Raw genomic sequence first — 57820 nt, 5'->3', positions numbered from 1 at the left:
TGTGCAGATCCTTGTTTATGTCAGACTGTGGCGACAGCAGCGCGGACAGTCGCTTAGCTCGCTCACATTATGTACCATATATAATGACGGGAAAACATATTTTTTTTATTACATAATATGTTATTACGAAAAAAACATCTCGTTATTACGAGAAAATATATAATTTTAACGAGATAATTGTCATATTAAAAACATGACATCTCGTTTTTATGAGAAAAGATTTTTAACGAGAAAAGATGTCGTTTAAACGAGAAAAGATGTCGTTTTGACGAGAAAAGATGTAGTTTTAACAAGAAAAGATGTCGTTTTCACGAGAAAAGATGTCATTTTAACGAGAAAATGTCATTTTAACGAGAAAAGATGTCATTTTAACAAGAAAAGATGTCGTTTTAACGAGAAAAGATGTCGTTTTAAAGAGAAAATATGTCGTTTTCACAAGAAAATATGTCGTTTTAACAAGAAAATATGTCGATTTAACGAGAAAAGATGTCGTTTTCACGAGAAAATATGTCGATTTAACGAGAAAACATGTCGTTATTACGAGAAAACGTCGTTTTAACGAGAAAATATGTCGTTATTACGAGAAAAGATGTCATTTTCACGAGAAAAGATGTCGTTATTACGAGAAAAGATGTAGTTTTAACGAGAAAAGATGTCGTTTTGACGAGAAAAGATGTAGTTTTAACAAGAAAAGATGTCGTTTTAACGAGAAAAGATGTCGTTTTCACGAGAAAATATGTCGATTTAACGAGAAAACATGTCGTTATTACGAGAAAACGTCGTTTTAACGAGAAAATATGTCGTTATTACGAGAAAAGATGTCATTTTCACGAGAAAATGTCATTTTAACGAGAAAATGTCGTTTTCACGAGAAAAGATGTCGTTTTAACGAGAAAACGTGGTTATTACGAGAAAAGATGTCATTTTCACGAGAAAATGTCATTTTAACGAGAAAATGTCGTTTTCACGAGAAAAGATGTCGTTTTAACGAGAAAACGTGGTTATTACGAGAAAAGATGTCATTTTCACGAGAAAAGATGATGTTTTCACGAGAAAATATGTCGTTTTAACGAGAAAACATGTCGTTATTACGAGAAAAGATGTTGTTTTAACGAGAAAACATGTCGTTATTACGAGAAAAGATGTCGTTTTAACGAGAAAACATGTCGTTATTACGAGAAAAGATGTGTAGCACTTGAAGCACGGCTACACGCGACTGGGTTAAGTGCGTTTTTGGGAAACGCACTTGAAACAATAACGAACGATCGTAAAATGACTCGTAGAAAACGCTCTTAAGCTCTAAGATCAATCGTTATCGAGAAACGCAGCCCTGGCTGTTGTATAGGCTATATTTCTTGCAAATATACATCTCATATGAAGCACAACACTGCTCTTCTTGGTTCGGCGGCGCCGGCGCGATCCCTTAGGCTACACGATAACAGAGGAAAGAAATGTCTGCTTTATTTTCTATACTTCCACAATAACAACAAAACGTTACAAATTGCTTTTGTAAAATAACAGGGAGCGCTTTCTGGCGCATCTTGTTATGTCTAAAGGTCTACTTAAATAAAACAATCGAAAACAAATTTGTGTTTATTTAATTCGTGTAGCCTAAATCCAACAAGAGGTTCTGTACAGTCTTTCCCGTCTGAGCTCATCTGTATTTTGTGCTCACACCCAGGCGCAGCGCAGCCTATTCCTTCAGTATAAAGCAAAGCCTGGAATTTTAGCCATAAGAAGAACGCGATGCGCGGTGCTATGCGCGGCTTGATTCAGCTAAAGATATCATTTAATAATATATAATCACTAATACATAATTAATATATAATCAGACTAAAGTATCAAAGTATGAAACAAATATTGAATCATAAGCTCATTTGTTTACCCACGAACAAAAATAGGCCTACGAAAAATCTAGCTTCATTTTCGTTTGCTCGTTTTCAAACAAAACGAAATAATAATAATAATCATTATTATTATTATTAGGCTATTATTCTTATTCTTATTAATATTATTTGGCTATTATTATTATTGTTGTTGTTATCATTATTATTAATTACGAGAAAAGATGTAGTTTTAACGAGAAAACGTAGTTTTAATGAGAAAACATGTCGTTATTACGAGAAAAGATGTAGTTTTAACGAGAAAACGTAGTTTTAATGAGAAAACATGTCGTTATTACGAGAAAAGATGTAGTTTTAACGAGAAAACGTAGTTTTAATGAGAAAACATGTCGTTATTACGAGAAAAGATGTAGTTTTAACGAGAAAATGTAGTTTTAACGAGAAAAGATGTCGTTATTACGAGAAAAGATGTAGTTTTAACGAGAAAAGATGTCGTTTTGACGAGAAAAGATGTAGTTTTAACAAGAAAAGATGTCGTTTTAACGAGAAAAGATGTCGTTTTCACGAGAAAACATGTCGATTTAACGAGAAAACATGTCGTTATTACGAGAAAACATGTCGTTTTAACGAGAAAATATGTCGTTATTACGAGAAAAGATGTCATTTTCACGAGAAAATATGTCATTTTAACGAGAAAAGATGTCGTTTTCACGAGAAAAGATGTCGTTTTAACGAGAAAACGTGGTTATTACGAGAAAAGATGTCATTTTCACGAGAAAAGATGATGTTTTCACGAGAAAATATGTCGTTTTAACGAGAAAACATGTCGTTATTACGAGAAAAGATGTTGTTTTAACGAGAAAACATGTCGTTATTACGAGAAAAGATGTCGTTTTAACGAGAAAACATGTCGTTATTACGAGAAAAGATGTTGTTTTAACGAGAAAACATGTCGTTATTACGAGAAAAGATGTCATTTTCACGAGAAAATGTCATTTTAACGAGAAAATGTCGTTTTCACGAGAAAAGATGTCGTTTTAACGAGAAAACGTGGTTATTACGAGAAAAGATGTCATTTTCACGAGAAAATGTCATTTTAACGAGAAAATGTCGTTTTCACGAGAAAAGATGTCGTTTTAACGAGAAAACGTGGTTATTACGAGAAAAGATGTCATTTTCACGAGAAAATGTCATTTTAACGAGAAAATGTCGTTTTCACGAGAAAAGATGTCGTTTTAACGAGAAAACGTGGTTATTACGAGAAAAGATGTCATTTTCACGAGAAAAGATGATGTTTTCACGAGAAAATATGTCGTTTTAACGAGAAAAAATGTCGTTATTACGAGAAAAGATGTCGTTTTAACGAGAAAAGATGTCGTTTTCACGAGAAAATATGTCGATTTAACGAGAAAACATGTCGTTATTACGAGAAAACGTCGTTTTAACGAGAAAATATGTCGTTATTACGAGAAAAGATGTCATTTTCACGAGAAAATGTCATTTTAACGAGAAAATGTCGTTTTCACGAGAAAAGATGTCGTTTTAACGAGAAAACGTGGTTATTACGAGAAAAGATGTCATTTTCACGAGAAAAGATGATGTTTTCACGAGAAAATATGTCGTTTTAACGAGAAAACATGTCGTTATTACGAGAAAAGATGATGTTTTAACAAGAAAAGATATAACGACATAACATCTTATTTCGACATAATTGAGTGGAAAAAATAATATGTGTGGCAGCAATGCGTCACCGTAATAATAGACATTTTTCCCATTCAGTATTTTTTTTTTCAGAGGCATATTCCTAGTAAGTTTGTATCCACATGACAAACACGTGTAAATGTGCCGTTAAAATGACATAACATGTCGTTATTACGACATAACTGAGTGGAAAAAAAAAATATGTGTGTGGCATCAATGCGTCACCGTACGTCACCGTAATAATGAGGCTTCAAAGGTCCTTTCAGTGTTTCCTAACAAGAAACAAAAAAGAACGTCGTTGCAGCACTGAATAAACATACCATGCTATTTTACACGTCTGTGAATGCAGATATAGGCTACCCAATAGTGTCCAAAACTGTAAAGTTAAAAAATGTGGTTAAATTAGACTCAATTAGATCAAACCTTTCATTTTCAACTAAATGTTTTTTTTCATTTGTAATTATCAAGGACTAAGGCATTTTTCTGATTGTTGTTGTTTGTTATAGATGTCATGTGAGCTCATTAATATTTGCATGTGTATTGCATGAAGTATGGCTCAACAACACATTCTATAGACCATTTACTTAATTTAAAATGGTCAAATCTTGCTGTTATCTGTGACTTTTGGTGCCATATTGAACTCTTTTAAAGGGATTACATGATTTGGCAATGATTTAAAATATGCTGGCTTTGCTGAATATCATACCTTAGTGGGGAAAAAATCTAGAAACTAATATTGTAAGAGTAGCCTTCCTGTTTGTTTCTGTGGCTTCAGTTTCTGTTGCTGGTCTTTTATTTGTTGTGACAAAAATCTACATGCACAGCCACAGACAGAACCAGAATCTTCTCAGTACATACAGGTGCATCTCAATAAATTAGAATGTCGTGGAAAAGTTCTTTTATTTCAGTAATTCAACTAAAATTGTGAAACTCGTGTATTAAATAGCATTGAATTTATTTAATACACGAGTTTCACAATTTGAGTTGAATTACTGAAATAAACGAACTTTTCCACGACATTCTAATTTATTGAGATGCACCTGTATACACTGCCATCAAAAATGGTGTTAAATGATGAAGAACAGCAGTTTGGAGAGGAGTTTTCTTTGCGTTGTAAGCCTTCCACATGCTATTGTTTCAAAGTGTTGGGGACTATGTGCAACATGCAAACATGCAAATGCAACATGCTGCTTTGACCTTTATTTTACTCAAATCGAAACACAAGTAGGTGTATCGCTCCATACCGCAACTTCCTTAAATGGCATCAAACTGAAATGAACGTAAAAATGTTTCCCTATACAGCACATTTAGACATAAATATAACACTCATCACAAAGTGATCAATGTTTTAATGCATCATGTATCAAGATTCAGTGTAATTCAACAAGAGAGGGACAAAACCACACTATAAAGTTAGAAAGACATTAAAAAAAGTACACATTTTGAGCAAATATACATTATACAAGTTAATTATCCAAACAAAACTATTATCTTTCAATAAAATCTTCCTAAGTTAATTTGTATTTTTCTGCAAATGTAAATTGCTTCAGATTATTTACTAATTAGCAACTAATTAAATACAAGCAAATGTGAATATAAATCAATATCATAAAGGCTCATCGTTTATTTTGTAATAATTGTGAAAAATGCTTTTGTCTATAAATATCCCAGAAGCAATTAACTATAAATGCTGTTGAATATTCTTGTCAATCTTACATTTACGCTTCAGTCTCCAGTGACGCCATCAGCACATTCCTAGCATCATCAGCGATGCCATTCAGAGCTTTCTTTAGCATACTTGAGACGGCCAGAAAAGACATTCCTCCTGCCACCAGAGAGCCAATAATGGGTATGAAGCTCACCAACATCTTAACACCACCTTTTGATGCAAGAAGAGATGAAGCACTCAGCAAGGTTAATATTAAGCTTGTAGTTATCCCCTGATGAAAAGGAGACTTCATCAGCCTCTTCAGTTCCTCTATGGTCCTCCCAGATGTTCTACAGAGCTTCTGAAGGGATGGATCATCCAGGCCAAATGCACTGTAGTACTTTCTCAGCTCTTTTGCTATGAGAGCTGTATCTACAGCGACCGAAAGACCAGGAATAGGAACTGTAGCCACCAAAGCAGACAGTAAGGCAACTTTTCCAATGTTTTCCTCTAGAGCTTTCTTCTTTGTCTCATTGATCTCGAGTGTGATATTCGGCAAAGCCAACATCAGCACACGTCTCTTATGCTGTGGAAGCTCTTGCTCCATTCTCTCCTGCAGCAAGTTTAAATCATACTTGCCGAGCTCAAAGCTAGAGATCAAAAACACAACAGGATCCTCTATACCGATCTTTCTCAGACCTAGACAGAAACAGGAAAGGACATCATGAAATAAGTAGAAAAACTACAAAATATTTTATTTTAATTATTGTATCTAATAAAAAAGATACAAATAAAAAAAACATTGTCATGTGAACTGAATAACTAACCATTTTCACAATCCTCTCGGATGGTATCCAGTGTCCTTTTCTGGTCAAAGCTCTTCTTCCTCTTCTCAGCATCAATGCTTGAGTCAATCTTGGAACGAACAAAATAAAACGTTTTCCCCATTCTCATGATCTCTTCGGCCAGCTGAGTGTGGCATTCTCTGAACCGATCTGAAGCGATGATGATGAAAAAATCATAGCGTTCAAACTCAACCAGTTTAAGGTACTCATCGGCTTTGAAGTTTGGTGTTCCAATGCCAGGAAGATCCCACACTTTCACATTTTTGTATTTTGGGTGAAGGTAAGCTTCAGGCTCCATAGTGGTTTCTACAGGGCCAGTTTGAGCAGAGCCCTCTTCTTCATCCCCTAAACCCCTGAATGCATTGACAAACGTGGATTTTCCAGAACCGGACTCCCCCGTCACACCAACGTTAAGTTCTACATGATCCTGTTTTTCAAGGAATCCTTTGATCGTGTTTACTGCTGTTGGGAGATTCTGAGTAGATATTAATTCTTTGAGATCTTCCAGGTCCTCCTGAGGTAACAAATTATCTTGAGATGTAACTGTAGCCATCTAAAAAAAGAATAATGTCAAATGTTATAAAAAATAATTGTAAAGCTATATATAGGGCTTACAAATGCAACTATAAATTGTTAGTATTTTTTGCAAATGTATGTCCTTGTTACGACCTTTTTTTTTGTATCTCCTTTTGTTGTATTGTACTGCTCTGTTTTTAAGCACTTTTCCACGTCAAAGACAGTTTTTTACAAATATGGGTGTTGGCATGGATTTAAGCGCACACACACTCTAAGATCAAATCTGTGCATACGCACATTTTATAAATGATGCCCCTGGTCTCGCAGAGAGGCTTTCGTTTTGTACTTATTTGTAGCAAGGCGCTATTGGACTCATTCCCCATAGAGTGTTTATGCAATGAGTGAACATCTCGAAAGGGAATGCTCTGGTTACTAACAAAACCTTGGTTCTTTGAGATAACAGGAATGAGCATAGTCTGCTGTGCTATAAAGCTGCACCTGAGTCGATGACTGTCGCTATTAGCCGAAAGATTCTGATGAAGTGACATTCGGCACAAACTTATATAGGCAGCTGGCTCCACACGATTTGGCAGGCTGAAATGGCATTGGTTCATGCAGCTTCACAAAAAGAACAAATCAAGCTTCAGTATTCTGAGTAAACAGAAGTTTCTCCACAACGCTCGTTCACATTATCTCAGGGAACTGAGGCTACTTTAGAAACTGTTTTCTGTGTTGGTATGTCAAATGGACCAACAACTAAACAGTCTTTTATAATGAAGGTTATTTTGCAGATCTCAGCATTTTCCCTTATAGAGCCTATCAAGACATGATTCTTTCATACTGTATTTTCAATACTTTAATATGAAAATGTAAATCATACAATTTTTCAAGTTTCGTAAAATGATTTGTCCTGGAAACATCAAGGGGTATTGTGCTTCTATAAAGCAGACATGTAGACATCAATCCGAAATGTACGTCTTAAATGCAAATGCAAAAATAAAGCAATGAATTGGTATGATCTGAAAACTGACTCTTACATGTTTTCAATCTCACCTTTATGTTTCAGAGCACGAGATGCAGGAAGAATTATTAGACAGAGAAGACAAGTGCTGTTGCTTCCTTCACGGATGTGAAATTCACTGCTGTTCAAAGAAAAGTTTGAAGTACATTCAATCAGTGCATTTTAATTCAATGCATTTTAATGTTAGAAAAAGCTTCTAAAAAGCATTTTACATTACAACATTGAAGAAGACTTTATATAAAGAAATTTACACTAAACGTGAGGTAGCAAAATACAAAAATGAGGATATCCCAGATAAACCTCATTTTACAAGATATTCCTGTCAAGAGTTTTTTTTTTTAAGTTCTTTAAACATTTAGAAGATCAGTGAAACAGTAAACATACATTGCAAAGGAGCCGATTAGCTTGTATATTTCTTACCAAATTCTTCTGAGCAGCAGAAGACCCTGACAGCATATGATCTGAAGTGAAGCCTGAAGCCCGGAACTAAACTTTTCTACTTTATGCAAAACAATAGCATCGAGATCCACCCAAGAAATACTTTCACTTTCACTGCTATTAATCACCATAGTGAGAGATTTTGTTCATATCTGTGCATTAATAGCAGTGAAAGTGAAAGTATTTCTTGGGTGGATCTCGATGCTATTGTTTTGCATAAAGTAGAAAAGTTTAGTTCCGGGCTTCAGGCTTCACTTCAGATCATATGCTGTCAGGGTCTTCTGCTGCTCAGAAGAATTTGGTAAGAAATATACAAGCTAATCGGCTCCTTTGCAATGTATTTTTACTGTTTCACTGATCTTCTAAATGTTTAAAGAACTTAAAAAAAAAAACTCTTGACAGGAATATCTTGTAAAATGAGGTTTATCTGGGATATCCTCATTTTTGTATTTTGCTACCTCACGTTTAGTGTAAATTTCTTTATATAAAGTCTTCTTCAATGTTGTAATGTAAAATGCTTTTTAGAAGCTTTTTCTAACATTAAAATGCATTGAATTAAAATGCACTGATTGAATGTACTTCAAACTTTTCTTTGAACAGCAGTGAATTTCACATCCGTGAAGGAAGCAACAGCACTTGTCTTCTCTGTCTAATAATTCTTCCTGCATCTCGTGCTCTGAAACATAAAGGTGAGATTGAAAACATGTAAGAGTCAGTTTTCAGATCATACCAATTCATTGCTTTATTTTTGCATTTGCATTTAAGACGTACATTTCAGATTAATGTCTACATGTCTGCTTTGTAGAAGCACAAAACCCCCTGATGTTTCCAGGACAAATAATTTTACGAAACTTTAAAAATTAGTGAAATGATTGTATGATTTATATTTTCATATTAAAGTATTGAAAATACAGTATGAAAGAATCATGTCTTGATAGGCTCTATAAGGGAAAATGCTGAGATCTGCAAAATAACCTTCATTATAAAAGACTGTTTAGTTGTTGGTCCATTTGACATCCCAACACAGAAAACAGTTTCTAAAGTAGCCTCAGTTCCCTGAGATAATGTGAACGCTCGTTGTTGTTGTGGAGAAACTTCTGTTTACTCAGAATACTGAAGCTTGATTTGTTCGTTTTGGAAATGTAAGCTGTTCTTGCAGCTCACTGTTTTAAATTAAAGGATTTGGACGATGACTGGTGATCTTTTATATGCTAATGGAATTACTTAAGGGTCGTTAACAAGGCAGAGAGCTGAAACCATTCAGTTGCGCGCAAGTTCAAGATAATTTGCGATTCATAGATTTCACATCTGAAAGAGACGCGTATGTGCGTTTTCTGTGCGTAAGTTCATTCTATGAATCACACATATACATATTTTTCTGTGCAACATTTTATAAACGAGGCCCCAGCCCTGGGGCACCCATAGTGAGAGCCCCTAAGAAGCATGAGCTCATAAGGGCACAATAGGCCTCGAAAACGAGACCCAGGTCACAAGGCCAGGGTCTACATCAAGAAAAACCTTTCCACTCACAAAGGGATTAGGGCAATTAGGCAGACAAGGTTATAAGATAAGGTTATAAAACCTAGTGAAGGTAGATGGTAAAGACTTGCTGGCTGCTGCACAGATATCTTCGATTGAGACTCCACTGGGACAAGCCCAGGAGGAGGCCTTTCCTTTGGTGGAGTGGGCCGTGTATGTCTGTATGTCCACTGTATGTCCACCGAGGTGTAAGCCAGGGCTATGGCATCAACTATCCAACAGGATAGTCTCTTCTTCATAACTGGAACCCCTTTAGAGCAGCCTCCAAGCATACAAAGAGCTGCTCAGATTGGCAAAAGTGGCTAGAGCGCTCTACATAAACTTTAAGAGCCCGGACCAGGTAGAGTAGATTAGGACCCTGCTCATCCTCTGAGTTAGGGCCTTCTTCGACTGAATTGGCCAGGGGGCTGCCAACAGCAGCTGAATTAACTCTGGGAACCACGTCTGGTTCCTCCAGAGTGAGGCCACCAGGAAGACAAAGCATTCAACTTCGCTGACTCATCTGATGACCTGAGGAAGCAGGGCAATCGTAGGGAATGCACACAGGCAAGTGCTGGGCCACTCATGGGACAGAGCATCTCCTTCCTCTCAAGAAATATATTGGGCAGTGAGAGTTGTCTTCTGAGGCGAAGAGGTCCACCTCTGGCCTCCCAAAGACATTCCATATCATCTGAGCCGCCTGGGGGTGTACTCACCTAACATTTCCACTCCTTGGTTCAGCCTGTGAACTGCCCTCAGTGAGCGCAGGTTGTACTGTGCCCATAAAAGAAGGCATCTTGCCATCCTGTAGAGGGACCATGACCTGAGACCGCCTTGGTGATTTATAAAGGCTACCACCATCCTGTTGTCTGAACGGACGAGGATGTGGTGCCCCCTTAAGGCTGGCAGAAAGGTTTTTAGGTTGAGAAAAACTGCCATCATTTCGAGACAGTTGATGTGTAGGCATTGCTCCAGGCTGGACCAGGAGCTGAATGCCAGTCTGCCCTCGCACAGTGCCCCCCAACCCGAGTTGGAGGCATCTGTCATGACCACCTTCCTTCTGGAGGACAATCCCAATTGAACGCTTGTCTGATACAGATGAGGTAAGTCACCTTGAATGGGTCAATTTGAGGTGATGGCATCCCAGGTGCCAAGCATGGGACGGTACACGGGCTTTGAGCCAAAAATAACGGGGCCGGATGTGAAGCAGGCCCAGTGGAATCATTGAGTGTGCAGGGCCAGAGACAGTCCAAAAGACAGGACTGTATATTGATAAGCCACCCCCTTGAACGGGAATCTCAAGAATGGTATGGGATGAGATGCTGTCTGGATGTGAAAGTATGCATCTTTCAGATCCAGTGATAAAAACAAACCCCCTGGGCATATTTGCACAAAGATCTGCTTCAAAGTCAACACCCTGAATGGGTGTCTCATTAGGGCATGGTTCAGGTGTCTGAGATCGAGGATGGGCCTGAGCCCACTATATTTCTTGGAAACAAGGAAGTAGCTACTGTAAAAGCCTGACTTGCTGATCACTGGAGGAACCATCTCCATAGAGCCTTTTGCTAGCAGACTTTGCACTTCAGATCGGAGAACATGTGTAACATTGTCCTGTACTGAAGTTTAAGTAACACCTCTGAAACGAGGGGGTCTGCAACTGAAATGGAGCGAGTAGCCTCATTCTATAGTCAGCAGAACGCAACTTGACACGCCCGGGATGGCTCGCCCAAGCCTGGAGCCGGGTGGCAGGTCGCTGTGGCAGGTCGCTGTGCAGAGGCAGGGAACTGACATTCATGCTGTAATGAAGAGGAGAAGTGCTCTTTTGAGTAGGTGGATCCACTATAACAGCAGCAATTTACTCATGCACGTGCTAAGTGGGAAGGACAGGCCAAGCATGAACAATGCTTCCATCGCCTGGAACTAAACAGGGGACTGTGCAAATGTGAGACTAATTTCGGGGCGGTCCGGCCTCAGCCTTGCTGGGAAGATGGAGCACTCTGGCAACATGAACCAGCTGCTGAACTGGAATGCTTGGGCAGGAAGTGGCGCATGGGCTGCCATGACTTCTGTGCTGCAGTGACGTGCTCTGTGAACCCGTCTACGGCAGGGCTGAATGACCCCTTGGGGTAGACTGGGAAGTCAAGAAAGGTGACCACGTCCTTGATCTCCTTAAGATTCAGCCAAAGGTGGTGCTCAAGCATCACCAAGTTGGGCATGGCCTTGTCGATCGCCCGTGAAGTTGCCTTTGTAGCATGTAGAACCAGGTCAGTTGCTGTGCGCAGCTCCATAAAGAATCGGGACTCGTCCATGGTGCGGAGGAGTTTGGCTTGAAATACTTGAAGCACCGCCATTGTGTGAAGCTCTGAGCCAGCCTGGCCAGCCTCTGATTAAGCTCTGCCTGCTATGGCTGAGGGCATCCTGCAGGGCTTGAGCAGGTGCAAGGAGCTTGTCATATTCCTTTTCTTCAACGCCATCAATGGAGATGAGGGTGGCAGAGGCAGAAGAGCCACGACTTGGTGAGTTCATTGTGAACTTCCGATAAGAACGGTGCCAGTCCTTGTTGGGAGGTTCACTGGCGATATCCTGACAGGAACTATTCATCTAGGTGGCTGTGGGCAGGCTCTTCCAGAGCCGACCATATTAAGCCGAGTTCCTCCACAGCCTTAGTGAGAATGCGAATCAGTTCGCTGTCCACGCTGGCCTGTGTTGACTCTTTTGGGGGAAAGATGTCAGAATCCTCTCCGGAGCATGCCCATTCCTCTGCATCTAAAACTGTCAGTGACATCCTCCTCAGATCCACTGAAGGAGACCAAATGCTGCAGACGAGGGGTGCTGATCTTAATGTGAGAAGTGCACCAGCGAATCATAATTCTGCAGGTAGAGTGAAGCATTCAGGACCTTGTGTCGACATGAGATCCCTCAAGCTTAACTGTTAAGACCCATGACTCCGCTGTTTCTTCCTCCAAGGAACCTGGGAGATAAGAAATGGGAGAGTGGGAGGGACAGGGCTGCCTTTGTAGAAGAAGGCGATCCAAAAGCAAAGCAGGTTGAGGCTCATGCTCTTGCAGTGAGAGCAGTCTGTCTCAGTGAGTGCAGCTTTGTTGTGGGCAGGCAAGTGACGCACTCACTGTGCCCATCTGAAGTGTGCAGGGGTGCTCTGCACGAGCCACACTCATGGCTTGACATTTAAAACAAATATCTTTTCCCAGCGGGGAGATGATCGTCGTGCTGAAGGAAGAAATTCTGATGAAATGGCATCCGGCGCCAACTTATATAGGCAGTCGGCTCCACCAGTTATGCCAGGCTGAAATGCCATTTGTTCATGCAGCTACATGAATATTAACAAATCAGGCTTCAGCATTCAGAGTAAAGAGAAGTTTCCCCATAGCGTAGTTATGTGTGAATGTTTTGAAAAGGAACTGGGCTGCGTTTCCCAAAAGCATCGTAAGCTTAAGTACATCGTAGACCCATTGAAACCAATGGAGCTACGATCAACTTAGGCTTATGATGCTTTTGGGAAACGCAGCCCAGGAAATTAAGTCTCAGCTGAAATTGGCCAGAGAAAGGGACTTCTGACATTTAGTGTAGGCTTAACCTATTGGTTTTTTTTTTTCTACATATTTTCAAGAGTTTATCTTTATAACACTGTTGAACTTGACATGATTTTGTATTTATTTATTTTTCTAAGATAGCTATGATGGATGATTTCTATATGATAACTCAGGAGGACCTGGAAGATATTAAAGAATCCATATCTACTCAGAATCTCCCAACAGCAGTAAACACGATCAAAGGATTCCTTGAAAAACAGGATCATGTAGAACTTAACGTTGGTGTGACGGGGGAGTCCGGTTCTGGAAAATCCACGTTTGTCAATGCATTCAGGGGTTTAGGGGATGAAGAAGAGGGCTCTGCTCAAACTGGCCCTGTAGAAACCACTATGGAGCCTGAAGCTTACCTTCACCCAAAATACAAAAATGTGAAAGTGTGGGATCTTCCTGGCATTGGAACACCAAACTTCAAAGCCGATGAGTACCTTAAACTGGTTGAGTTTGAACGCTATGATTTTTTCATCATCATCGCTTCAGATCGGTTCAGAGAATGCCACACTCAGCTGGCCGAAGAGATCATGAGAATGGGGAAAACGTTTTATTTTGTTCGTTCCAAGATTGACTTGGAGGAAGAAGGAAGAAGAGGAAGAAGAGCTTTGACCAGAAAAGGACACTGGATACCATCCGAGAGGATTGTGAAAATGGTTGGTTATTCAGTTCACACGACAATTTTTTATTAGATACAGTAATTATTATAAAATATTTAATGACTTATTTTATGTTGCCCTTTCCTGTTTCTTTCTAGGTCTGAGAAAGATCGGTATAGAGGATCCTGTTGTGTTTTTGATCTCTAGCTTTGAGCTCGGCAAGTATGATTTAAACTTGCTGCAGGAGAGAATGGAGCAAGAGCTTCCACAGCATAAGAGACGTGTGCTGATGTTGGCTTTGCCGAATATCACACTTGAGATCAATGAGAAAAAGAAGAAAGCTCTAGAGGAAAACATTGGAAAAATTGCCTTACTGTCTGCTTTGGTGGCTACAGTTCCTATTCCTGGTCTTTCAGTTGCTGTGGATATAGCCATTGTTACAAAGGAGATAGAAACGTACTACAGTACCTTTGGTCTAGATGATCCCTCCCTGCAGAAGCTCTGTGAAAGATCTGGGAAGACCATTGAGGAATTCAAAAGTCTTATGAAGTCGCCACTGAGTGGTGGGATAAACCCAGCTTCAATATTATCCTTAGCGGGTGCTGCATCTCTGGTTGTGGCTGAAAATACAGTTGAGTATGTTGTGAGTCTCGTACCCCTTCTTGGCAGTCTGGTGGCAGGAGGAATGTCCTATATGACAGTCTCAACAATGCTGAAGAGAGCTCTGAACGACATAGCAGAAGATGCCAGAAACGTGCTAATGGCTTCAGTGCAGACTGAAGTGTAAACACAGAATGTGACATAGAAATTACAGTAGCAGCTGCTTTGATTCAAACTTATAGCAAATTTCTGTTAGTTCACTAAATGTGATCTTTCATTTCTTTTTACTTGGTTCTTTTGTTTATTTCTTTAACTGAAATGTACTTTCCCCTTGGAGAAAAAAATGCAGCATCATAATCTCTGTTGCTACACTCATGATACATTACATTAAAAACATTTATCGCTTTGGGATGAGTGTTGTGTTCATTTATTAATATGATCAAAAAATAGAACTACAGTAGGTTAGCTGATTGCCTTAAAAGTCCATAAATATTGGCATCAGTTTACTGCTGTTAACACTTTCTCTGACCAGCGGATGCGATGAGACCAGTTTTCCGATGTGGTGGCATTCAACATATACCCCATATACTCAAAACAACTGCAGTCTACACACAACAAAATATAACAAAGAAGAGTGTTGCACATTTGGTGACGTGAACAAAGACTTAGAGGCACATTTATGCCTACATTTACAGTTATTTACGGGTGACTGTAGTGTATCATAGCAGACAGTAAACCTGCTGCATTTGAAATAATTCTATTAAAGTTATTGTATTTTAAAGTATTTCAAGCGGAACACATAGCCTCCATTGTTAAAATAGTGTTTGAATAAGTTGACAACTGTATTGAAATACTAATTCTGCACGTGTCAGTGTTGTCAACTGATGGGACTCTCGTCACATAAACAGATATGGTTTTTTTGGCACATTATTGTTGTGACGTCTCAGGGTTGCCAAATAAGAAACACATTCAGGACCTTGTGTCGACATGAGATCCCTCAAGCTTAACTGTTAAGACCCATGACTCCGCTGTTTCTTCCTCCAAGGAACCTGGGAGATAAGAAATGGGAGAGTGGGAGGGACAGGGCTGCCTTTGTAGAAGAAGGCGATCCAAAAGCAAAGCAGGTTGAGGCTCATGCTCTTGCAGTGAGAGCAGTCTGTCTCAGTGAGTGCAGCTTTGTTGTGGGCAGGCAAGTGACGCACTCACTGTGCCCATCTGAAGTGTGCAGGGGTGCTCTGCACGAGCCACACTCATGGCTTGACATTTAAAACAAATATCTTTTCCCAGCGGGGAGATGATCGTCGTGCTGAAGGAAGAAATTCTGATGAAATGGCATCCGGCGCCAACTTATATAGGCAGTCGGCTCCACCAGTTATGCCAGGCTGAAATGCCATTTGTTCATGCAGCTACATGAATATTAACAAATCAGGCTTCAGCATTCAGAGTAAAGAGAAGTTTCCCCAACACTCTTTCCGCAGTGCGAGCACTCGTGTGGTGATAGTCCAGTATGGATGATTCGGTGCTGTTTCAAATGACTTGCTCTACTAAATGCTTTCCCACATTCGGAGCACACATGATTTTTCACACCGCTATGAATTTTCTGGTGCGCTTTAAAATAGCCAAGCCTTAAGGATACTGCTGTGTGTGTAACTCTTTCCGCACTGACGGCACAAGTAAGGCTTCTCTCCGGTGTGAGTTCATATGTGCCTCTTAAGGTTTTCTTTGTGTGTGAAGCTCTTTCTGCATTGACGGCAGGCGTAGGGCTTCTCACCAGTGTGAGTTCATGTGTCTCTTCAGCTCTTGCTGACGCATGAAGCGGTTTCCACACTGAGGGCAGGTGAACGATCTCTCGCCGGAGTGAATCCTCATGTGATTCTTAAGAGTCTTTTTGCCTGTGAAGCTCTTTCCACACTGAGGGCAAGATAACAAATCTTCGGCTTCTGTCCTTTCACGTGAGCGGTGATTTCCAGTTTCTGAGCCAATTAAAGATTCTTTTGAGATACTGATGTTTCTCTTGCATGTCATTCAGTTCTTCACCTTCCTCTTTCACTTCCAGCAGGTCTGAAATCAATATTGAAAAGATTAAGTCACAAAAGTAAAAAAAAACAAAAAAAAACAATTTTTATGTTTTATTTGATTTTTATGTGATCTCATTTTCATGTGAATGCCATCAAACATTAGTAAACAACTGCTATACAACACCATAGTCATTTAGGGGAGTGACTATGGAGCGAATTTTGTGCCAATATTCATCAAACAAATCCAGTGTTTTGCAAATAAACACAATCTGCTTTGCAAAGAAAAACTTGACTTTCAAACAAACGCAAAGTGATTTGCAAATACAAAACTCTATTTGAGTATTACAATATATTGTGACACGATATATTGTCATACCCCTGCATTGTTTTGAATGTTGAACAATTGTATCAACCTATATAGCCTATATATTCTATATCCCGCGATCCAACAGAGGATAAGAGGTACAGAGAATGGATCAGTTTTTTGTAGGGAAAGACTGCCTAGTTAAATGTTTAGCCACTACTGATTTTTGAACTAATCAATCATGTTAACAACTTTACAGCACTTATTGTGAATTTCACTGATGCTGTAGTAGGGTCGCTTTGTGAAAACATCTAAATGTTTAATTATAGATATAGTAAGACCTGTTCCCCACTCATGTTGGTCTGCTGTATTCCCTGAAAAGGTAAAGAGGTGTTTCGGGTCTCGGGAGACTAGTGTAAATTGACTGACAGTGCCATCTGCTGTTTTTGGAAAAGGAAGTTGCTCCGTTGCATTTGTGACAAAATCTGCCTGCACGCATTTGTGAGAAAATCAAGCCAAGTTTCCTCATAAAAAGCCAAAATGAGTCTAACAGTTGTAACACACAATACATATATTTGTCCATACCTCTGCATTTTCTCTCAAATAGAGTTTTGTTTTTTTCAAATCACTTTGCGTTTTTTTGAAAGTCGAGTTTTTCTTTGCAAAGCAGATTGTGTTTATTTGCAAAACGCTGGATTTGTTTGATGAATATTGGCACGAAATTCGCTCCATAAGTGACCCTTATCAACAGTGACACTTACCAAATAAGGCTGCTTGTTTTATTCATTCTATCAAAAACAAAGCATGAGACAAATGACTTGTTTCTCAGCAAATGCACACATTTGTGTCATTTTATTTTATTTTGAGCTAATCTAATGTTTGGTTCCTGGATTACTTGGAATCGTGTGTCGGATGGTCAGTGCAGAAGTCACATCAAATCTTGCCCTACAAACAGAATGTTTTTTTTTTTTAATCTTAGATTTTAGAAAAGAGATATTTTTCCAGATGTTTTTGTTTTTTTTTTTCAAAATCAGAATCATAATTTAAAAAACTAGTGATGTCAAATGTACTGGTGAATTCAGTTTCAGGTTGATACTAAAATAAAAAAGATGCGACTACCCACAATATTTAGAAGGATTTAAAATGTGGGCGACATTTACGTTTCAACAAACTAATATTTTATCTCAACAATAAAAGACTCAGGAGCTGGGAAACAAAAATGTGTTCTTTATTTTTCACTCAGGTTCACATAGTCAACACATTTGCAGCACATATCCACTAGAAAATTTAGATTTTCAACATTTAATGTTATTTTCCACAACAAATCATTTAAATAAGCACTGGTCGATAGTTTTTTATAAAGTCTGAAGATCAACATAAAGATACATAATTTTTGTACAAAACTAGCCTTATTAGGAGAATTTAAGAAGAGATGAATGAAGCCATGACTTTACACAATTCAGTATAAAGTGTAAACGTCTGTAACACGCCTAGAAGAAGAAGAAGAAGAAGAAGAAGAAAATACTTTAATTTTGTATTTTAATATTTGGGGACTTTTATTCTGGTTGTCTGATTCCGCGTGACGTCATCAGCACTGCGTCCGCCTTCTCCGGTGTCAGCTGGATAAAGGTCTGTGTTTTTCAGCATTTTATGTGTAAACCGACACTAAACGTTGAGTTTTCTCTACGCTTTTTACTCCAAAAACATAACACAACTGAAAGCGTTTTCCGTTAGTAATGTGAAACGAATGTTGTCTGTTACTGACTATAATTGCAGTGCATAGTTCTGAGGTAAAGGACGCGATCATTGATTTGATCTCAGAGCGATTAAATCCTCTTCTTCTCGATCTTAATCGATGACACGTTTCCAAACGAACAGGAGAAGCCCGAGGTTTGTCGAAGATGGAGTTTGTGAAAGTGGAGCTGGTGGATGTGGAGCCGCTCAGAGTCAAAGAAGAAGCCGAGCCGCAAACAGGCAGGTTTCCATCAGTTCTGCTTTAAATATCAGTCACGATGAGGATGAGGATGAGGATGAGGATGATGATGATGCATCTTTAGCAGTGTGTGCGGTCATGAAGAAAAAACATTATATAATTCATCTTTATTTCTACTGTCCATTTATGCACACTAGCAGTCAAGAGTTGTTGAACAGGAAGATTTTTAATGTTTTTAAAGAAGGCTCTTCTGCTCACCAAGCCTGCATTTATTCGATCCAAAGTACAGCAAAAACATTAAAAAATCTGAAATATTTTTTATTATTTAAAATAACTGCTCTCTCTGTGAATCTCTGTTAAACTGTGAACACAGTTGAGTAGAATTTTTTCAGGTTTCTTTGATGAATAGAAAGTTCAGAAGAACAGCATTTATATGAAATATAATCTTTTGTAACATTATAAATGTCTTCATCATCGCGTTCAATAAATTTAAAGCATCCTTGCTAAATAAAAGTATTAATTTCTATAATTTCTCTCTAAAAAAAAATATATATATATATATATATACAGACTCCAAGGTTTTGAATGGTAGAGTGTATAATGTTACAAAAGCTTTTTATTTCAGATAAATGTTGATCTTTGGATCTTTCTATTCATCAAAGAATCCTGAAAAAGGTACTCAACTGTTTTAAATATTGATGAAAATAATAATAATCAGAAATGTTTGTTGAGCAGCTGGATCGAATAAATGCAGGCTTGGTGAGCAGAAGAGCCTTCTTTAAAAACATTAAAAATCTTCCTGTTCAACTCTTTGACTGCTAGTGCATCTTCTTTAACCCTTCCTGCTCCTCAGTTGATTTTTACACGTGTTCATTCTAGACTTGATAGAAGAGGAAAGTCAAGATCCGAATGATGAGGAGGAGGAGGATCCTCACAGTTTCACAGCCGGAGAAATGTCACAAACGGAGGATTCGACACAAACGACAGGAGCCAAGAAGTCCTTCTCCTGCCCGCACTGCAGAGAGAGCTACAAGCGTAAAGCAGACCTGAAGGATCACATGGGGATTCACAGCGAGCGGCCGTACTCGTGTCTGCAGTGCGGCAAGAGCTACACGCAGAAGATCAACCTCCAGAATCACCTGCTGATTCACAACGGAGAGAAGCCCTTCACCTGCTCGCAGTGCGACCGGAGCTTCACGCGCAAGGGAGACCTGAAGAAGCACATCAGCGTTCACTTCGGAGAGCGGCCCTTCACCTGCCAGCAGTGCGGGAACAACTTCAGGCACCAGGGGAACCTCACCAGTCACATGAAGATTCACACCGGAGAGAGATCGCAGCGCAATTACAGCGACAAGAAACTCGCGCAGGTGTGCAACTACAAAAAGCCAGTGCTGTATCACGCCGGAGACATGCCCTTCAGATGTGAGCCGTGCGGCCAGAGATTCATTCTGTCCTCGCACCTGAAGAGACACCAGAAGTGGCACTCGCATTAGAGCTCAGAAACCAGTATATACTTTCTGAACGAGTGTGTGTGTGGGAAATCAGCACATAATCAGTTCTTCAGTTCAGAGACGGAAGCATTGTTTACAGTCGAGACGGAGCAAAGTTTGTTCTCAGCTCTAGTAGATTCAGATTAATCACATCCAAAATAAACGCTTGTGTACATAATGTGTGTGTGTGCTGCATATATATATATATATATATATGTATATATATGTGCGTGTGTGTGTGTATATATATATATATATATATTATATATACACAATATATGCATATTTTTCTTAAATATATACATACATGCATGTGTGTCATATATATATATATACATAATATACGCAGCACACACATTATGTACACAAAAACTTTTATTTTGGATCGCGATTAAATTATTCCTGAAAAGAGCCGTTTTACTGAAGTGACCTGCAGATTTCACTCATTCGATAGAGAAAGTTGAAGGTCGAGTCTGTGCTATTAGCAGTGCAGGACTAGCGGTAGCAAATCATATTAATTATTATTACATTCATTGTGTGAGAGGGCATTTGTGAAGCATTATTATTATTATTGCATTTTCCTCCATATGTTAATTTAGTTTATAGCTGTTGAGAAGTGATGCATGGAGAGCCGAAATAGTGATTTACTGTTACGAGAATCCCTAATTAACACAATCTAACGAGAGGACTTAACGTTTGGCGTTCATCACACTAAAGAGTTCATCTGTAACTATTGACTCTGAATTCAGCTCAGTAATGACTCTATATACTGTTCTCTGTCGAGCTGAGAGTCAGTCTGGGATTATTAAAGATGCCGTTTCTTTACTGTTCGTTCATGTAAATTAATTCGAAGCAGTCTGTATTGTATAAAGTGCTATATGAATAAATGTGACTCGTCGTGTAGTGTAGGATATATAGGGCTGCATGTGAAATACATTTGTATATGCATTACATTCATCTGTTTGAGTCGCTTGAGTTTTTCTCCATCAGCTGGGCAAAACATTTACTTTTCCTTCAGCCCGAGGCTTTTGGTGTGAAAGGGACCAAAATACAACTTTTTAATATTAAAAAGAAACAGGCAAGCCCTGCCCAGATTCAAAAAGTAACACAAAAGTAACGTAATTAGTTACTTTAGGGAGTGGCAATATTGTAACTTTTCCCAACACTGGTGTTAATATATAAATGTATTGATTGCCTTCTTATCAAATCAGATCTATTAAAAACTTTGATTTCTCAAAGCCAAATGATTTTAAAAGATGGCTTAGGCACCTGCAAAAGATCAAGATAACCTTGAAAAAGCATCAGATTTGTATCACGTTTCCGTGCGGATTTAATGTATGCGAGACCATGACAGAACAGCATGGAAATGAAGTACTTACCAAAATACTGTAATTCATGATTTTATCACTGAAGTTTATTCTTTGTCTGAACTCTTTGCTTTTGCAAAAAAAAGAGAGAAAATACAACTATTCATTGTTTGTTGAATGAATGAATGAACCGGAGCTAATATAAACTTGCATTTAATTTTAATCATGTAATAGTAAATGTTGAACTTTACACTTTTTACATTACATTATCATGCACACACCAGCCTGTTTTTAGTTGCTGGTCAGACAAACATAAAATAATCTGGAGTCACGCTAATGTGAAGATCAGCTTCTCAAGCTCAAACATATGCGATCCAGTGGCAAGAACACATAAAATGAGAATGCTTGCTGAAATTATTTTTTAATCTTCTGTAACACATTTGAAGGAACACAAGAGAAATAAACGCTGGCTCTCTCCAGATCCAGTGCGGTTCTTCAGGGAGCTCTTTAGATGCTAACAAGCTAAAAGTGGCTAGATAACCGAACGATTATTTATTTAACGCAGAACAATCATGGAACAGTCATCGCAACACTGTGCTGATCCGAGAAATGTCTAAGTTTCTTCAGAGAGAATCCTGTGAAAAACAAGAACAGCATTAAGTGATGAAACCATGTTGTCCTGATCTAGAGAAACACAGCGAGTTCATGAACGTGACGAAACAGCCTCGAACCTTGGCGAGGCCTGCAGACTGACTGGAGGATCACAGCCCAGGAACGCTCTGTTATCATGCGAGTACTGCAGCAGAGCGCTGAAACACGGGTCCTGTCATGAAGCACACGAAACACAGTTCAGAGTCTGTCAGGGGCTCCAAATCACCACCTTAGAATTATTAATACGTGTCCCTGCAGCACAAACGCAGTCATAAGCAGCACAGGTATATTTATAGCAACAGCCAACAATACATTGTATCCATCTTCTTTTATGCCAAAAATCATTAGGATATTAAGTAAAGATCATGTTCCATGAAGATATTTTGTAAATTTCCTACCGTAAACATATCAAAACTTAATTTTTGATTAGTAATATGCATTGCTAAGAACTTCATTTGGACAACTTTAAAGATGATTTTCTCAATATTTAGATTTTTTTGCACCCTCAGATTCCAGATTTTCAAATAGTTGTATCTCGGCCAAATATTGTCCTATCCTAACAAACCATACATCAATGGAAAGCTATGTATTCAGCTTTCAGATGATGCATACATCTCAATTTAAAAAAACTGACCCTTGTGACTGGTCTTGTGCTCATATAAGGAAATAGGAAGGAATGATTTTTGTAATGCGGGGAGTTAATTCCATTAATTCAAGTTGTTTAATAGAAATGAATATGAATTATTAAATCTTTTCCAGGTGGAAAGAAATAAAACCTTGGTCTGAAATCACTCTTGAGTTATCAAAGGTTATGTGATTAAACTGCTTGGATTGTGTTGAGTATCTACACAGATGTCCTTCGTTTGGATTGAGTGAAGAGGGCTTTAAATCTCACCTTGATTAAAACGTGTGGGTTTCCGATCACAATGAGCAGTGCTTTGGCTCGTGTGATGGCAACGTTGAAACGCTTCGGGTCGGAGAGGAATCCCAGCATGCTTTGCAGTTCTTCATTCAGCAAGGACTCGTTGGATCGGACCTACAGTTTAGAAAACAGTGTTCTGAGCTCTCCAAACATTCATTATAATGCAGTAGATGCTTTACCAGTTTCACACGATCGGTCTTGCTCGTCTAATTGTTGTGATTTATAAAGGCAGCCCCAACGTACAATGCAATTTACAAAAAGGTCCTTCGGTTCACTTATTTCCACAGTGCGAGCCGCCACTCCAGTCAAAGCACTTGATTTTTAATGCACTTGAATATTAAAATGAAAAGGTACTGACTGATTAATATTTATGCACACACGGGCTACTATATCTCGTTTTATATCTAGTATGTGCTGGGGCTGCAAGGAAGATTATTAGCTGTTATGTTTAGTTTTTATTAATTATTTGAATCAGTGGACTGTTAACTGGAGACTCACTCTGACTGAATCATTTAAATCACTGAATCATTTGAATCAGTGAACCATTCAATGGAGACTCACTCTGACTGAATCATTTGAATCAGTGAACCATTCAATAGAGACTCGCTCTGTCTGAATCATTTGAATCAGTGAACCATTCAACAGAGACTTGCTATGACTGAATCATTTAAATCAGTGAACCGTTCAATGGAGACTCACTCTGACTGAATCATATGAATCAGTGGACTGTTAACTGGAGACTCACTCTGACTGAATCATTTGAATCAGTGAACCATTCAATGGAGACTCATTCTGACTGAATCATTTGAATCAGTGAACCATTCAATAGAGACTCGGTCTGACCGAATCATTTGAATCAGTGAACCATTCAATAGAGACTCACTCTGACTGAATCATTTGAATCAGTGAACCATTCAAAAGAGACTCGCTCTGACTGAATCATTTGAATCAGTGAACCATTCAAAAGAGACTCGCTCTGACTGAATCATTTGAATCAGTGAACCATTCAAAAGAGACTCGCTCTGACTGAATCATTTGAATCAGTGAACCATTCAAAAGAGACTCGCTCTGACTGAATCATTTGAATCAGTGAACCATTCAAAAGAGACTCGCTCTGACTGAATCATTTGAATCAGTGAACCATTCAAAAGAGACTCGCTCTGACTGAATCATTTGAATCAGTGAACCATTCAAAAGAGACTCGCTCTGACCATTCAATAGCTCTGACTGAATCATTTGAATCAGTGAACCATTCAAAAGAGACTCACTCTGACTGAATCATTTGAATCAGTGAACCATTCAAAAGAGACTCGCTCTGACTGAATCATTTGAATCAGTGAACCATTCAATGGAGACTTGCTATGACTGAATCATTTGATTTTGCACGCTGATTTACAAATCAGACAGCACTATCACCTCTCAGAGCAGGTGACGATTTCTCTAGTTCAAAATAACGAAGAGCTACATATTTTTAAGAAATGCAGTGGAGTAAAAAGTATGAAATCATGCTTTGACTTATTTCACTACATTCCAAAGTTTCTTGAAATGAAACTACTCTGATAAAGCACATAGACATGAAAATGCACTTAAGTAGAGTAAGGAAGTGAAAACACTGGTTACCGTTGACATGATGATGATGAGGAACTCCTGGCCCTGGAACTCCTCCACCGATCCCACCTTCACCTCTCCCAGACCCACTCTGTGCAGCAGCACACGGATCTTCTCCACCTGACCACACAAACATCTCAGGACTTCATCATGATACAAGCCATGAAAGACAAGTCTGCTGATTAAACGGGAGTTTACATAATGACTGACAATTCACTTGAAACTTAGCTTGTTAACTAGTAATCCTGGCATTGTGTCCTCTCAATACTTCTGGCTCTATGACAAACGGCATTTAGAAGCTGCTTAGGATAAAAGCGACTGCATGCATGGAAATGGACGAACAGATGCGGTGTCTGAGGGGTTTTCTGCATGCACAGAGCTGCCAGCCTTAGAACAAGTTTTAGAGTACCACCAGTGTGACGGGACGTGATGGGTATTTTTTTTGCAATTTGCAATTTAAAATGTTGAAGTATTGTTTTTATGGATTGGCCATTATTGAGCGCTATAAACGCATGTAATGAAACGCCACATGTGCATCACAGAAGTAATAGAACTTATGACGCTTCAGGTTTAGAAACGCTTCTCATGTGATACACATGTATCCATTTTTAAAGTGTTACCTATTGATTCTACCGCTTATATTACATATGATCTGTATATATTAATATTCATTTCAAATAAATGTTTTAATAATTGTTAAACTAAAAGTGCTTGTGTGTAATGGATTAATAATAATATAAATCATATTATAATTATATAAATCATATGCAAATTGTAATTATCATTAAAGCCAGACAATTTTGTTGTAATTATTTTAAGGTACTTTATAGTGACCTTTAACCCTTTCCCAGCCAAACAGAATTTTCCAGGTTTCTGTGTTTTCACTGTTACACGCTAGGGGGCGCTATTACGCATCTCCTGAATGAGTCTAAACAGTGCTGATCAAAAACACAGACGAGGAAGACGCAGAAACGAGCGATCTCATATGCAAGCATATGCATATGAAAAATAATGCGATCATCAACACTAACCGCGTATAAATGAAAACTGCCTAATGTTCTCGAGTGGAATGTTGATCCAAAAAGTATTGATAAAAAAAAAAAAAACAATGCGTGAAGCTAGAAGAGATTTTTGTTGTTTGGAAGCAGAGGGTCTGATCTTTATGTTGATGTACTGCATGTTCAGATATTCATACAACAAAATATTCTGGGGGCAGTGAAATTTTAGAGAAAATCAGCAAAAACACTGGCAGGGAAAGAGTTAATTTGTAGGAAGAGAAACTGGGGGAGTGACTTTTTTTCTGCGTCAGACAGACATGTGTCACTTTGCTCACATCTGATTGGTCCAACTTCAGTTTGAGATCTCGAACCCAGAACACAACCAGCTCCAGAGCAGCTGTGGAGTGCAAGTTACTATGGCAATGAAAAGCCAAGCCACTTTCATGGTACCTAAATCCTAGGATTGGTGCAAACTAAACTGAAACTAGCCAGCTAAACCGGCTTCATGGTACAGGCCCCAGATCTAAACCAGGCTGGATTTGTTTGGTTTTGTCGACTCTAAACCTGCTCTGAAACTCACAGACACTCACCTGTTTCTTATATGGAGCGATGACGCCGATGTCTGTCGCTGCGATGGGGTTGTAGAGTCTCTTCGCGAGCTGGCAGCAGTACATCATGACTTGCACAGCTTCAGCGGGATTGAACCACGACGGATTATTGCCCTCTCTCATCTCAGTCCCCTTCAAACACACACACACACATGGCGTCTGAGGGTGCTTTCAGACCTGTACATCGTTTGCTTTGTTCCCAAACAGGGACTTAATTTGTTACAATGTTGCTTTTTCTTCTTGGTCCGGTTCGCTTTCACAAGGCAACATTGCAAAGCTTATTGTGGCTTTATAGCGGTCCTGGCAAACGCCAAACAAATGTAGCAGTCATCCCGCTCTAATATATCCATCTATATATAATTAGATTTTCTATATATAAAGAGTTCATTTGCAAAAACAGATAACTCCGTTTTTAACAATTTTCAAAAATCATGTTTTTTCGTTGTGCATTCCAATTAATCTCAAACAAACTGCAGCTGGGTTATTTTGATTTAGGTTAAACAATAACTTTAAAATACAGCTAACTAACACAATAAAACAAAAACATGATAACATAATTAATAACATGATTTTTGAAAATTAAAAAAAACAGTTATCGGTTTTTGCACAAACTCTTCATATTATACATATATATATATATATATAAATGCAGTTACAGCCAGCAATATTAAGCTATATTTATTCTTGTAATGCGCAGAGAAGAGCAATTAATTACACAATGTTTTAATATGAAGATTTGCTCTTTGGTTTTCAAATGCAAAAACAAATATTCTCACTCACAGAATCAGACACTGACTGCTGCATTTACGTAACATATCTCCCGTTATGAATTATGATACCGCTTGGTCCGTTGGCTCAGACTGCTCACCACGAGTGAACCGCTCCAGAGTGTGTTCTCTGAACTAGAGGCAGGTGTGAAAGAGTCGATACTCACCCGCACGCCGTGAAACATGAAGGGGAAGCCCTTAGTGGGAAGCCTGTTCCAGTGGCAGAGCGCATCCACGACGGTCCTCTGAGAGCGAACACACAGCTCTCCGGCGTAAAACAGCCGCGACGGCAGCTCCAGCAGAGCCTCGTGGGAGCGGTAGTTATACACCAGCTTCATCACCTACAAAACCACACGCATTAATACACTACTCATCACAGGAGTCTGGGAAGTGTTCCCGATCAGTGGAAAATAAGAACCATTATTAGACTGGGGTTTCCAGGTTCAGTGCATGCTGCAACGATGGAAAGTTCATTTGAAATAATTGAGGAAATCTGTGCCACTTTAATGTGCAAATGCACTAGGATTCTCCCTTAAATGTTTTTATTGATTTCATCTTAAATCATGATGTGTCAATAAAGGTTCCTGACGGAGACGGTGATTATTTCAAAGCTGAAATTAGTCTAGAGTATAAACCATTTCAAAATAAAAGTGTTTTATTTTTGCACTTAAATACTTTTGTTTGCCGACTTTGCACCTGTTGGATATCAATAGATTTAATTTTTAACATCACTATAGTTATTTGCTTCTGCCATGGTGTGATTCTCCTCGTGACTGTCTTATTACAGCTTTGCTGAAATAAATATACATTTATAAAGATTTTTTTTTTTTTTTTTTTACAATTACTAAAAAAAAAAAAGAAAGAAAAAGAAAATATCCAATTAAATTAGTATTTTAGTTAAGTTTTATCACAACATTTGAGTCGATCACCACAGCATACTAAAACAATAATTTCTACTCATTTCTCAAATTTGCAGAGACTTCTGTTTACAACAAAGATCAACAAGTGATCGCATGGAGTACACAATCAGAAATCTGCATTTTTCTTAAAGGTGATATGTTTTCCAATGTTTAAAAAACTTTATATCTATGTTAAATAAGTTTTATCTAGTATAATAGTTTTTAAGTTTCCTTTTTTGAAGAAAAGAGTACATTTGGATGCATTAAACTGATCAAAAGTGATAAATCTTATGTAACAATGTCAACTGCTTTACCAATTAAAAAAAAAAGTGCGGTCAAATGATTAATCGCATCCAAAATAAAAGTTTGTGTTTACGTAATGTGTGTGTGCACTGTGTGTGTATATATATATATATATATATATATATAAATACACACACATGCATGTATATAAGAAAAATGTTATATTTGTATATTAAATATATTTATATATATGTATAATATAAATTATATAAATATATACATGTAAATATTTTCAAAACATATACTGTGTGTGTGTGTATTTATATATACACATTAAATATATAAATAATATACAAATGAATAAAGGTCAATTTTTTGAGATTGAGATTCATACATCATCTCAAGAGCATTGCGTCAGCAGCGCATAAGGTCGTGGGTTCAATTCCCAGAGAACAATATTTGGCTGAGATACAACTATTTGAAAATCTGGAATCTGAGGGTGCAAAAAAATCTAAATATTGAGAAAATCATCTTTAAAGTTGTCCAAATGAAGTTCTTAGCCATGCATATTACTAATCAAAAATTAAGTTTTGATATATTTACAGTAGGAAATTTACAAAATATCTTCATGGAACATGATCTTTACTTAATATCCTAATGATTTTTGGCATAAAAGAAAAATGTATAATTTTGACCCATACAATGTATTGTTGGCTATTGCTACAAATATACCCCAGCGACTTAAGACTGCTTTTGTGCTGCAGGGTCACATATATTACGTAAACAAAAACTTATTTTGGATGCGATTAATCATTTGACAGCACAAAAAAAAAAAAAACTTTCTTCAATCTTTCCTAAAAAAATTGTATCAGTTTTCACAAAAACAGATCAATTCCTGTAGACTGAATTATTTACTGTGGAAACTGACAGCATGTCAAACATCCTGTAACTAAAGCGCAAGCTGCATTTATCTCAGAATATTTCATATATCCCACAATCCCTTGTAATGCAGCCTCCTGACCAGCAGGGGGTTGTATCCTCTCTCGCTGCAGCTGTAGAGCGGCATTCCCATCAGTCTCTCCAGCAGAGACACGCCGAGTCCAAACACAGCGGCCAGCTTCGACTTCACCACCGGCCCCAGCTGCTTCGGATCTCCAGCCAGCACGATCTGCAGAAACCAGAGACGGATGAAGCAGTCTGCAGTGACCAGTGCTTCCACACAGACTCTGCTGGCTCTCACCTGTCCACTCGTCTCAGACAGTAAACTCAGAGGGATGAGCGACTCGGGTTCAGTGGCCTGACCCGCCTCATCCACAAACACATGGGTAAAGTGACCAACACTGAAAACACACAAAACACACCCACGTCTTTACAAGAGCTGACTGCACATCATTAACATCACATGCAAGTCAATATTATATTGTTTTTCCCAAGCATGTTTTACCAATTTCAAACCACATAAATCTTATTAACTATTATTTTACATATGAAGAAACCGATAACCGATCTTTTTTTTTTTTTTTTTCAGAAATCACGTTTTTTTTATTGCGCACTCCAAGTAATATCAATCTAACTGCAGTCGAGTTGTTTTGATTAAGTAGTAATAACAAACAAATACAGGTAATTTACTAAATTAAAGTTCATTGAAAGTATTTTTTATTTTTTTTTTACATATTAAAAGTTTGTTTTAGCAAAAGCAGATAACTCCACATTTCATGTTTTAGAGTTTAAAAAAAACACTCGTTTAATCTCCTCAGATGACAATGTAGATGCCTGACAAACGTTGTTATCATTATGATCATAAACTGTATGGATGTGATTACACGCAGCTTTTCCCTCACCATTGTAATGCGCTGCTTTTGCAAGCTTCCGTGAAAACACTTCAGCTTTTATTTTCCTTTTTCGCCCTGAAGAAGATATCACAGCTTCATCAAGTTCGTCGAAATGATCCTCGATCACTTTAGTCAGCTTTGACGGGACTCCTCTCAGCTAGCACGTCTTTTCAGAGTGAAAGTAGCCTTGTCACCTGACCTGAATGCAGCGCGCTGATTCGCTGAAATGGATTTATCGGCTTCTGTTCAGAAACAACAAGGCGCTTGTCATCTTCTGCAGTAAAACGTGAACTTGCGATGCCTTGAAAGTGAACAAAACCGGCTTTTTTGACAAAACGTGTTTAGGGTTCAGATCGCACTATATGTGGAGAATAATGCACGGCAATCAGTGCTTTTTTTTTTGTTTTTGTTTATCGGTTTTTGCAAATGAACTCTTCATATAATCATTTATAAGTTATACTGTGGAGGCCAAAATTATTAGAACACTAGTATTTTCAGCAGCTAAAAGATATTTCTATCTTTTGCTGTAGTGTGTATCTCATGGGCATTTCATAATTTTCACCATTTCAGTTAAATCTCTTGTTTGGCCCATTTGCCTGTAAAAATAACCCTGCTTAATAATTATGCACACCTGAATGTTTTTCGCTTCCAGCCCTTGTTAACAATCATATGCAGCTTATTCATCATTACATGTAAAATGAATAGTAGTTATTAAGATTGATGTGGTTTGGAATTGGTCAAATGTGCTTGGAAAAAAAAATCTGATCAGATTATTTTGATGTATATTAAGGTATATTTATGTAGTGTATCTAACGTAAGGCTGTGTCTCACCGCAGACCGATCTGGTAGAACATTCCAGCGCTGGAACAAGTGGAAACTACGATACGATGGAAACTGGCGTGGCGAATATCTTCTCCAGCTCTGGCGTACTGACGCAGCTCCTCCGGCATAGACTGCAGAACACAAAATATGAATATTCATCACAATTTAAATTTGTCATGTTATAATTCCAGTAACAGAAAAAAAAACCCTGGCTTTAGATAATTGCCTATCTAGCTATCGATATATCTATCTAGCAACACCTTAGCAACCACCCCGGGTACCCTAGCAATGGCCCTAGCAACCACCCAGAGTACCCTAGCAACCGCATAGCAACACCCAAGCAACCACCCCGAGTACCATAGCAACTGCATAGAAACACCCTAGCAACTGTCCCGGGTACCCTAGGAACCATATAGCGACACCCTAGCAACTAGACAATTTTTCTATCTATCTATCTATCTATCTATCTATCTATCTATCTATCTATCTATCTATCTATCTATCAGCAACCACCCCGGGTACCCTAGCAACCATATAGCAACACCCTAGCAACTAGACAATTTTTATCTATCTATCAGGGTTTTTTATGCAAGGTTATTTTTATGTATTTTTCTTATCCTTACACTTTTTGTACTTTATAAAAGCCCTTCTAGAGACAAGTGTTGCAAATTAGCTCTCGCTATGAACACTGTTACTGGCATCAGACGGCTGTTCTTTGCAGATTTATCTATGCATATTAGACCTGTCCCTATTCAAATAAATCATTAATAAATAAATAAAGTAACAGAATTTTTTTACAGTTTTTTAAATAGAGTTAGTTCACCCAAAAATTAATCATTTACTCACCCTCATGTCATTCCAAACCCATAAGAGTTTGATCCATCCTCTTCTGGAACAAGACATTTTTAATGAAACTCAACGTACTCAACGTTATCCCAAAAGATCCCAAGGACTTGTAAATCCAGAGAAATTCCAGTTTTAAATAATGGCTCGTCTCTGTCGCATATCAATGACGTAATATCCACACTATCCTCAGTTAAATGCTGCTGTACAGTTCAACTAAATCCATTACGGCTGTTGTGAGATTCATTCATCAAACCGTGCATAGACAGCTTTACTGATTGTAAAGGGAGTTTTTTGAGAGTGCTTAAACTCGCGCTAGACTGAAGTCAGTCATAATGTTCTTTGACAATGGCGTGTTCTTTGCTCACTTTCTCTGTATAATTTACCCTGTGTTGGGAAAAGTTACTTTTAAAAGTAACGCATTACAATATCGCTTGCTTGTTTTTAATATAAAAAGTTCTATTTTTGGCACCAAAAGCCTCAGGCTGAAGGAAAAGTCAATTCTCGTCTAGAACGCAGAAGAAGAAGTTCAGACATCTTCAGCGATTAAAAAAAAAGAAGAACAGATGTTAGTTTATCTAAAGTCATTTTTGCTTAGTAGTATGATTGAATTGGACATCGAAGCTCAGCAGAAAAGACACTTGTTAATGAAATGGGATTAAATACATTAAGCATATTTGTATTATTTAACATTTAATTATTGCATATTTGTGTCACATTCTGAGTTGCATTTCACCGTTTTATTCATTTTGAGGAACACTGAATCAGTTTTTTTGTGAGTGAGATGAATTAATGCATGTTCACATTTATTCTAGAACTAAAGTAACATCTTGCTCCTGATTTCTCTCAACATGAGCACAGGAGAGCTTTTAATCAATACATGGGGAAACAAAGTAACTGGTTTACTTATTTGAAAAAGTAACTCAGATATTTTCTTCCTAATTAAAAAGTAATGCGTTACTTTACTACTTACTTGAACAAAATAATCTGATTATGTAACTGGCGTTACTTGTAGTGCGTTACTACCCCCAACACTGATAATTTATGCTTTATCAAGCATGACCGCACCTCTTCTGGCCTGCAGGTGGCGTTGACGCGAGCCAGACTGGCGGTGTGCAGGAATCCGCTCTGGTGCAGACGCATGCAGACGAGGTCCGCGGCGCTGTTTGAGGGCGTGCACACCAGCACACGACTGCAGGGGATGCGGTGATGCACCTGCGCACACACAGACCGAAAGAGTTCACACATATTCACCATCTGACCTCAGCTCACGCACTACAGCAAACTCAGCAAGAGTTCTGAGCAACATGCACCACTTGTGTGTGTGTGTGTGTGTGTGTGTGTGTGTGTGTGTCTGCCATCAGTGCTCAGATTAGAAATTCACTGATGAGTTTTCCCCCATTTACATTTAACCTCTACCCATTTATTATCATGAGGAATGCAAAACAACAAATGCACATCATAAACCACATCTACAAAATAAAAAAGAAAGTAAAAGTACAACAGCCCCAAAATGCATTTGCACGTTAAATATGTGACTGTCATTCATCAGAAGTTGAACAAGTGTTTTGATGTGCGTCTCAAATGCTGCAGGAGTTTTTCTCTTCACTAGTGTCGTTTTTACTCATTTTTGCTCCGTGTCTCTGAATCAGCAGCAATGTACCTAATGTTTAGGGGACTCATTTTTTAGGGAATTTTATATTACTAATATTTTTGTAATATGGCTTGTAGTGTGGCTATTTTTAGGACTATTTAAACTTTGTGAAGCATGCCCTCGATCTGATTTTCTGAAAAAAACAAAACATCAAATGTTTATGTTATGCAGCACCAGATGATTAAGATAAAAACACAAGACAATTACCGCATTGTGTTTGATTATATTCCCTGTATTTGTTCTGACTGCGCTAGATTCATGTTGAAGAGAATGCACTCATGTTTAGAGATGAACTGAGCAAACTTTGTACAATTCTTAAATATTGAATAGTTTATTTTAAATGGCTCTGCCTCACAGACTCCCAGCCTCGAGCACAATCTGCAGTGACTGGTGTTGTACCTGCAGAATGGCCTCTATGAGAGTGATGGTTTTCCCGGTGCCAGGAGGCCCGAACAGAACGTATGGCGTGGGACGACACTCTCCACTCAGGATCCGTTTGACCGCCTCTTTCTGCGCCGGATTCAGCTGAGCGTTGAAGAACTGGCCAGGGTTTGGGATGCGCTTCGCCGTCATTGTCAAATCTGAAACGGCACATACATCTGAAATCACACAGTGTCCAATTCAAAAGGAAATATATCTGCAGCAATTTTGGGGCTAATGGCCAAAGAGCCACACTGGAAAGACAATGGTTCAGCTAAGCTAACACAGCACAGGTAAAGAAGCACAGACTGTTTTCTGGACATATTTCGGTGTGCAACCGTGTGGAGAGACATCACGGAAGTTTATCGCTAAATGAGGAGCTCCTTCTACAATCTGGAACTGGTTTGTTCAGGGCTGTACAGTGCGACAAAAATCAGTCCGAGCGATGAATAAATGTACTACAGTAGCACTTGTGCCATACAGTTTTGCATGTGTATGAGCCTGTTTACACACCTGTTGTCACAAAGATAATATTTTTTGACATGCTCTTTCTCCAAATTAACTTCGTAACATCAGTCGAGTGTTTGAAATAACTTTATGATCCGATGTGGTTTCAAATCACAGAATGAGGCAGAAATCATACTATTTTATAGTATTATATATACAGTGATAAAGGCTATGTCGATTAGTACTGCATTATAAACATACTTCATCCTTATAAAAATACCCAAGACTGCTTGAAGAACACAGATAAACCATGTATTGTCACAATCGTATGTTTATTGTCTTTAAGTTTCCTCAGTTAAAATATCTCTATCTGCATTTTATTCAGTCACTAGTGTCGTTTTTACTCATTTTTGCTCCGTGTCTCTGAATCAGCAGGTGTTTTAGTCAAGTTTTTATCCAACACAATGCTATTCACACATTTTAAGCGTGATTTTGCTGGTAAAAAAAGAATTGCTAGTTGCATGCACATATTTAATTTAGAAGTAATGCAGGACTTCAGGTTTGCAGGTTGTTTGCTGCTCCGGCACAGCTTGCATAGTTTATTCTTAACTCCTCCTCCTGGTAAACAGAATCAGAGATAATTCAAGCACACTATCTCTATCTGCATTTTATTCAGCTTCAGGGATAACTGGATGCCTTTGTCCATATTAGGGATTTCCTGGAGCATTGTCAGTGCTATTACTTCTGTGATGCATGTGTGTAGTCTCTGCACCTCTGGCTTCCAGTAAGATTAAACAGCCATTACATTACGTGTGTACTCAGGAATGCTCACAACACCCTATTGTGGGTAAAAACAGGAAAGAAAATACTGTTCTCTAAAGAAACAGGATTTTTTTTTTTTGTCTCTTAGTGGATGCATAAGATTCCCTAAATTATCGTCATTGATATCATTATCGCAATAAATAGCAGAAATTGTGATATATTTTTAAGCCCCTATCGCCCATCCCTAGCCTAGTTGTTGTTGTTTTTTAATCCAGTCACCTGGTTTAGTTTGTGTGGCCACAGACACCATCTCTGCAGTCAGTGTCGATGAGCCGTCTGTTTTTTGGGTCGCTTTGTTCTCCTGATGACAGAATCAGAACAGAGACTCGTCAATCACATGATCATTTACTACAGACTCTATGATGAATTAATGATCACGGGTTCACCTCCTCTTGAAGATGTCGGTCCTCTTCCCTCCACTCTCCGCTCCACTGAGGCGGCTGCAGCAAGAGCATGCTGGGAAACAAAACTCAACCCAGACAACACAACACATCTGTACTACTGCGTCTCCATACAAACCAACTCAAAACTTCCTTCATTTGAGATCTGTGCTGGCAAAATGAGTGTGAATGCGCATGGGCTAATTTTGAGCTACGGGCAAAAAAAGTGAAAAATGATTTTAGTCCAATTTGAGGTTTTCACAAAAATGCAGAACGTCTTTACAACCACATCAAGACGTTTTAGACACGTCAGTCAAGTCATGAAGTTACCAAAAAGGCGATTAAAGTGATTTAAGAACATGTCTCTGAAATGCAGTGGTTTTCCAAACTGTCCTGGAGCAGCAGCACTGTCTGCCTCATCTAACACCCGATCGATTCAACTCCTCAGCTCATTATAGAGACTTTAAGACCTGAAGTGGGTCAGAAAATGTATAGAAATGTGAGAAAATAAAAACACGATGCATGTCAGATCTGTGCCACGTCTCTTAAACAGCCAAAAAAAGCTAATAACCAGCTGCTGTGATGTCTGTTCATCAAAGAACAAAAGAAAAAAAGAGGAAATCAATAACTTTAGTAGCTTTAAGGATTAATCTACAGTATATTTAATTTAAAATGTTGTGTTTGATAACACTTGATATCTCTCAATTATACTGTAATGTTGAATGGCTAGTCAATGGGTAAATATTAGTGAACAAATATTTCATAGAGACATCAGTAGTATTGGTATCAGTGATACTGGCCTTCAGCCAAAAAAGAAAAAAAAAGATGCCATTATACAAATATTACAAATATACTGTCTTTGTTGTTTCTACATTAATTTTAGGATTGAATGTGAAATTGCAATAAAAAAATAATTATAAAAATGTTAGTTAGGTGGAATTAATCGCGATTAATCGCAATTTCAGAAAAAAATGTGATTATTTATTTTTTTATAGATTGACAACACTAATTTTTACATTTGATGCTTTTGTTTAGTGAAATGAAAAAAGTAATATACTACACTTGTTTCCAAGATGCCATTATACAAATATTACAAATATACTGTCTTTGTTGTTTCTACATTAATTTTAGGATTGAATGTGAAATTGCAATAAAAAAATAATTATAAAAATGTTAGTTAGGTGGAATTAATCGCGATTAATCGCAATTAATTTCAGAAAAAAATGTGATTATTTATTTTTTTATAGATTGACAACACTAATTTTTACATTTGATGCTTTTGTTTAGTGAAATTAAAAAAGTAATATACTACACTTGTTTCCTTTTATTTGTTCTTTTTTGCATCTGCTCTTATTTATCGATGAAATAAAAATAGCTATATTGTGATTATTAATATAGCAATAGTTATTAAGAACAGAACTGGATGAAAAGATGCAATGTTGCAGGTGATTTTGCTTTGGAACCTTCAGAAAACTTTAACTCGATTTTTCTCAGAACTGACTTTGCTGACTATGTTGACTTCAAATGAGTGTAGCTCAGTCATTTTTCGTCCGATTCCAACTCATACATCATTTTGAAGGGTAAAAATAACTCATTTTTGAAAATGTGCTCATTGTGACTCATTTCGCCAGCACAGGACACATTTTCTATTTAAGCTTTCTTAAATGTCACGGTGACCTATTTCTATGTTTGCTGTCATTTATAGCATACATTTAACCAATGCATATTTGTATTTATTTTTATAAAAAATAAAAAAAAATTGGAAAGATCAAACGCTTCAACATATGACCATCGTTTATCCATTTACATCTATTAGCAACTGTAATTTTAGATTAGTTATGATAATTCACTTCTGTACAAAGTGTTGTCTTACTGTTGTCTCCGAAGTGTTTGCTCTGCTCCAGAGCACAGTGGCACCTCCTCATGGTCAGCCTGGACAGAACGGGTTATTCCTGTGAGATTTCTGGTCTAATCATGAAAAACGAAGGCTTTATGAAGCTGAAGCGAGCAGCGCACCTGTTGAAGGAGAACTCCACGTCCAGAGGTTCTCCGAGGTAGTTCTTCTGAAAATCAGCGTTCACTCGTAAACTCACGTCCTCGTCGCTGATCTGCGAGAGCCGATGCACAGAACATGTGACTGACAGCTGTCAATCAATCACACAACAAGGCTTCCACATAACGTCCAACACAAGAAGACATTCATATAGGTCTGCAACAACCGACTGGTAGAGGGCTTCTGCAGGCTTTATTAAAGTAAATTAACCACCTTTTTAAGAGCAAGAGAAGAAAATTAAGCAATAAATTGAATGGAACACAATGTCAAGTTTCAAAGTGTGAAAATACAACTTCCAACAATCTCCATTACTTTTCAATTCATTTGACAAAAAACAAGAACTTTTACTGTATCTTCTGATCACATAGCAAAAACAATGATGCTCTTCCTCAGTATTTTTGTCTTGTTTTCCAGTGCAAATGACAAAAAATTCTAAAAATCAAGATATTGAGAAGCAAAATGACTTAAACAGGTAAAAACAATTCTCAAAATGAAGTTCATCATAAACAAGAATAGACTTCTGTTTTGTTCTAAAACAAGCTTTCATTCCTCATTGACAGATATTCTTGTTTTAAGCATAAACTCACTTCATTTTGTTCGGTTTCTTTGAAAACAAGACTTTATATATTCATTTTGGATCTCCAGAAAATACATCTTAATTTATGGATGTTTAAATATTGGAAAACAACACAAAAGATACTGGGAAAAATATTCATGTTTTGCGGTGCATGCAACATTTAATGCCATGACCTCATGAATTTAAGACTTTCTGCTCCAGTTTGAGATTGTTACAGGGGTTAAAGCAAAAGAGCCTGAACTTTTTTCCGAGGGTGCCCCCCGCAGCACAGGGATGAGGCAGCACATGCAAAGCATGCAATAACTGTGGCAACTTTAACATTTGAAAAGAGGCTATGACAAAGTTATCGCTTTCATTATTCAAACTGATTTTTTTTTCATGAATATATGATTGACCTGAAGAATGAAAGCTATATCATACACTTGAAAAATTATGAGCTATATCACCGCTTATCGACACTAGGGGTGTGACAACACACTTAGCTCACGAGATGAGACAAAATACAGATACTTGGTTCACTAGAACGAGACAATATCTTAATACTATTTTGAAGAAATTTTCAAATGACAAAATATTTGTCTTTTAATTACAAAAAGTAAAACAATGCAGTTGTATTTTGAAATATTTTAACTAATCTAGGGCTGTAACTAATGATTATTTTGGTAATCAAGTAATCTACTGATTATTTTGACAACTGAGTAATCTGATATTTTTAGTAACAAACAGACCCAAGTGAAAACCAGGCTTTAGTATGACTATTTATATATAAACTAACGATGAGGCAATAATAATTGGCTCAAATAAAGTATCAAAACCAAGTAATTAAATGGTTTTATTGAACAACACTGTTAAAATACATAATGTAATATGCCTATACATAATATGAACATAACCTTAAGTACACTATGTGTTATAACAAACACCCGCAGAGGGCGCCAGCAGCCCGGTGACGTTTCACTTTACAGCGTGATTAAACAATGTTTAAATCCATTTAATTTGAATATTTGGCAATATGCAAACTCAGAAACATTTATTTTTAAATTGCGATGTACAATACATGGCATATTTAGAAATAGGTTGATGTATTCTCCTGTGTTGGCAAAGGTTTATAAATTATTTACGTTACAAATCTAGTGAGATAATGCACACTGTTTTCCCAGATGAACGTTAAGCAATTCAAATTCACAGCAAATACAGAGGAAGAGTTTAGCCTTTAGTCTTTACTGGTAAGAGATAGAGATCATGTGTGAACAGGACCTTTTCAAAGATGACGTGATTACTCTGAGCGGAGATCCGGCACGGTGCCGGAGAACTTTAAGCTCTGTTGTTATGACATCACTTTATTAAACGTAAAGAAACTCTAAATTATCTACAAGAAATGATCATGATACCTCCATGACATAAGAGATGTACTCAATAACGGTTCCTCCACTACAAGGCTTCTTCAGAAGAACTTTATCACCTACAGGAGGGAAAAAACAACACAAACACCATCAATTCTCTCACAAAAAGATGCACAATTATTTTCTCTTTTCCTTTTTATGGATCACCAATGTTAACAGCTGTTCCTCCTTTAAAGGAATAGTTTGTGCAAAAATTTTTTTTTCTCCTCATGTTATTCTCACCCAGTATTATTTTTTACTATCAGTGATTAAGTTGTATTTCTGTTTCAGTATTTGTCATGCTACTTTTTTGGGTGAACTACTCTTTTAATATTTTTTGTTTTGTAAATGCATATACATTAAATAGTAAAGATGTAGATAGGGTTGGGTATCAATTATTGGCATTTTAACAAAAAACACAGGAGTTATTTATTGGCCAAGTGTGCATAACATACAAGGAATTTTTCTGAGGCATCCCACACATTTAAAAAAAAATAAAAAATACCACAGCAAAAACAACTCGACTAATATGAATTTCAAACATTAAATTATTAAAGACAAGCAAACAGTCAGTAATAAACTAGGAAAAAACTAATTAATTAGCAACAGCATAAATAAATACAACTGAACTAATTTCAGGTACAGAAATTGAAATCAAGAGTTTAAAAACACTAAAATAAAATATAGATTAAACCTCATTGAAGGTCAGTAAATTATTTTCTTTTGTTCTTTGATTAACATTAATGACAGGCAGCACATGTTTATTGGGCTGCTGTCTCTTTAACACCGAACGCACACAGATCTAAATTAAGCAATAAGCCCCAAGAAGCCGTGGTTTACAGTGAATTTATAACAGCTAAGGGGCGTTGTTAGGCATGACGCAAAGCAGAGTTATTGCTTTTATAAAACGGTTATTCCATATACGTAGTAAGGTTTCACAAAATAAAACAGAGCAAATAAAGTGTAATGATATTAATAAAAACAGTATTCTTCCACCAAACAATGTAGCTCCTCAGAAACAGTTGTGGTTGCTACAAAGTGGTTGCCGAGCAACAGACAAACATAAACAAAGGTGTATGTTACTTTGTAGAGTAATTTATAACAGCTTCGACTGCGGCTCAGCCAATCAGAATCAAGGACCGGAACTCTCCGTTTTATAAAATACTGTACACGTGCGTTTTCTTTCTCATCCGTTTACTTAGAATAAAAACCGCTGTGTTTATGATGATATACTGATGCATTTTCATGCATACTGGTCGGTAAATGTGAAAGAGAAGTGGAAATGCATGGAACGGTTCGAGAACGGACACAAACCGGGAATCCGCACCAGGACCGCTGTTCTGTGCGCTGCACGCAAACAGTGCGCAAGTTAATCCCCTTCCTCATTTAAAATCACATTAAAATGCGAACGCAGGAATCATTAAGCGGAATCTAAATGCACGTGTTTTATCGAATACTGGGTTCTTGGAAATCTGGAACCAGTTCACAAATGGAACAGGTTCTCGATACCCAACCCTAGATTATAAGAGAGCGTCCTGACCGATGAAGAGGCTCGGCCGGCCCTCGGCAAGGCCTGGCACCTCCAGGTGCAGATACACGGCTCCTTTCCTGAGGATGGCGCCGGTGAGACTGAACTCTCGGATCTCCCTCTCGGCCTGCAGCTCCTCCAGCCACAGCAGAGCCGAGAAACGCGGCAGCATCCACGACAGGCTCAAGGGCTGCGGAAACACACACCACAACAGCTTTTATTAAAAGGTGATGCATGTCAGTTAATGCATTCAACCAATCCTGTGAGTTTTGTGGTTTTGAGAAAGAAAAGAAAAAAGAAAAAAAAAAGTGGAACGGGGAAAAAAAAAACGCACGCTTTTTTTCCCCGCCAACGATTTTGAGGATTTTCACAAAAATTTGATGGCCTCCAGTATATTTTGCTGTATGAATATTTAAATATGCAATACACCAAAATAAAGATCAGAGCCTCTACTTTTAAACAAAAAAATCCGTTTTATTCTAGCTTAAAGCATTCTTTTTTTTAATCAACACTTGAATATAGGTAGGTTTCATAAAAATGCATACTTTTGAGCAAAAAGGTGAGAAAATCTCATTTTTATCAAAAACTACATCTGGATAATATTCAGTACGGCTTTCAAAGCATAACTCCAGTAAATCGCTTCCATCAACACCTCCAAAGCTTGCACAGACATATACCACATCCTGGATCAACATTTTACTCCGTAACATTATGCAGTTTTCATTTATATGCTGTCTGTTTCTGATAATCGCATTATTTTTCATATGCATCTGTTTATATAAGAGATGGCTTGTTTCTCCGTCCTGTTCACGTGTGTTTTTGTTCGGGAGGCTTAGTACTCGTTCAGAAGATGAGTAATAGCGCCCCCGAGTGTATAACAGTGAAAACACGAAAAGCCGTAAAAACTCGTCTTTGGCGGGGAAGCGTTTTCTTCTAAAAAGACGAGATAACTCGTCAATGGCGGGGAAAGAGTTAACTTGAGCTCTGTGTTTTTAGATGCCGTTTCATGCACGATGCTGCAAAAGACGCAATATGCAATCGCAATGGTATTGGGTCAATGATGTATTGACAGATTTTCGACAGGCCAATTTTAAAATACAAAAGCATAATATCAATTGTAATTGTTCAAACAGTAAGAATGCTGGGTACACAAATTCATATTAAAATTTTAAATTAAGTGGTTTTAGTGCTTTTTCATCTACATGAATTAGCCATAGCACTCGGGAGTGGTCGCGCCACACGATATTTGGTCGCGCCACACGATATTTTCAAATTCAGTCAAAATGTACAGGCACAGAATTGGCCACCTGAACAAAACAAGCCAGCTTCCCACAAAATGTCACTATGAAATTTATAATAAAAATAAATACTTAATATTCATTGTTTTTTTGAGGTCATACCACATGATATCCAAATGTGTTAACTACATACCTGCCATTAAAAAGGTTCTTTTTTTTCCCAAATTTGAAAGAGTTACAAACCTGCTTGATGCTTTCATGGGTCCTTGGCAAATTGGTATATAATGCAACATCCTATCTTTGAATGGATTTCAACATAAAAGTCCCAAAGTGGTAGTTTCTTGATGGTTGCACCACATGACATTTCATAAAATGGACATCATCGGACAGTGTTTGTTTGTATATTACGATGGAAATACAAAACACTTTGGAAATCGTGCGAAATAGAAAATTAATCTGAATAAATTTAGGGTGATTTCAAAGATGTTTCCAAAACAGCAGTTATGGCCAGACGGTCACACCACATGATATTTTGACACTTTAAATAAGAGAAACATTACAAATAAATGTTTTTTTGAAAAGTTAAAGTGAGTAGATACATGGGAGAGGTACTTCATATATATGGTATCTTTTTTTATGCATTTAAACCAATTTTTTACTGACAAAATGCAATCAGACAGAAAATTTAGGCATCACGTCATTGCCCCATTTGTATTATAATCACAAATCAAGAAAAATGAAAACGGACAACAGAATTTATAAACAACATATTTCAAAGGGTCCCATTATAAGTAAAAAGTTTATAAATGCTTCAATTGTTTTAATAATTAAGTTTTATTAATCCAATTTATTATTAATGCTTTTTGATTATTAAAGTTCAATTAAATCATAAAAAATAAACAAAAACTTGGAAAAATAAAACTGATTTCCAATTACATTTTTGTTACACATTTCATTTTGAAACACGTTTGAAATTACATTTCATGATTTAAATTAATTAGACATGCATTCAGATTACTGAAATTTAATTTAAAGTGCCCCTATTATGGGTAATGAAAGTTCATATTTTGGTTTTGGGAGTCCCCAACAACAGGTTGACATGCATGCAAGGTCAAAAAACACTTTCATTGTTTTGTAATGTGCATTTATTTTTAACCTTATTTGCGGAACGTCTCCCAAACGATTCGCTCAATGATTCATTTTTCCAAACCCCTCCTTTGCGTGATGCTAATCTGCGGTGATTGGTCCGACTGGATCATGCCTAATAAAGCAGCGTTTGTGAGCGCAGTGCTGCTTTGTGTACAGCGTTACCAGGGAAACAGCGATTTTACTGCTCTAAAAGCGGCACCTAGTGGCAAAGAATGAATTTGCATTTCAAGTTTTCCCGGGTCTGCGCGCACAACAAGTGGGCGGGCAATATGCTAATGTTTCATGATGACGTCAGGCTTGGGAGTCGTTTTAAAAAAACACTCGTTTCAATGATTCAGAGTCGACTCTTTCTTTTGAGAGACAATAACTTTACACACGGTGCACTTTCAGATTTAAAACTTTGCAGGATGTTTTCATTCACTTAGAGCTGTGTTACACACTGCATGAAAGGTCATTTTCAAAAATCCATAATAGGGGCACTTTAACCATTAAACGGAACCCAGAAAAGTCAAAACTGAGTTTGTGAGAAAATCAAACTGATTTCATCCCTACAGTGAGCGTCATGAATCCGCATGTGTGAGACGCAGCAGAGCAGCGCATTACCTCCGCCAGAGCCGGCTGTGCGATCAGAACGTCCTTCTGACCTTCCACGCAATCTCTGAGAGCCTGAGGCACGCCGTAGTTCCCCAAGAAGTTTGGAAGATGCCGCCGTGCAAGTCTGTCAAAAACCAGTGACGAGACCATTACAGCACAGATTTCACAAGACATCTGTCAATGACACTCAGGATCCGTCGCGCTTACTTTCATCTTTAGCATTAGATCTTTCTCTGTCTTTGAACAAAACCAATGCTAGAGGATGGTGGATTCATTCTTATTCTCACAACAGTTAAAGAACACTGACAAACTCGCTTACATTTAGGGTTGCAAAGGGGTGGAAAATTTCCGGAAACTCTCCAAAAATCCCTGGAATATTCCAAAAAAATCCTAGAATGTTTCCTAAATTTACTGGAAATTTTCCACCTTTTAGCAATCCTACTTATATTACACTTTTACATTTTTTAATAAAAGCTTGAAGTATGGAACCGCATATGACATGACAAAAATATAGTTATTGTGGCCATCAATTAAAAATGAATTCTCAAAACTTAATTCATTCCCTTGTTTTATTAAACTGTGGCCATGTTATAATGTTATTCTTTCATTTCTATTTAATTAAAATGAGGCTACAATGTGGCCATAAACATGAATTTCCTAATTTGTGGCCACAATAAATATATTTTTGTCTGCATCTCATGAATGAAAGACACAAAGTACGTTCAGAGGGATGCACACTTGCAATGCACTGGTGTTGAAAATACTAGGGATGCACCGATAGGATTTTTTGGGCCGATACAGATATTAACAAACAACTATTGGCCGATTCCGATACCAATACCGATATTAGTCAATTGCATAAAGCAGGGCTTTAAAAATATAGAAAATAATAAAAAAATTGGTAGCAAGGATGTGTTAAATTGATAAAAAGTGATAGTTAAGACTTGTATTGTTAGAAAAGATTTCTGTTTTGAATAAATGCTGTTCTTTTTAACTTTTTATTCATCAAAGTCTTGAAAAAAAGATCACCAAAAAAAAAAAATTCCAACATTGACAGTAAATAAGCATATTGATAATAAATCGGTATGATTTCTGAAGATCATGTGACACTGAAGACTGGAGTAATGATGCTGAAAATACAGCTGCGCATCACAGAAATACATTAAATTCTTTACGTTTTTTTTTTTTTATAGAAAACTGTTGTTTTAAATTGTAATAATATAACTTTTTCTCTATTTTTGATCAAATAAATGCAGCCTTAAGCAAAAGATACTTCTTTAAAAACGTATCAAATCCCGGAGTATAATGAGTGAATAGCCCTCACCTGGCCTGACAGCAGACGGTCACAGACGCTCTCTCCCCGGGCTTCATCTCCAGCATCTGCACCGAGTCTTCATCAACTGGGCCTCCTGCAGGCGTGCTGTTCTTCACAGACACAGATCTGAGGCAGAACTGCTGAGCCGAGTCCCATCCGGCAAACTCACAGCATTTCAGCCGCTGGCGCTCAGAGCCGCTGTTTCTGAGTCGAGCAACACAGAATGAGAGAGAAGCAACAGATGCATCAGGAGCCAGCAAACATTTACAGCTTCAGGGCCCTAGGCATCCCGTGATGCGGAAAACACGGACGGAATCCAGTCATAAAAATGGAATTTACTGTATAAGCGTTAGGGTTAGGAATGTCACGGAATTTGTCAAACTTTGAATGAATTAATTAGAAGTAGGTCATTACACTAGGGCTGGGAAAATAAACCGATGCATCGTGAATTGAGAAATGATTCCGCATCCATTCTGAGATTTTCCGAATGCATCACGATTCTCTCTTGAATCGATTCTGAGCTTGGTTTTGAACAGCAGATGGCGCTGCATGCTTTAGAAACAGCCGTACTCTGCTCGTTTTCAAATCCTTACACACACTTGAACCTAAAATAATCATTCATAAAATTCGAAAAGGTTGAAGCGAATTATAAAAAGTGTTCGATTCTGCATCGATTTATCGTCCCAGCCCTACATTACACGATTGTTGTGTTTATAATGTTGTAAACATTTAGCTTTATTCACCTATATTTTAGCCTGCATTATTTTTGAATGCAATGATAAAATGCGCCGTCTACAGCCTGCTGTTTTTTTTTTATCTCAAAACACAATTTTATGTGAGTAGGCCTAGCGGTTTATTAACCAAGCAGCAAACATTTTTAAATATCTTGAAAAAATACTTTAATGTCTTTAAAGCGTTGACAGTTTTTTCTTTTGTTTAATAGGCCAACATTTGACCGAGATCTAGAAAAGATAATGGCTATGATTGGTTGTGACTAACGCAAGATAGGCTACCAGATCTAGACTCTCTTCATGTTTTTTTCTTTTTGAGCAAAGAAAACGCATACTATTAACAAACTCCATCTGTTCACTGCAGAGAAAGCTGCATCTGAAGTGGCATTAGATGCATTTACACACACTGTTTGATGAAGCGGAGCTGCCATAAATGCATTTACACCACAAAATTCCAAATGCATAAATAATTTTATAAGATTCATGTTTTAAATATTTTTGTTAAAATGTTGGGAAAAATGCAATACTTTTAAATATGAAACCAAACCACCAGTAGATGACGGTAAATGACTTGTCTGTCTTTATGAAAAGGTTACTGAATCATTGACTCACTTGATTCGTTCAAAAACATGGATTCATTCAGTACCGAAACACTGCTGTGTTGCTCAGAGGCACAAAACAGTTCTGCTGTGGCTTTGATTGAAACTTCGTCAGCGAACTTGAGCAAAAACAATCAATATTGTATTACTAATTGCGAACTTAGGTATGATGATGATGGTCACAGACACACACTTTTTTAGCTTCGGACTTCCGGTAGGAGGAGATCAAACAGGTTTGATACTTTCAGACGATTTTAAAACACATTGTTTTCATTTGTCACGCGTCTCCTAGCAACAGTACGCATTGTTTCTGTGTGAGTCTGTTGTGATCGGAACAACTTTAAAGTCTGCTAGTACACCATTTACAAAGTCGGTAAGTGTATGATGCCTAGGGTTTTAAAAATCGGTTTAGATTTGAAAAGCTACGCAGTGTATTCCAGACTTAAGGTGTGCATGTGTGAACTCACTGGATCCAGATCTGCAGCTCCTTGCGGTTTCCCAGTAATAGACACCCAAATTGGTTTTCCCGGCTGACCTGGAGCCCACCCTTATTCTCCAGCAATCTCTGCACCTCATCGTCTGGCATATTCAGCTCCGAGGCGTTTCCACTGTCAGAAACACACACGGAGAAACACCACAAATACTGTAAACACTGACAGTGCAAGCAGTCACTTATAAAGTTGCCTCGACCGATACGGCAAACGCAATAGTTTACCGTTCTCATTGTAAATCAGTCCGTCCATGTAGAATAAGTCAGATTTTATTAAGGCTATCAAATTAAAACTCTTATTTTAAATATGCAACAAACCCATCAAGATGTTTTTAACTTCCATAATCCATAATAATGCTTCCTCCAGTGAAAAAGTGCGTCTCCTGTTGTCTCTCACATCAAAATCCACACACATATGTGACCCTGGAGCACAAAAGCAGTCTTAAGTCGCTGGGGTATATTTGTAGCAATAGCCAACAATACATTGTATGGGTCACATTTTTCTTTTATGCCAAAAATCATTAGGATATTAAGTAAAGATCATGAAGATATTTTGTAAATGTCCTACTGTAAATATATCAAAACTTAATATTTGATTAGTAATGTGCATTGCTAAGAACTTCATTTGAACAACTTTAAAGGTGATTTTCTCAATATTTAGATTTTTTTGCACCCTCAGATTCCAGATTTTCAAATAGTTGTATCTCAGCCAAATATTGTCCTATCATAACAAACCATACATCAATGGAAAGCTTATTTCTGCCAAATATTGTCCTATCCTAACAAACCATACATCAATGGAAATTTAGCTGTATAAATCAATGGAGATTTATACATCAGCTTTCAGATGATGTATAAATCTCAATTTTGAAAAACTGACCCTTATGACTGGTTTTGTGCTCCAGGGTCACATATTTGTTTAGAGCTGTTTAAACGGTGCTTGATCTGTGCAGATTTCTCCAAAACTGCAATTTCTCACACACAATTTTTTTTTTTTTTTTACATCTTGTTGCAACATTTTACAAAGATCAAGATTTAATTTATTTGGTCAAAAACCCATGTTATATAAGATGAAGTGCTATGCAGGCCATTTAAGACAATATTGGCTCATGCTGACCTAAAATGCAAAAAGTTTGCCCTCTCTCTCTCTTCAGCATTCCCACATCTCAGACCTCAAATACATAAAATATTACCCTTTTTAGACATAGTTTTTGAAGTAGAGTAAAGAAAATACTATACAAAACTTATTGAAACAACCAGGGGCTAGTCGCATAAACTTAGGCACCATGTTAGGACCGTGTCTTTAGAACTAGTTCGCCAAGTGGTTATCAGTCTTATGCTTCCAATACAACTAAGACCAATCTACCTATTCATAACTGAATTCAAAAAGTTATGACCAGTCTTGAAGAAAAAACTAATCATGAAAAGCCCCTCATAAAAACACTTTCTCATTGGATCCAAGGAAATCTCATAGGTGACCTATTTTAATCTGAAAAAAGTGAGTTGTCACTGAAAGGTGAGGAGTTTGCATCTATGGTTATTATGGACTCGTGTTTTAGTTAAAAACATCTTAATGCTGGATTAGTTTCAGCTTTTGTCTTCTCCAGATGTTAACTGATGGACTGGAGTGCTGTGGATTACTTGTGATGTTTTTATCAGCTCTCGTTCCGACGGCACCCATTCACTGCAGAGACACTGATGCAATGCTACATTCCTCCAGATCTGTTCTTACACAGTAACTGAGTATCACCTGTGCTGGATGGGCGTCATACACAGAGCTCTCCAGCTGTACAGCGACTGACTGCTCTCCACCACCACCACATTCACCACGTCACCCCGAGCGGGTCTGAAGCCCGGCGGCACGATCAGAGAGTCCAGACTGAAGAACACGCTGTCCTCCACAACACCGCTGCGGCCGTGCAGGACGCTCACGCTCACCTGACACACACAGCACACTTTACAGCCACTGGTCATTTAGGAAAGAGCTAGGGCTGGCCCATATGGCCAAAAAACTATCACCATGGTTCTTTTTTTCACATCAGTCCATATCGATAACGGTCACGATAAAGGTCACATTTTTATTTCTTCCAAGCTTAAAGGCTGATTTTTGCTCCGATGTGAAAGTTGCAAAAACCAGACGGTTAATTGTGGTTTTAAACTATTCTTTATGATCAGAACACGACAAACGCTTCACGTTTTTTAATTCTTTACACTTTTCCAGTCATTTTTCCTTAAAATAAGTATCTTAATAAAAGAAAATAATTTCTTAGTTCTGTATGTTCTAATGAGTGTTATAAAGCGGAGAGTTCCGGTGCTTGATTCTGATTGGTTGAGCCACGTTCGAAGCTGTTGTAAATGACTCTACAAAGTAACATACACCTTTGTTTACGTTTGTGTGTTGCTCGGCAACCACTTTGTAGCAACCACAACTGTTTCTGAGGAGCTACATTGTTTGGTGGAAGAATACTGTTTTTATTAATATCATTACACTTTATTTGCTCTGTTTTATTTTGTGAAACCTTACTACGTATATGGAATAACCGTTTTATAAAAGCAATAACTCCGCTTCGCGTCGTACCTAACAACGCCCCTTAGCTGTTATAAATTCACTGTAAACCACGGCTTCTTGGGGCTTATTGCTTTAATATTATTTCAAATCACGAAACGGGTTTGTGTTGCCTGATAACATTAATAATAATAATATACCATTCTCTTAGAAATACACATCTGATAGTAGCTTGAGTTAGGATGCAGATGTAGATTTATGTTCATTATCAAAATCAGTAATATCTGTAAAAATTGTAGCAACCTCACTTTTATATGGTGAACTTTAATCATTCTGACTGTTTGAGGGTTTTTTTTTTTAATTAACCATTGGTCTTCCCATAGTAGCATACATTTAGATCATGATAATCACAGTTAAGAGCACAAATATAGCATGCCAATACCATGGTAAAAATGTAATAGAGAAAGTTGCTAAAGGAAGGTCGATTTGTTGCTAAAAGTTGCTAAATGATGTTGTGATGTCACTGCGTAATCACGACGCAAAATTGTCACAGCATCAAATCTCAGCAAAAAATATATTTTATATATGTTAATTTAGATTTGTTTGTAAAATATGCATAATATAATATTAAAATAGAAATAACCGTTTTTTTTAAATACATTGAATTATTGAACACTTACGCATTTTTGAATGATTACAATTAAATTTTTTTCTAATAGCTAGTAGACTAGTAATACTACACATTCTCAAAAATTATGCTTTAAGCAGTGTATTAGTAGTTAGTTAGTATGCTACACTCTAAGAAGAGTCTGTAAAAATAGGGCACAATCTACTATGTCAATATTAAAAAATGTTCCTAATTGTTTTTTTACCTGCGTTTTTACTTTCGCATTGTTTTCGGGGTTACAACGGATAATGTCCTGGAAAATTACTAGTATCTTTTCCATTTTTCTTTCAGTGTACTAATTGATCAACAATCGCAGATACAAGCTACTAACAAAGTGCATCATAAATTAACAATTATTAAATCATTATTATTAAATTGAACAATTGCATATAGCAGTATATAACTTAATTCACAATGTGTGTACTGCTAAGCATCTTTGGTTTACTCTTTTTGTGTGATTTGGATGGAAAACGTGTGCCTTTTTATTGTCCGAGTCACTTATCAAAAGTTGCTCAAAGTTGGCAAATAAATGTTAAAAATAGACAAATTTGTTGCTAGGTGCTTTTGGAAGTAAACGTAGCTAGGGTAGTATGAAAAGTTGCTAAATTTAGCAACAAAGTTGCTAAGTTGGCAACACTGCTCTTTCGTTCCGCCTTTGCCTCGAACATTTTATCGAACTCTTGTTATCGTATATCGAGGAAATTTATACCGCGCAAAAAATATCATTATCGATTTATCGGCCAGCCCTAGAAGAGGTCTGATTTAGACTGATTGGCACAGGTCAGGACATCAGTGAGAGCTGATGGTGACTGACCCCATCCATGCGCCGGTATCGCAGAGGAGAAACCGCTCGAGCCTGACTGCTCCATTCAGACGGACAGACGAAATACTGCGCCAGAACCCAGTCGCCCTTCACCGGCTCGAACCCTGAAACACACACACTCTGTTAAACACAGCACACAGCTTGCTCACCTTGTAAAAGGTCTGTGTCATATATTTCATATAGTTTTTCCGGTTACATAAAATAGCATCATGCAAAGTCAGAAAAGCCCCAAAATTAAAAAAAAAAAAGCCCCAAAACTCAATATATGAATTGCCCCTGTGTGCATTTGTTTTTTGTGCTTATAATAACATAATATAGTTAAGAAATATCACATGAGTGCTAATTTTCAGAATATTTTTCGAATATACATTGCACGTGATTTTATACACCAGTTCAATTAACAATTAGGTTAATTATATTAATTGACAACTTTTAAGTGTTCTATTTCAGCAACAAAAATAGTTTCAAACGGCAGAACGGTTGCATTTGCCAGCAACCAAGAATGCGATTTTGTTTTTGAATGATTCAGTGTTTTTGATTGAATCGGGTGAGTCGATGATTCAATGACTCATTCATAAAGACAGCGGTCACTTGCTTGTTCACGATTATGAATGAATTAGTTTAAACAAATCAGTTGAATTAATGATTCTTTGATTCACTTCTGGCTTGCTGGTGGGTAATATATAATATTATCATTTCATTTTTCTATAGTCACAAAATTATATTTAAAACGATTAATCTTATTACATTATTTATGCATATATATATTTATTGCATATATTATAATATGCATATTTGTGCATATTCATTTGCCGTGTGAATGCATTTTGATAAATGGTAAGATGGATTATGTTGATACTGATTTAATTTGATTGGTAACAGTGTTAATCAGTGCAAGTAATTAAAAGATGTTGAACAACCTTGTTTTTAGAGAGTGAATAGCAATTTTTTGTCTGTTCATCACAGCAGGTGATTACGTCTGTATGGATCACATTTATGTCCCTTTTGGAGCTTGAATCCGTTGGACCTCATTGACTATAACTGACAAAAAAAGCTACTACAAATATGTTCTTTTGTGTTACAGAAGAAAGAAATTCCTACGAGTTTGGGCACGAGTGCGTCATTGACACGGGCCGTTGTGTTCACATGCAGTTATCTCTGTCATGACACAAAGTTGCAGCATCAGTCCAGTAATTTAAATACGTTACATACTCTTTTCAGACTGGGGAGGATGTACAGTGTGTTTTCACTGTGCAATGAACTGCAAGACTAATGCATGACAAGAGCTCTTTTAATATATTCATACACTGAGATTGAAACATCATCCTATCACAGCAGACTGCGGAGCATTAAAGCCACTGATTCTGACCTTCGCAGAGAGCCGATCGCGGGAAATACGTCGTCTGGTTGATGTAGCCTCCGTCTCGATCACATGACGTCACTGTTCCAATCAGAGGCCTGAGTTTGTCAGTGTCCAGTGCGAGCGCCTCTGATCCGCCGCTCTCCCAGGCGTCCTTGTGCCGCTCCACCTGAAAACAACAGAAAAACATCACTGAAATGTACTCAGAAACAAGACAGACACACATAATATTAGTGCTTTTGAGATTAAATTAATGAGCTGTTTTGCCTTGGCATGTCATTTGCAAATCGCGTAATTTGCTATACAGTTCCTTTTAAACTCTGCTTATTTCTTTTGATAAATAATTTGCAAGCTTTATGGTGATTAAAATATTATCTACCTGCACAAACATGCACAGTGTCAATATATTTAGTAACTTGCAAACAATATTCACCCCAAAATTATACCCCATTTATTTCGATTAAAAAAAAAACATTTTATACTATTTTTCAATGAATGCAGTATAGAAATCAAAAAAAAAAAAAAAAAAAAAAAAAAAAAAAAAAAAAAAAAAAAAAAAAAGAGCAAATGCATTTAAAAACCAATAAAGAGAGGTATATTTATGTTAAGAAATAAACAGAATCAAATCTAACACCATGTCAGTATAGCCATATTTGCGCATAAACAGGATTGTGCAATCCCTAGTTGCTTAGAGAACTGTGTTTTCAGACATAATTACCTACTTTTATTAGTTTGTGTATTTGTATATATTTAGACCTTGTCAAAGACTACGTCTGTCAAAGTTTTTTTGTTGGTTTGTTCGTTTAAAATGTTAAACAACAGTCTTCTTCTGGCTCAACGGTCTCAAACAGCCTTTGAGCTCATCTTTTTTCACAGATATGTTATCAAAGCCCTTCAAATGAATATAAAGATGGTAACTGTTAATGTTGAGTTATATATGTTAGCTGACACTGTGTAAAAAAATAGTTTGCTGTTTTTGAACAAACCAACCAGAAAGTATATAGAAACTGTTAAAAAGTGCTTGAAATAGTTGGACACTGACGTTGAATGTGTAATGCATGTTATTGTTCTGATGTTAGTCAGTTCAGTTGCATAGTCTGTTTGCAAAAGTGTTCTTTATATCTTTCTGTTTTATTGTTTTAAACACAAACAGCCAATTAAAGGGATAGTTCACCCAAAAATGAAAATTACGCCATTAATCACTCACCCTCATGTCGTTCCAAACCCGTAAGACCTTCGTTCATCTTCGCAACACAAAATAAGATATTTCTGATGATATTGTTGTTTTCTTTGCGCACAAAAAGTATTCTCGTTTAGCTTTTACGGTTGAAACCCTGATGCAACATGAACTATTTTAACCAATGTCCTAACTACTTTTCTAGACCTGTGACCATTTTAGTTGCGCTGCTGTCTGTGCAGGGTCAGAGAGCTCTCGGATTTCACCAAAAATATCTTAATTTGTGTTCCGAAGGTGAACGAAGGTCTTACGGGTTTGGAACGACATAAGGGTGAGTACTTAATGACTGAATTTTCATTTTTGGTTGAACTATCCCTTTAAGAGCAAGAAGAGTTAAGACAAAAAGTATTACACTGTAGTGTCTTCTGTTACTGAGAAAATGTGACGAAGCGTTCACTCGTGTCTAATGATCTTGAGCACAACAGCAGGTGATTTTTGGCTATTATTGATGATTTTTGGAGCCTGTTCTCACCCGGAGCGCCCTCCACTGTCCGTGGGCTCCTTCCCGCACCGCCAGAGCCTGCACCGAGTCTCCCACACACAGCACGACTCCTCCTAGCACCACTCCCGATGTGAAGTACACGCTGTGATCGATCAGGCCGTAATCCGCACACAGATGCGTCACCACACCTGTCCACACCTGCCGGATCTGCGCCGCACCTGCACACACAGCACAGCGCTCAGCCTCACCTGGACACACGCAGGTGCCTTCAAGTATTTACGAGTTACACGCACATGAACGCCACCACAAACTCGTTATTACGAGTGGGAAACTCGAACTTTTCTTTAAGCCCAGAGTTTCAGAGTTGGGGGCGTCAGTGAAAAAACACATCGGATGCAATGGAGCAGCCAAAGACTATAGATATGCTGCGTCTGTTCTGATGGTAAATTTGTTGAAATTAATAAAATGATCGTTTTTTGTAATGTACAATAAAACTAAGTTTTACATATACAACATATTATTGTTAGTGCTGTCAATCGATTAATCGAATCTAAAGTAAAAGTTTTTGTTTACATAATATATGTATGTGTGCTGTTTATGTTTATTATGTGTGTAATTAAAGGGCACCTATTATGCAAAATAGGGGTCGATCTCAATAAACCATGAACCAGTCTAAAATATGTTGTTTTTTTACCTGATCTTTTTATATAGTTGACACATTTGTATAATGAAAATTAATAGTTGGAGTTAATAGTCTCTTATGGCCTGATTAACCATAAACAAAACAAGCCCTACAAAATGAAATAAACACATTATACAGACACTTCATATTCATTAGATGATTTGTTAATTGCATTTAATTAGTGCTGTCAAACGATTAATCGCGATTAATCACATCCAAAATAACAGTTTTTGTTTACATATATATATATATATATATATATATACACACATGCATGTATATATTTCAGAAAAATGTTTATATATTAAATAAATTAGTGCTGTCAAATGATTGTGATTAATCGCATCCAAAATAAAAGTTTTGTGTACATAATGTGTGTGTACGGTGTATATTTATTTATATATAAATACACACACAATATTATATATAAATATATTTAATATATAAATGTAACATTTTTCTGAAATACATGCATGCATGTGTGTGTATTATATACTTAATAAATATACACAGTACATACACACACTATGTAAACAAAAACCTTTATTTTGGACGCGGTTAATCGCGATTAATCGTTTGACAGCACTAACTATGTTTTACATATACAAAAAAATGGTATAATTACCATAGAATATATAATGATTCAGTTTACAAATTGAATAAAAACAGAAAAAAGCAAAAACAGAATGATGCACATTCTTTGTTCATCATTTTGTAGATGTAGAGTTTTAAAAATCGTTGAATTTTATGTAGAAAAGTTAAATCGGCATCTTGTTCTGACCAAAGCGACTTAAACGCATCTGACTTCGTAATAATAACTTGCCAACTCGTAAGTACGAATGTCCCTGGAGGACTTTTTTTTAATTATTATTATTATTAATGCCAAAGTACCAAAGATAGACGTACAGAAAATATCAACATTACGTACAAAACGGTGACATTACATGCAAAGCACCGTTTACACATGTATATAACAATATATAAATAATACAAAATGAAAGCTTTAACAAAATAAATTAAAAAGATGAAATAAATGAACTGTTTTAACAGCTTTAAGATTAAATCGTTTGGATATATTGTTGAATCTCTTTTAAAAAAATAATAAATAAAGGATTTTAATGAGTGAATTTACTGCGGTGAATATGACATTTTGCAAGAAGTAATAATAGGTTCATAATAAAATATAAATTGATTGCCAAACAGTACATCCTTTAAAAAAAAAAAAAAAAAAAAAAAAGAGCACATTGCGATTGATAACATTAAATAATCCGATCCAAAATAGCTGTTTGAGGACAATCCAGTTTCATTAGTGTCTGTGTTCAATCCGTGTCTGATGTATACCTTTTTAATCTGTAGCGATTTGAATGAGATTTCTCTAAGTTTAGTTAGTTAGTATATACTTTAATGCAAAGTCCATACTTTTTTCCAATGAATATGATCGAGCAAATCGTTGAAGGAGTTTATGAGTCACGTGTGACGCACTGACCGTCGAAGCACGGATCCTCTGGCCGCTCATCGAGCTCCTGCGCCCGGCGCCACAGCGGCGACAGCAGCCGCGACATCAAGCCCTGCACCACGCTCACCATCACTGCTGTCTGCGACACACAGCCCCACACACCGGCAATCAGCGCCAGGTGAACCACTCACCTGTCCTGTCCTGACACCAGAGCACGTGTGACGTGAGACGTGGAGACGCTTGATAACGCTAACGCGATCAACACGTGACGATCAAAAAAAAAAAAAAAATTTATTATTATGCCATACATCAGAACAATACAACGAGAAACATTCAAATGTAAAGGAAAAATAGAGCAAGATGAACAACATTAATATAATGAAACAGTGCCAGAGGACAGTAACAAAATAAGTAAATAAATAAATAATAAAAAAAAAAAAATTGGGGCGTCACTTTACACAATAGCAAACCTGCTTACAATATTATGAGTTCTAATAGCCTTTTTACTTGTGCACCTTACATAGGACCTTACAATACAGCTTGAAATCGTTTAGAAAATGAGAAAAGTTTGACCACTTCATTTTATGAATATGAAACTTCCCCATTAAAAATTAAGAATTGTATGAAATATGCTTTATCTTTGTCAAATCCATGATCACTGAAGTATATTATTACATCAGTGACGATCAAAATAAAGTCTTGCTACACGCTACTGCATCTACGTAACAATAAAACAATACATTTCAAATAAACATCAAAGGCTATGTATTAGCTATATTAAATTTCCCATTTCAGTTCAATATATTTGTATCAAGTCTGAAAAAAAGTGAATTGAAGCCAAAACATTTCTATCGCCCCCTGGTGTCTGGCTGCAGCATGGGCCATAAACCCCGCCCTCTCCGTGTAAACCAGTGGATGCGAGCCGAACTAATCAAACTACACTTCAAATAACATGTTCCCAAAGATTCTTTCTATCATTTTAGCTAGTTCTTATCACGCTGATACGTTCAAGCATTTGTTTTTCTAATAAGTTTGGCTTTAGCTAGTTATTTTGCATTTATTTGATCCAAAATATACCAAAAACTGTAAAATTTTATATTTTTATAATTTATATTTTTTATACATTTATAAATATTTTTACTATTTAAAATAGCTGTTTTCTATGCGTTAAAACTGTAATTTTTACTCCAGTCTTCAGCGTCACATGATCTTCAGAAATCATTCTAATATGCTGATTTCTCGGGGTAAACTCTAAAAATAGTTCAATCCAAAAGTATTGTTTAGTGTAAAACATGTTGAAGATTAGCAGATAGGCTGTAGATTCATTAAATGATGAGCTGTTTCCTCTAAAAAGCTGTTTATTCAGAGAAGTGAAGCCTCTCCTCCATTGACATCCATTCAAATAAATGGCCTCTGGTCTCCTTTCCCGCGTACTGCCAGACCGGAAGCATTACCTTCGGCCGTTAAAAGGTTGCAGGCTTGCCTTCTAGTGGCTTTGTTTCAGCCTGAGTTTTTGTTGCATTTACACACTTTTGGATCAGCAGGCGTCACCCGCGTGTGGTGTTTTGAGCGCTTCGAAACAATGAATCATTTTGCGAAGCAATTGGTTCAATTGTGTTGCGAATCAGCTCATGGGGAAATATGAATAATTAATCATAACTAGTTATAATTAATTATAAATATTTAGATCCGCT

At 37.3% G+C, this 57820-nt stretch overlaps 3 protein-coding genes and 1 pseudogene across 5 annotated transcripts; 2 read left to right on the top strand and 2 right to left on the bottom strand.

Moving 5' to 3' along the window:
• Positions 1 to 5190: 5190 nt before the first annotated feature.
• On the bottom strand, positions 5191 to 6591 carry LOC107698939 (interferon-inducible GTPase 5-like). The gene is made up of 2 exons (XM_016500079.1): positions 6021 to 6591; positions 5191 to 5892 (listed from the first exon to the last, which is right to left on the bottom strand). Exons 1-2 carry the CDS (start codon positions 6589 to 6591, stop codon positions 5264 to 5266), a joined length of 1200 nt encoding a protein of 399 aa, XP_016355565.1. The 3' UTR covers positions 5191 to 5263.
• Positions 6592 to 8031: 1440 nt separating this feature from the next.
• Positions 8032 to 14574, top strand: LOC107698951 (interferon-inducible GTPase 5-like; annotated as a pseudogene).
• A 3646-nt stretch (positions 14575 to 18220) lies between these two features.
• LOC107698962 (gastrula zinc finger protein XlCGF49.1) lies at positions 18221 to 20266 on the top strand. Of its 3 annotated transcripts, none has more exons than XM_016500104.1 (3): positions 18221 to 18280; positions 18530 to 18625; positions 19464 to 20266. In XM_016500104.1, exons 2-3 carry the CDS (start codon positions 18553 to 18555, stop codon positions 20075 to 20077), a joined length of 687 nt encoding a protein of 228 aa, XP_016355590.1. In that variant the 5' UTR covers positions 18221 to 18280; positions 18530 to 18552; the 3' UTR covers positions 20078 to 20266. The 3 variants fall into 3 exon arrangements, with proteins under 3 accessions (XP_016355590.1, XP_016355592.1, XP_016355591.1); XM_016500106.1 differs by lacking the exon at positions 18221 to 18280 and adding an exon at positions 18292 to 18441; XM_016500105.1 differs by lacking the exon at positions 18221 to 18280 and having other exon boundaries at positions 18448 to 18625.
• A 1390-nt stretch (positions 20267 to 21656) lies between these two features.
• Positions 21657 to 56330, bottom strand: mov10l1 (Mov10 like RNA helicase 1). Its single transcript, XM_016500078.1, has 25 exons — positions 56157 to 56330; positions 54019 to 54206; positions 52319 to 52478; positions 50941 to 51053; positions 48704 to 48891; positions 46931 to 47071; positions 45143 to 45337; positions 43828 to 43942; positions 40850 to 41027; positions 39319 to 39389; positions 37314 to 37405; positions 37171 to 37229; positions 35304 to 35386; positions 35137 to 35218; positions 33628 to 33809; positions 32643 to 32789; positions 30741 to 30862; positions 29318 to 29417; positions 29099 to 29245; positions 27103 to 27276; positions 26151 to 26300; positions 24575 to 24682; positions 22928 to 23068; positions 22113 to 22204; positions 21657 to 22016 (listed from the first exon to the last, which is right to left on the bottom strand). The coding sequence occupies exons 1-25, from the start codon at positions 56254 to 56256 to the stop codon at positions 21995 to 21997; spliced, it is 3150 nt and encodes a 1049-aa protein (XP_016355564.1). The 5' UTR covers positions 56257 to 56330; the 3' UTR covers positions 21657 to 21994.
• Positions 56331 to 57820: the final 1490 nt, after the last annotated feature.

Source organism: Sinocyclocheilus anshuiensis, unplaced genomic scaffold (genome assembly GCF_001515605.1).
Source record: "Sinocyclocheilus anshuiensis isolate Anshui unplaced genomic scaffold, SAMN03320099.WGS_v1.1 scaffold270, whole genome shotgun sequence".
Lineage (NCBI taxonomy): Eukaryota > Metazoa > Chordata > Actinopteri > Cypriniformes > Cyprinidae > Sinocyclocheilus > Sinocyclocheilus anshuiensis.
The sequence above is the reverse complement of the archived record's forward strand: the minus strand, read 5'-3'. Positions and strand labels throughout refer to the sequence as shown.

Excerpts from the sequence above, each read along its gene's own strand:
- mov10l1 (XM_016500078.1), bottom strand. The coding sequence starts at position 56,256 with ATGGTGAGCGTGGTGCAGGGCTTGATGTCGCGGCTGCTGTCGCCGCTG. Across the intron at positions 43,943-45,142 it reads ACCGTCTGCTGTCAGGCCAG|ACTTGCACGGCGGCATCTTC; the intron begins GTGAGGGCTATT and ends GGTTTTTGACAG. Across the intron at positions 35,219-35,303 it reads ACCGACATCTTCAAGAGGAG|GAGAACAAAGCGACCCAAAA; the intron begins GTGAACCCGTGA and ends TTCTGTCATCAG.
- LOC107698939 (XM_016500079.1), bottom strand. The coding sequence starts at position 6,591 with ATGGCTACAGTTACATCTCAAGATAATTTGTTACCTCAGGAGGACCTG. Across the intron at positions 5,893-6,020 it reads CCGAGAGGATTGTGAAAATG|GTCTGAGAAAGATCGGTATA; the intron begins GTTAGTTATTCA and ends GTTTCTGTCTAG.
- LOC107698962 (XM_016500104.1), top strand. The coding sequence starts at position 18,553 with ATGGAGTTTGTGAAAGTGGAGCTGGTGGATGTGGAGCCGCTCAGAGTC. Across the intron at positions 18,626-19,463 it reads AGAAGCCGAGCCGCAAACAG|ACTTGATAGAAGAGGAAAGT; the intron begins GCAGGTTTCCAT and ends TGTTCATTCTAG.